The sequence below is a fragment of the Lithobates pipiens genome, unplaced genomic scaffold (genome assembly GCF_037356315.1).
Source record: "Lithobates pipiens isolate NorthernLeopardFrog02 unplaced genomic scaffold, aLitPip1_a1.2 Scaffold_19, whole genome shotgun sequence".
Classification (NCBI taxonomy): Eukaryota; Metazoa; Chordata; class Amphibia; order Anura; family Ranidae; genus Lithobates; species Lithobates pipiens.
Genome location: NW_027507764.1, coordinates 210,314,948 through 210,387,036, shown reverse-complemented (window position 1 = coordinate 210,387,036; position 72,089 = coordinate 210,314,948).

Below are 72,089 nucleotides of genomic sequence, written 5' to 3'. Positions count from 1 at the left end.
CGTGATAGAGTGATCTGACACCAGCACCGTGATAGAGAGCACTGACATCAGCAGCGTGACATACAGCAATGACACCTGCACCGTGATAGAGTGATCTGACACCAGCACCGTGATAGAGAGCACTGACATCAGCAGCGTGACATAAAGCACTGACACCAGCACCGTGATATAGAGCACTGACACCTGCACCGTAAGCAGCCCCAGGAGTAAGTCAGCATAGCACAGGGATGGTGGGAGCCCCTCATAATGAGCATAGCACAGGGATGGTGGGAGCCCCTCATAATGAGCATAGCACAGGCCGATAGTTCGCGAACCGTACGTTCGCGGCGGGCCTCATTGACTTCAATGGGAGGCGAACTTTGCAAACCTACAGGTCAAATTTGCAACCACAAAATAATTACTAGCTGTGCAAACATAGTCCCACCACATGGCAAATGACATAAAACATGTATGAGGTGAATCTGGGATCGACAACAACAAGCATTCTTTTTTTATATGTGAAATTGTGACAATTCAGGACTGTGGAGCGCATGAAGGCAATGGAGGAGAGGGAAGATCAGGGTAGGCAAAGAAGAGGGTGCAGGAGATGATCACCAGCAGCGTGACATACAGCAATGACACCTGCACCGTGATAGAGTGATCTGACACCAGCACCGTGATAGAGAGCACTGACATCAGCAGCGTGACATACAGCAATGACACCTGCACCGTGATAGAGTGATCTGACACCAGCACCGTGATAGAGAGCACTGACATCAGCAGCGTGACATAAAGCACTGACACCAGCACCATGATATAGAGCACTGACACCTGCACCGTAAGCAGCCCCAGGAGTAAGTCAGCATAGCACAGGGATGGTGGGAGCCCCTCATAATGAGCATAGCACAGGGATGGTGGGAGCCCCTCATAATGAGCATAGCACAGGGATGGTGGGAGCCCCTCATAATGAGCATAGCACAGGGATGGTGGGAGCCCCTCATAATATGCACAGCAGAGGTAGAGCCCCAGGAGTAAGTCAGCATAGCACAGGGATGGTGGGAGCCCCTCATAATAAGCAGCCCCAGGAGGAAGTCAGCATAGCACAGGGATGGCGGGAGCCCCTCATAATGAGCATAGCACAGGGATGGTGGGAGCCCCTCATAATATGCACAGCAGAGGTACAGCCCCAGGAGGAAGTCAGCATAGCACAAGGATGGTGGGAGCCCCTCATAATAAGCAGCCCCAGGAGGAAGTCAGCATAGCACAGGGATGGCGGGAGCCCCTCATAATAAGCAGCCCCAGGAGGAAGTCAGCATAGCACAGGGATGGCGGGAGCCCCTCATAATGAGCATAGCACAGGGATGGTGGGAGCCCCTCATAATATGCACAGCAGAGGTACAGCCCCAGGAGTAAGTCAGCATAGCACAGGGATGGTGGGAGCCCCTCATAATAAGCAGCCCCAGGAGGAAGTCAGCACAGCACAGGGATGGTGGGAGCCCCTCATAATAGGCAGCCCCAGGAGGAAGTCGGCATAGTACAGGGATGGTGGGAGCCCCTCATAATGTGCATAGCACAGGGATGGTGGGAGCCCCTCATAATGAGCATAGCACAGGGATGGTGGGAGCCCCTCATAATAAGCAGCCCCAGGAGGAAGTCAGCATAGCACAGGGATGGTGGGAGCCCCTCATAATGAGCATAGCATACCTATATATTGTGGACCTATACCAGTCCTTAAGGATTAGCAGACTGTACCTCACTCAACCCTATATACTCTAGTACGCTATACCTTACCAGTCCTTAGAAGGACCTTTGTGGAACTAGTAGGTTGTGATTAGCAGACTGTACCTCACTCAACCCTATATACTGTAGTACACTATACCTTACCAGTCCTTAGAAGGACCTTTGTGGAACTAGTAGGTTGTGATTAGCAGACTGTACCTCAGTCCCTATACTGATAAAGGACTGCTGCAGAATAGGGCAGCAGTCAGCAGTAGTGCACCTCAACCCTATATATTGTGGACCTATACCAGTCCTTAAGGATTAGCAGACTGTACCTCACTCAACACTATATACTGTAGTACACTATACCTTACCAGTCCTTATAAGGACCTTTGTGGAACTAGTAGGTTGTGATTAGCAGACTTTACCTCAGTCCCTATACTGATAAAGGACTGCTGCAGAATTGGGCAGCAGTCAGCAGTAGTGCACCTCAACCCTATATATTGTGGACCTATACCAGTCCTTAAGGATTAGCAGACTGTACCTCACTCAACCCTATATACTGTAGTACACTATACCTTACCAGTCCTTAGAAGGACCTTTGTGGAACTAGTAGGTTGTGATTAGCAGACTGTACCTCAGTCCCTATACTGATAAAGGACTGCTGCAGAATAGGGCAGCAGTCAGCAGTAGTGCACCTCAACCCTATATATTGTGGACCTATACCAGTCCTTAAGGATTAGCAGACTGTACCTCACTCAACCCTATGCACTGTAGTACACTATACCTTACCAGTCCTTATAAGGACCTTTGTGGAACTAGTAGGTTGGGATTAGCAGACTGTACCTCGGTCCCTATACTGATAAAGGACTGCTGCAGAATTGGGCAGCAGTCAGCAGTAGTGCACCTCAACCCTATATATTGTGGACCTATACCGGCGGACCCAGTTTCCCGGAAAGTCCAGTCATGTGTGGGCAAGTCCGTTCGTTCAGGAAGTCCGCCGGAAGTCCGTCGGACCCTAGTCTGCTGAAAAGTCCGGTCGTGTGTACAGGCCATTACTGGTGGGACCATGGAAAAAGAATGTAGGCACCCTCTAAAACAAAGTCGGATCACAACAGCAAAAAAATAAATAAAAAGAAAATGATTTTTTGAAGGACACTGAGAGCATTATGCCGCGTACACACGATCAAACAATCCGGTGGAAAAGTCCGGCAAGCTCAAGTCCGCCAAACAATCCCCCCGTGTGTAGCCTCCGGCATACTTTTTTGACCCGAAAGTACGGCGGACTTAGAATGCCGTGTTGCACACCAATCTTCCCGCCGGACTCGCATTTCGGCGGACAATCCGGCCGTGTGTATGCCAGTCCGCCGTACTTTTGAAATGAGCGGACTTTTCCCGCCCGGAGAAAAGTCCGCTCATTTCGAGCGGGTCTCCAGGTAGGCGGGGCCCGCGAAGGAGACGTCGCTGTCCCCGCCGCCTGGTATGGACTTAAAGGGGAACCCCAACGCCGAAAAAAATCGGTGTGGGGTTCCCCCCCAAGTCCACAACAGACCCTTGTCCGAGCACGCTACCCGGCCGGCCAGGAAAGGGGGGGCGAGCGAGCGCCCCCCCTCCTGAGCCGTACCAGGCCGCGTGCCCTCAACATGCGGGGTGCCTTGGGGAAGGGGGGGCCGCGTGCCCCCCCCACCCCAAAGCACCTTGTCCCCATGTTGATGAGGACAAGGGCCTCTTCCCGACAACCCTGGCCGTTGGTTGTCGGGGTCTGCGGGCGGGGGGCTTATCGGAATCTGGGAGCCCCCTTTAATAAGGGGGCCCCCAGATACCGGCCCCCCACCCTATGTGAATGAGTATGGGGTACAATGTACCCCTACTCATTCACCTGTAAAATAAAAGCACAAAAAAAACACAACACACGAGATAAAATACTTTATTGCACAGCTCCGGGGGTCTTCCGTCTTCGGGGGTCTTCTCGCCGGACTCCTCCGCTTTCTTCTTGTAGCTCTTTTGCTAGCGGAGGAGTCCGGCTTTCTTCCTCGCCGCCGGCCTCTTCTTCCGACTTCGGGGGTCTTGTCCCCCTCTTCGGTTCTTCTGCCGGGCCACCGCGCCTTCTTATAGCTCTTTTACAGGCGGTGGCCCGGTCTTCTGTCGCCGCCGCCGCCTTCCGTTCTTCTTCTTCTTCTTCTCCAGGAGATGTTGACTCGACGATCTCTGCGGCCACAATGCCTGGGACGCGCTGCGCTGCCACTTATATAGGGACAAGGGGCGGTGTCACATGGGTTGGTCACATGGGTTGATGTCACATGGGGACTGTGACATCGTAAGGGGGCGGGGTCACCATGTGACACCAACCCATGTGACATAAAGCCATGTGGCACCGCCCCTTGTCCCTATATAAGTGGCAGCGCAGCGCGTCCCTGGCATTGCGGCCGGAGAGATCGTCGAGTCAACATCTCCTGAAGAAGAAGAAGAACGGAAGGCGGCGGCGGCGGCGGCGACAGAAGACCGGGCCACCGCCTGTAAAAGAGCTATAAGAAGGCGCGGTGGCCCGGCAGAAGAACCGAAGAGGGGGACAAGACCCCCGAAGTCGGAAGAAGAGGCCGGCGGCGAGGAAGAAAGCCGGACTCCTCCGCTAGCAAAAGAGCTACAAGAAGATAGCAGAGGAGTCCGGCGAGAAGACCCCCGAAGACGGAAGACCCCCGGAGCTGTGCAATAAAGTATTTTATCTCGTGTGTTGTGTTTTTTTTTGTACTTTTATTTTACAGGTGAATGGGTAGGAGGGATACATTGTACCCCATACTCATTCACATAGGGTGGGGGGCCGGTATCCGGGGGCCCCCTTATTAAAGGGGCTCCTGGATTCCGATAAGCCCCCCGCCCGCAGACCCCGACAACCAACGGCCAGGGTTGTCGGGAAGAGGCCCTTGTCCTCATCAACATGGGGACAAGGTGCTTTGGGGTGGGGGGGGGGCTTGCGCCCCCCCCTTCCCCAAGGCACCCCCCATGTTGAGGGCACGCGGCCTGGTACGTGAGATGACGTTGGGCTCCACCCCTCTTGATCTAGGAGTGGTGGAGCGCATAAATGGCTACCATATTGTGCCCAGAGTGCAATTAGATGTGCCGTTCTGCAACACATGAATTCATACATAGTGATGGACGAATTTCCGACGGGACGTTTCGCGAACGCGGACCGCGAACGCGGCCGATAGTTTGCGAACCGTAACGTTCGCGGCAGGCCCCATTGACTTCAATGGGAGGCGAACTTTGCAAACCTACAGGTCAAATTTGCAGCCACAAAATAATTACTAGCTGTGCAAACATAATCCCACCACATGGCAAATGACATAAAACATGTATGAGGTGAATCTGGGATCGACAACTACAAGCATTCTTTTTTTATATGTGAAATTGTGACAATTCAGGACTGTGGAGCGCATGAAGGCAATGGAGGAGAGGGAAGATCAGGGTAGGCAAAGAAGAGGGTGCAGGAGATGATCACCAGCAGCGTGACATACAGCAATGACACCTGCACCGTGATAGAGTGATCTGACACCAGCAGCGTGACATACAGCAATGACACCTGCACCGTGATAGAGTGATCTGACACCAGCACCGTGATAGAGAGCACTGACATCAGCAGCGTGACATACAGCAATGACACCTGCACCGTGATAGAGTGATCTGACACCAGCACCGTGATAGAGAGCACTGACATCAGCAGCGTGACATACAGCAATGACACCTGCACCGTGATAGAGTGATCTGACACCAGCACCGTGATAGAGAGCACTGACATCAGCAGCGTGACATAAAGCACTGACACCAGCACCGTGATATAGAGCACTGACACCTGCACCGTAAGCAGCCCCAGGAGTAAGTCAGCATAGCACAGGGATGGTGGGAGCCCCTCATAATGAGCATAGCACAGGGATGGTGGGAGCCCCTCATAATGAGCATAGCGCAGGCCGATAGTTCGCGAACCGTAACGTTCGCGGTGGGCCTCATTGACTTCAATGGGAGGCGAACTTTGCAAACCTACAGGTCAAATTTGCAACCACAAAATAATTACTAGCTGTGCAAACATAGTCCCACCACATGGCAAATGACATAAAACATGTATGAGGTGAATCTGGGATCGACAACTACAAGCATTCTTTTTTTATATGTGAAATTGTGACAATTCAGGACTGTGGAGCGCATGAAGGCAATGGAGGAGAGGGAAGATCAGGGTAGGCAAAGAAGAGGGTGCAGGAGATGATCACCAGCAGCGTGACATACAGCAATGACACCTGCACCGTGATAGAGAGCACTGACATCAGCAGCGTGACATACAGCAATGACACCTGCACCGTGATAGAGTGATCTGACACCAGCACCGTGATAGAGAGCACTGACATCAGCAGCGTGACATAAAGCACTGACACCAGCACCATGATATAGAGCACTGTCACTTGCACCGTAAGCAGCCCCAGGAGTAAGTCAGCATAGCACAGGGATGGTGGGAGCCTCTCATAATGAGCATAGCACAGGGATGGTGGGAGCCCCTCATAATGAGCATAGCACAGGGATGGTGGGAGCCCCTCATAATGAGCATAGCACAGGGATGGTGGGAGCCCCTCATAATATGCACAGCAGAGGTAGAGCCCCAGGAGTAAGTCAGCATAGCACAGGGATGGTGGGAGCCCCTCATAATAAGCAGCCCCAGGAGGAAGTCAGCATAGCACAGGGATGGCGGGAGCCCTTCATAATGAGCATAGCACAGGGATGGTGGGAGCCCCTCATAATATGCACAGCAGAGGTACAGCCCCAGGAGGAAGTCAGCATAGCACAAGGATGGTGGGAGCCCCTCATAATAAGCAGCCCCAGGAGGAAGTCAGCATAGCACAGGGATGGCGGGAGCCCCTCATAATAAGCAGCCCCAGGAGGAAGTCAGCATAGCACAGGGATGGCGGGAGCCCCTCATATTGAGCATAGCACAGGGATGGTGGGAGCCCCTCATAATATGCACAGCAGAGGTACAGCCTCAGGAGTAAGTCAGCATAGCACAGGGATGGTGGGAGCCCCTCATAATAAGCAGCCCCAGGAGGAAGTCAGCACAGCACAGGGATGGTGGGAGCCCCTCATAATAGGCAGCCCCAGGAGGAAGTCAGCATAGTACAGGGATGGTGGGAGCCCCTCATAATGTGCATAGCACAGGGATGGTGGGAGCCCCTCATAATGAGCATAGCACAGGGATGGTGGGAGCCCCTCATAATAGGCAGCCCCAGGAGGAAGTCAGCATAGCACAGGGATGGTGGGAGCCCCTCATAATGAGCATAGCATACCTATATATTGTGGACCTATACCAGTCCTTAAGGATTAGCAGACTGTACCTCACTCAACCCTATATACTCTAGTACGCTATACCTTACCAGTCCTTAGAAGGACCTTTGTGGAACTAGTAGGTTGTGATTAGCAGACTGTACCTCACTCAACCCTATATACTGTAGTACACTATACCTTACCAGTCCTTAGAAGGACCTTTGTGGAACTAGTAGGTTGTGATTAGCAGACTGTACCTCAGTCCCTATACTGATAAAGGACTGCTGCAGAATAGGGCAGCAGTCAGCAGTAGTGCACCTCAACCCTATATATTGTGGACCTATACCAGTCCTTAAGGATTAGCAGACTGTACCTCACTCAACACTATATACTGTAGTACACTATACCTTACCAGTCCTTATAAGGACCTTTGTGGAACTAGTAGGTTGTGATTAGCAGACTTTACCTCAGTCCCTATACTGATAAAGGACTGCTGCAGAATTGGGCAGCAGTCAGCAGTAGTGCACCTCAACCCTATATATTGTGGACCTATACCAGTCCTTAAGGATTAGCAGACTGTACCTCACTCAACCCTATATACTGTAGTACACTATACCTTACCAGTCCTTAGAAGGACCTTTGTGGAACTAGTAGGTTGTGATTAGCAGACTGTACCTCAGTCCCTATACTGATAAAGGACTGCTGCAGAATAGGGCAGCAGTCAGCAGTAGTGCACCTCAACCCTATATATTGTGGACCTATACCAGTCCTTAAGGATTAGCAGACTGTACCTCACTCAACCCTATGCACTGTAGTACACTATACCTTACCAGTCCTTATTAGGACCTTTGTGGAACTAGTAGGTTGGGATTAGCAGACTGTACCTCGGTCCCTATACTGATAAAGGACTGCTGCAGAATTGGGCAGCAGTCAGCAGTAGTGCACCTCAACCCTATATATTGTGGACCTATACCGGCGGACCCAGTTTCCCGGAAAGTCCAGTCATGTGTGGGCAAGTCCGTTCGTTCAGGAAGTCCGCCGGAAGTCCGTCGGACCCTAGTCTGCTGAAAAGTCCGGTCGTGTGTACAGGCCATTACTGGTGGGACCATGGAAAAAGAATGTAGGCACCCTCTAAAACAAAGTCGGATCACAACAGCAAAAAAATAAATAAAAAGAAAATGATTTTTTGAAGGACACTGAGAGCATTATGCCGCGTACACACGATCAAACAATCCGGTGGAAAAGTCCGGCAAGCTCAAGTCCGCCAAACAATCCCCCCGTGTGTAGCCTCCGGCATACTTTTTTGACCCGAAAGTACGGCGGACTTAGAATGCCGTGTTGCACACCAATCTTCCCGCCGGACTCGCATTTCGGCGGACAATCCGGCCGTGTGTATGCCAGTCCGCCGTACTTTTGAAATGAGCGGACTTTTCCCGCCCGGAGAAAAGTCCGCTCATTTCGAGCGGGTCTCCAGGTAGGCGGGGCCCGCGAAGGAGACGTCGCTGTCCCCGCCGCCTGGTATGGACTTAAAGGGGAACCCCAACGCCGAAAAAAATCGGTGTGGGGTTCCCCCCCAAGTCCACAACAGACCCTTGTCCGAGCACGCTACCCGGCCGGCCAGGAAAGGGGGGGCGAGCGAGCGCCCCCCCTCCTGAGCCGTACCAGGCCGCGTGCCCTCAACATGCGGGGTGCCTTGGGGAAGGGGGGGCCGCGTGCCCCCCCCACCCCAAAGCACCTTGTCCCCATGTTGATGAGGACAAGGGCCTCTTCCCGACAACCCTGGCCGTTGGTTGTCGGGGTCTGCGGGCGGGGGGCTTATCGGAATCTGGGAGCCCCCTTTAATAAGGGGGCCCCCAGATACCGGCCCCCCACCCTATGTGAATGAGTATGGGGTACAATGTACCCCTACTCATTCACCTGTAAAATAAAAGCACAAAAAAAACACAACACACGAGATAAAATACTTTATTGCACAGCTCCGGGGGTCTTCCGTCTTCGGGGGTCTTCTCGCCGGACTCCTCCGCTTTCTTCTTGTAGCTCTTTTGCTAGCGGAGGAGTCCGGCTTTCTTCCTCGCCGCCGGCCTCTTCTTCCGACTTCGGGGGTCTTGTCCCCCTCTTCGGTTCTTCTGCCGGGCCACCGCGCCTTCTTATAGCTCTTTTACAGGCGGTGGCCCGGTCTTCTGTCGCCGCCGCCGCCTTCCGTTCTTCTTCTTCTTCTTCTCCAGGAGATGTTGACTCGACGATCTCTGCGGCCACAATGCCTGGGACGCGCTGCGCTGCCACTTATATAGGGACAAGGGGCGGTGTCACATGGGTTGGTCACATGGGTTGATGTCACATGGGGACTGTGACATCGTAAGGGGGCGGGGTCACCATGTGACACCAACCCATGTGACATAAAGCCATGTGGCACCGCCCCTTGTCCCTATATAAGTGGCAGCGCAGCGCGTCCCTGGCATTGCGGCCGGAGAGATCGTCGAGTCAACATCTCCTGAAGAAGAAGAAGAACGGAAGGCGGCGGCGGCGGCGGCGACAGAAGACCGGGCCACCGCCTGTAAAAGAGCTATAAGAAGGCGCGGTGGCCCGGCAGAAGAACCGAAGAGGGGGACAAGACCCCCGAAGTCGGAAGAAGAGGCCGGCGGCGAGGAAGAAAGCCGGACTCCTCCGCTAGCAAAAGAGCTACAAGAAGATAGCAGAGGAGTCCGGCGAGAAGACCCCCGAAGACGGAAGACCCCCGGAGCTGTGCAATAAAGTATTTTATCTCGTGTGTTGTGTTTTTTTTTGTACTTTTATTTTACAGGTGAATGGGTAGGAGGGATACATTGTACCCCATACTCATTCACATAGGGTGGGGGGCCGGTATCCGGGGGCCCCCTTATTAAAGGGGCTCCTGGATTCCGATAAGCCCCCCGCCCGCAGACCCCGACAACCAACGGCCAGGGTTGTCGGGAAGAGGCCCTTGTCCTCATCAACATGGGGACAAGGTGCTTTGGGGTGGGGGGGGGGCTTGCGCCCCCCCCTTCCCCAAGGCACCCCCCATGTTGAGGGCACGCGGCCTGGTACGTGAGATGACGTTGGGCTCCACCCCTCTTGATCTAGGAGTGGTGGAGCGCATAAATGGCTACCATATTGTGCCCAGAGTGCAATTAGATGTGCCGTTCTGCAACACATGAATTCATACATAGTGATGGACGAATTTCCGACGGGACGTTTCGCGAACGCGGACCGCGAACGCGGCCGATAGTTTGCGAACCGTAACGTTCGCGGCAGGCCCCATTGACTTCAATGGGAGGCGAACTTTGCAAACCTACAGGTCAAATTTGCAGCCACAAAATAATTACTAGCTGTGCAAACATAATCCCACCACATGGCAAATGACATAAAACATGTATGAGGTGAATCTGGGATCGACAACTACAAGCATTCTTTTTTTATATGTGAAATTGTGACAATTCAGGACTGTGGAGCGCATGAAGGCAATGGAGGAGAGGGAAGATCAGGGTAGGCAAAGAAGAGGGTGCAGGAGATGATCACCAGCAGCGTGACATACAGCAATGACACCTGCACCGTGATAGAGTGATCTGACACCAGCAGCGTGACATACAGCAATGACACCTGCACCGTGATAGAGTGATCTGACACCAGCACCGTGATAGAGAGCACTGACATCAGCAGCGTGACATACAGCAATGACACCTGCACCGTGATAGAGTGATCTGACACCAGCACCGTGATAGAGAGCACTGACATCAGCAGCGTGACATACAGCAATGACACCTGCACCGTGATAGAGTGATCTGACACCAGCACCGTGATAGAGAGCACTGACATCAGCAGCGTGACATAAAGCACTGACACCAGCACCGTGATATAGAGCACTGACACCTGCACCGTAAGCAGCCCCAGGAGTAAGTCAGCATAGCACAGGGATGGTGGGAGCCCCTCATAATGAGCATAGCACAGGGATGGTGGGAGCCCCTCATAATGAGCATAGCGCAGGCCGATAGTTCGCGAACCGTAACGTTCGCGGTGGGCCTCATTGACTTCAATGGGAGGCGAACTTTGCAAACCTACAGGTCAAATTTGCAACCACAAAATAATTACTAGCTGTGCAAACATAGTCCCACCACATGGCAAATGACATAAAACATGTATGAGGTGAATCTGGGATCGACAACTACAAGCATTCTTTTTTTATATGTGAAATTGTGACAATTCAGGACTGTGGAGCGCATGAAGGCAATGGAGGAGAGGGAAGATCAGGGTAGGCAAAGAAGAGGGTGCAGGAGATGATCACCAGCAGCGTGACATACAGCAATGACACCTGCACCGTGATAGAGAGCACTGACATCAGCAGCGTGACATACAGCAATGACACCTGCACCGTGATAGAGTGATCTGACACCAGCACCGTGATAGAGAGCACTGACATCAGCAGCGTGACATAAAGCACTGACACCAGCACCATGATATAGAGCACTGTCACTTGCACCGTAAGCAGCCCCAGGAGTAAGTCAGCATAGCACAGGGATGGTGGGAGCCTCTCATAATGAGCATAGCACAGGGATGGTGGGAGCCCCTCATAATGAGCATAGCACAGGGATGGTGGGAGCCCCTCATAATGAGCATAGCACAGGGATGGTGGGAGCCCCTCATAATATGCACAGCAGAGGTAGAGCCCCAGGAGTAAGTCAGCATAGCACAGGGATGGTGGGAGCCCCTCATAATAAGCAGCCCCAGGAGGAAGTCAGCATAGCACAGGGATGGCGGGAGCCCTTCATAATGAGCATAGCACAGGGATGGTGGGAGCCCCTCATAATATGCACAGCAGAGGTACAGCCCCAGGAGGAAGTCAGCATAGCACAAGGATGGTGGGAGCCCCTCATAATAAGCAGCCCCAGGAGGAAGTCAGCATAGCACAGGGATGGCGGGAGCCCCTCATAATAAGCAGCCCCAGGAGGAAGTCAGCATAGCACAGGGATGGCGGGAGCCCCTCATATTGAGCATAGCACAGGGATGGTGGGAGCCCCTCATAATATGCACAGCAGAGGTACAGCCTCAGGAGTAAGTCAGCATAGCACAGGGATGGTGGGAGCCCCTCATAATAAGCAGCCCCAGGAGGAAGTCAGCACAGCACAGGGATGGTGGGAGCCCCTCATAATAGGCAGCCCCAGGAGGAAGTCAGCATAGTACAGGGATGGTGGGAGCCCCTCATAATGTGCATAGCACAGGGATGGTGGGAGCCCCTCATAATGAGCATAGCACAGGGATGGTGGGAGCCCCTCATAATAGGCAGCCCCAGGAGGAAGTCAGCATAGCACAGGGATGGTGGGAGCCCCTCATAATGAGCATAGCATACCTATATATTGTGGACCTATACCAGTCCTTAAGGATTAGCAGACTGTACCTCACTCAACCCTATATACTCTAGTACGCTATACCTTACCAGTCCTTAGAAGGACCTTTGTGGAACTAGTAGGTTGTGATTAGCAGACTGTACCTCACTCAACCCTATATACTGTAGTACACTATACCTTACCAGTCCTTAGAAGGACCTTTTTTTGGAACTAGTAGGTTGTGATTAGCAGACTGTACCTCAGTCCCTATACTGATAAAGGACTGCTGCAGAATAGGGCAGCAGTCAGCAGTAGTGCACCTCAACCCTATATATTGTGGACCTATACCAGTCCTTAAGGATTAGCAGACTGTACCTCACTCAACACTATATACTGTAGTACACTATACCTTACCAGTCCTTATAAGGACCTTTGTGGAACTAGTAGGTTGTGATTAGCAGACTTTACCTCAGTCCCTATACTGATAAAGGACTGCTGCAGAATTGGGCAGCAGTCAGCAGTAGTGCACCTCAACCCTATATATTGTGGACCTATACCAGTCCTTAAGGATTAGCAGACTGTACCTCACTCAACCCTATATAATGTAGTACACTATACCTTACCAGTCCTTAGAAGGACCTTTGTGGAACTAGTAGGTTGTGATTAGCAGACTGTACCTCAGTCCCTATACTGATAAAGGACTGCTGCAGAATAGGGCAGCAGTCAGCAGTAGTGCACCTCAACCCTATTTATTGTGGACCTATACCAGTCCTTAAGGATTAGCAGACTGTACCTCACTCAACCCTATGCACTGTAGTACACTATACCTTACCAGTCCTTATAAGGACCTTTGTGGAACTAGTAGGTTGGGATTAGCAGACTGTACCTCGGTCCCTATACTGATAAAGGTCTGCTGCAGAATTGGGCAGCAGTCAGCAGTAGTGCACCTCAACCCTATATATTGTGGACCTATACCGGCGGACCCAGTTTCCCAGAAAGTCCAGTCATGTGTGGGCAAGTCCGTTCGTTCAGGAAGTCCGCCGGAAGTCCGTCGGACCCTAGTCTGCTGAAAAGTCCGGTCGTGTGTACAGGCCATTACTGGTGGGACCATGGAAAAAGAATGTAGGCACCCTCTAAGACAAAGTCGGATCACAACAGCAAAAAAATAAATTAAAAAAAAAAGATTTTTTGAAGGACACTGAGAGCATTATGCCGCGTACATACGATCAAACAATCCGGTGGAAAAGTCCGGCAAGCTCAAGTCCGCCAAACAATCCCCCCGTGTGTAGCCTCCGGCATACTTTTTTGACCCGAAAGTACGGCGGACTTAGAATGCCGTGTTGCACACCAATCTTCCCGCCGGACTCGCATTTCGGCGGACAATCCGGCCGTGTGTATGCCAGTCCGCCGTACTTTTGAAATGAGCGGACTTTTCCCGCCCGGAGAAAAGTCCGCTCATTTCGAGCGGGTCTCCAGGTAGGCGGGGCCCGCGAAGGAGACGTCGCTGTCCCCGCCGCCTGGTATGGACTTAAAGGGGAACCCCAACGCCGAAAAAAATCCCCCCCAAGTCCACAACAGACCCTTGTCCGAGCACGCTCCCCGGCCGGCCAGGAAAGGGGGGGCGAGCGCCCCCCCTCCTGAGCCGTACCAGGCCGCGTGCCCTCAACATGCGGGGTGCCTTGGGGAAGGGGGAGCCGCGCGGCCCCCCCACCCCAAAGCACCTTGTCCCCATGTTGATGAGGACAAGGGCCTCTTCCCGACAACCCTGGCCGTTGGTTGTCGGGGTCTGCGGGCGGGGGGCTTATCGGAATCTGGGAGCCCCCTTTAATAAGGGGGCCCCCGGATACCGGCCCCCCACCCTATGTGAATGAGTATGGGGTACAATGTACCCCTACCCATTCACCTGTAAAATAAAAGCACAAAAAAAACACAACACACGAGATAAAATACTTTATTGCACAGCTCCGGGGGTCTTCCGTCTTCGGGGGTCTTCTCGCCGGACTCCTCCGCTATCTTCTTGTAGCTCTTTTGCTAGCGGAGGAGTCCGGCTTTCTTCCTCGCCGCCGGCCTCTTCTTCCGACTTCGGGGGTCTTGTCCCCCTCTTCGGTTCTTCTGCCGGGCCACCGCGCCTTCTTATAGCTCTTTTACAGGCGGTGGCCCGGTCTTCTGTCGCCGCCGCCGCCTTCCGTTCTTCTTCTTCTCCAGGAGATGTTGACTCGACGATCTCTGCGGCCGCAATGCCTGGGACGCGCTGCGCTGCCACTTATATAGGGACAAGGGGCGGTGTCACATGGGTTGGTCACATGGGTTGATGTCACATGGGGACTGTGACATCGTAAGGGGGCGGGGTCACCATGTGACACCAACCCATGTGACATAAAGCCATGTGGCACCGCCCCTTGTCCCTATATAAGTGGCAGCGCAGCGCGTCCCTGGCATTGCGGCCGGAGAGATCGTCGAGTCAACATCTCCTGGAGAAGAAGAAGAAGAAGAACGGAAGGCGGCGGCAGCGGCGACGACAGAAGACCGGGCCACCGCCTGTAAAAGAGCTATAAGAAGGCGCGGTGGCCCGGCAGAAGAACCGAAGAGGGGGACAAGACCCCCGAAGTCGGAAGAAGAGGCCGGCGGCGAGGAAGAAAGCCGGACTCCTCCGCTAGCAAAAGAGCTACAAGAAGATAGCAGAGGAGTCCGGCGAGAAGACCCCCGAAGACGGAAGACCCCCGGAGCTGTGCAATAAAGTATTTTATCTCGTGTGTTGTGTTTTTTTGTACTTTTATTTTACAGGTGAATGGGTAGGAGGGATACATTGTACCCCATACTCATTCACATAGGGTGGGGGGCGGGTATCCGGGGGCCCCCTTATTAAAGGGGGCTCCTGGATTCCGATAAGCCCCCCGCCCGCAGACCCCGACAACCAACGGCCAGGGTTGTCGGGAAGAGGCCCTTGTCCTCATCAACATGGGGACAAGGTGCTTTGGGGTGGGGGGGGCCGCGCGGCCCCCCCTTCCCCAAGGCACCCCCCATGTTGAGGGCACGCGGCCTGGTACGTGAGATGACGTTGGGCTCCACCCCTCTTGATCTAGGAGTGGTGGAGCGCATAAATGGCTACCATATTGTGCCCAGAGTGCAATTAGATGTGCCGTTCTGCAACACATGAATTCATACATAGTGATGGACGAACTTCCGACGGGACGTTTTGCGAACGCGGACCGCGAACGCGGCCGATAGTTCGCGAACCGTAACGTTCGCGGCAGGCCCCATTGACTTCAATGGGAGGCGAACTTTGCAAACCTACAGGTCAAATTTGCAGCCACAAAATAATTACTAGCTGTGCAAACATAGTCCCACCACATGGCAAATTACATAAAACATGTATGAGGTGAATCTGGGATCGACAACTACAAGCATTCTTTTTTTATATGTGAAATTGTGACAATTCAGGACTGTGGAGCGCATGAAGGCAATGGAGGAGAGGGAAGATCAGGGTAGGCAAAGAAGAGGGTGCAGGAGATGATCACCAGCAGCGTGACATACAGCAATGACACCTGCACCGTGATAGAGTGATCTGACACCAGCACCGTGATAGAGAGCACTGACATCAGCAGCGTGACATACAGCAATGACACCTGCACCGTGATAGAGTGATCTGACACCAGCACCGTGATAGAGAGCACTGACATCAGCAGCGTGACATACAGCAATGACACCTGCACCGTGATAGAGTGATCTGACACCAGCACCGTGATAGAGAGCACTGACATCAGCAGCGTGACATACAGCAATGACACCTGCACCGTGATAGAGTGATCTGACACCAGCACCGTGATAGAGAGCACTGACATCAGCAGCGTGACATAAAGCACTGACACCAGCACCGTGATATAGAGCACTGACACCTGCACCGTAAGCAGCCCCAGGAGTAAGTCAGCATAGCACAGGGATGGTGGGAGCCCCTCATAATGAGCATAGCACAGGGATGGTGGGAGCCCCTCATAATGAGCATAGCACAGGCCGATAGTTCGCGAACCGTAACGTTCGCGGCGGGCCTCATTGACTTCAATGGGAGGCGAACTTTGCAAACCTACAGGTCAAATTTGCAACCACAAAATAATTACTAGCTGTGCAAACATAGTCCCACCACATGGCAAATGACATAAAACATGTATGAGGTGAATCTGGGATCGACAACTACAAGCATTCTTTTTTTATATGTGAAATTGTGACAATTCAGGACTGTGGAGCACATGAAGGCAATGGAGGAGAGGGAAGATCAGGGTAGGCAAAGAAGAGGGTGCAGGAGATGATCACCAGCAGCGTGACATACAGCAATGACACCTGCACCGTGATAGAGTGATCTGACACCAGCACCGTGATAGAGAGCACTGACATCAGCAGCGTGACATACAGCAATGACACCTGCACCGTGATAGAGTGATCTGACACCAGCACCGTGATAGAGAGCACTGACATCAGCAGCGTGACATAAAGCACTGACACCAGCACCATGATATAGAGCACTGACACCTGCACCGTAAGCAGCCCCAGGAGTAAGTCAGCATAGCACAGGGATGGTGGGAGCCCCTCATAATGAGCATAGCACAGGGCTGGTGGGAGCCCCTCATAATGAGCATAGCACAGGGATGGTGGGAGCCCCTCATAATGAGCATAGCACAGGGATGGTGGGAGCCCCTCATAATATGCACAGCAGAAGTAGAGCCCCAGGAGTAAGTCAGCATAGCACAGGGATGGTGGGAGCCCCTCATAATAAGCAGCCCCAGGAGGAAGTCAGCATAGCACAGGGATGGCGGGAGCCCCTCATAATGAGCATAGCACAGGGATGGTGGGAGCCCCTCATAATATGCACAGCAGAGGTACAGCCCCAGGAGGAAGTCAGCATAGCACAAGGATGGTGGGAGCCCCTCATAATAAGCAGCCCCAGGAGGAAGTCAGCATAGCACAGGGATGACGGGAGCACCTCATAATAAGCAGCCCCAGGAGGAAGTCAGCATAGCACAGGGATGGCGGGAGCCCCTCATATTGAGCATAGCACAGGGATGGTGGGAGCCCCTCATAATATGCACAGCAGAGGTACAGCCCCAGGAGTAAGTCAGCATAGCACAGGGATGGTGGGAGCCCCTCATAATAAGCAGCCCCAGGAGGAAGTCAGCACAGCACAGGGATGGTGGGAGCCCCTCATAATAGGCAGCCCCAGGAGGAAGTCAGCATAGTACAGGGATGGTGGGAGCCCCTCATAATGTGCATAGCACAGGGATGGTGGGAGCCCCTCATAATGAGCATAGCACAGGGATGGTGGGAGCCCCTCATAGTAAGCAGCCCCAGGAGGAAGTCAGCATAGCACAGGGATGGTGGGAGCCCCTCATAATGAGCATAGCATACCTATATATTGTGGACCTATACCAGTCCTTAAGGATTAGCAGACTGTACCTCACTCAACCCTATATACTCTAGTACGCTATACCTTACCAGTCCTTAGAAGGACCTTTGTGGAACTAGTAGGTTGTGATTAGCAGACTGTACCTCACTCAACCCTATATACTGTAGTACACTATACCTTACCAGTCCTTAGAAGGACCTTTGTGGAACTAGTAGGTTGTGATTAGCAGACTGTACCTCAGTCCCTATACTGATAAAGGACTGCTGCAGAATAGGTCAGCAGTCAGCAGTAGTGCACCTCAACCCTATATATTGTGGACCTATACTAGTCCTTAAGGATTAGCAGACTGTACCTCACTCAACACTATATACTAAAGTACACTATACCTTACCAGTCCTTATAAAGACCTTTGTGGAACTAGTAGGTTGTGATTAGCAGACTTTACCTCAGTCCCTATACTGATAAAGGACTGCTGCAGAATTGGGCAGCAGTCAGCAGTAGTGCACCTCAACCCTATATATTGTGGACCTATACCAGTCCTTAAGGATTAGCAAACTGTACCTCACTCAACCCTATATACTGTAGTACACTATACCTTACCAGTCCTTAGAAGGACCTTTGTGGAACTAATAGGTTGTGATTAGCAGACTGTACCTCAGTCCCTATACTGATAAAGGACTGCTGCAGAATAGGGCAGCAGTCAGCAGTAGTGCACCTCAACCCTATATATTGTGGACCTATACCAGTCCTTAAGGATTAGCAGACTGTACCTCACTCAACCCTATGCACTGTAGTACACTATACCTTACCAGTCCTTATAAGGACCTTTGTGGAACTAGTAGGTTGGGATTAGCAGACTGTACCTCGGTCCCTATACTGATAAAGGACTGCTGCAGAATTGGGCAGCAGTCAGCAGTAGTGCACCTCAACCCTATATATTGTGGACCTATACCGGCGGACCCAGTTTCCCGGAAAGTCCAGTCATGTGTGGGCAAGTCCGTTCGTTCAGGAAGTCCGCCGGAAGTCCGTCGGACCCTAGTCTGCTGAAAAGTCCGGTCGTGTGTACAGGCCATTACTGGTGGGACCATGGAAAAAGAATGTAGGCACCCTCTAAGACAAAGTCGGATCACAACAGCAAAAAAAAAAAAAAAATGATTTTTTGAAGGACACTGAGAGCATTATGCCGCGTACACACGATCAAACAATCCGGTGGAAAAGTCCGGCAAACTCAAGTCCGCCAAACAATCCCCCCGTGTGTAGCCTCCAGCATACTTTTTTGACCCGAAAGTACGGCGGACTTAGAATGCCGTGTTGCACACCAATCTTCCCGCCGGACTCGCATTTCGGCGGACAATCCGGCCGTGTGTATGCCAGTCCGCCGTACTTTTGAAATGAGCGGACTTTTCCCGCCCGGAGAAAAGTCCGCTCATTTTGAGCGGGTCTCCAGGTAGGCGGGGCCCGCGAAGGAGACGTCGCTGTCCCCGCCGCCTGGTATGGACTTAAAGGGGAACCCCTACGCCGAAAAAATCGGTGTGGGGGTCCCCCCCAAGTCCACAACAGACCCTTGTCCGAGCACGCTACCCGGCCGGCCAGGAAAGGGGGGGCGAGCGAGCGCCCCCCCTCCTGAGCCGTACCAGGCCGCGTGCCCTCCACATGCAGGGTGCCTTGGGGAAGGGGGGGCCGCGCGGCCCCCCCACCCCAAAGCACCTTGTCCCCATGTTGATGAGGACAAGGGCCTCTTCCCGACAACCCTGGCCGTTGGTTGTCGGGGTCTGCGGGCGGGGTGCTTATCGGAATCTGGGAGCCCCCTTTAATAAGGGGGCCCCCGGCGTTGGGGTTTGGGGTTTCCCTTTAAGTCCATACCAGGCGGTGGGGCCAGCGACGTCTCCTTCGCGGGCCCCGCCTACCTGGAGACGCGCTCGAAATGAGCGGACTTTCCTCCGCATGTGTGGGCGAGTGTCCGTTCATTTCAAAAGTAGGGCGGATAGTACGGCGGACTTAGTACGCCGTATTAGTCCGCTCAAAAAGTGCCGTGTGTGGGCAAGTAGCCCGTTCGGAAAGTCCGACTGACAGTCTGGCGGGAAGTCCGCCAGACTAAGTACGTCGGACATACTGCTACGTGTGTACGCGGCTTTAGAAGGTGATTTTTGAGTTATAAGTTTTTTTTTTTTACCTTAAACCTTTCGCTACCAGATCTGTAGGTTGCACGGACCTGGCAGTGGGGGTTTTTACACACATTCTCAGTGATACTGTTTTTGTAGGTTTGTTCATTTTCTGTTTCTACTTTGGTGATATGCACATGTTGTGTATTAGTGTAATACAGTACATTATTCTTTTTTTTCAGTCTGATGACCGGAATGTTGGTTGCAAGCTGTTATGTATGCTCTGACTTTCTTCTTTTTTCTTTTGAATAGCCTAGTTGCCTTGCGTTATATGTAAAAATGCTCAATAAATATTTTAAAACAAAATACATGATCTACATACAAAATCTCTTCCATTATGCCCTGACTGGGCACTAACATAATTATGTAACGTCCTATTTTCTAATATAATTGTAGGCCCCTTAATATATAGCATAAGGACTCCTTTACATTATGTTCACCTGCAGTTTTCCACCCTGGATAAGCGTAGGTTACCTCTGGGCACACAGAAAGCATTTATTTTTTATGTGCCTTGTTCACACCACAATGCCGGTGTGCTGTTCGGTGCATTGTAGTATGGAAAAATGCAGCATGTCAGTATTTTTTCTGCATTGCACATGATGTCACCTCATTTTAACACAACACACCACACTGCTGTGCAGTGACGTGAATGAAGTGTGACTATACATAGTTTGCTTGGGCCAAGATGGCCCAAACAAACTATTTCCTTTACATAACTATGCAGCTGATGTGCATGCTGTAATATACTGTTGTAACATTAGCAACATATAGTATGCGGGGCTGTGTTCCCGCAGCAGTATGGGCAACTTCCTGTGTGCTGCCAGAACTAAAGAGAGCCAGCCTAGATGTGTCTCTGTCATCAGGAGAAGTCTTTACAATTCATCTTGGTCAATCAGGCTGTCTTTTATGGGGACCCTCAGGAATGACGAAAAATGATTTAGTCAGTCGGAAAGAAGAGATAGTTAAGGGATAGGCACTTGAACTGCATCCAAACAATGGAGAGAAATCTCCTTAGGATGAACTGGTTATGGTGAAAAGAAGGAACGACCTTAGGGAGAAAAGAGACACTAGTCCTCAAGGCAACCTTAACTCCTTTGAGCCGGCCGTCTCCCAGCCATTTAAGAGTTCTAAAAGCCAGAAGGCAGAGGTGGGCATTCAGGTCACATGACGGGTGTGATTTGCTGTCAGAGCAGTCACATGTTTGGAAACCACCCAGTCACAAGTTTGCATCAGGAGCTTACCAATCCCTGACAGCTACCATGCTCGGAGCGTGCAGGGAGCGTGCTCTCAGCATGGTAAATTGTTTTGACGGGGCTACAAATACAGTATGCATATGGCTGGCATCAAGAGGTTAATATAAAGTAGATAATACAGAATATGGGTAGGCTTCTCATCCCAGCATAATAGAGCAGATCGCCACATTTAATAAAGTATTATACAGCCTTTCTCCACCTTTCTACCCCAAAGGAACCCTTGAAATAATGTTTTTGTATTAGGGAACCCCTGCTAAAAATCTTTTCACCAGGACACAGTGGGAAGAATGCCCCTCTTATAGTGATGGCCACAATTGTTATAGATAACAAAAAAAAGATTATTGGTATCGTGCTGCTGGCTCTGCCAAGTGGTTTATAAAGGCACCATTAGATGGGAGGTTAATCAGCCACAAATGTAGGAACCCCCTAGCAAACTTTGGAGGAATCCTTCCATGGAACCCTTGTTGAGAATGGCTAGTATTATATAATAAAAGAGATAATATTAATTAGACCCTCAACATCAAGAATGTATTCCAATGAGAACTAGCTACTACTTCCACCCCCTTCTGTTACCTCCCTCTACCCCTCTTTTTCTCTTTTCCCATCTAGTGAATTTGGTAGACATGTGCATTCGTTTTCGTCCGAATGCATTTTCGTCTGAATTTCAGCTATTTTCGTTTTCATTTTGACAAACGATAACGAAAACACAGAATCCGAAAAACGAAAGATCCAACGTAAATAAATGCTTTATTTTCGTTTTCATTGTTACAACAGTTCGATATAGAATAGGAGATTCGACGTGACTCTGACAATAACAATCTGTGTCTATAGAACCTGTGGTCGAATGTGCCTAACCTTACCTCTATTAGTCCAAGATTATATAGAGAAAGTATTCGACAGAGAAAAAAGATTTGACAGAGAGAAAAGATTCTGCAAGTTACTGTCCTAAAAAGTGTTGGGGACCTCGGTCCTGCCCCAGGGGACATGTATCAATGCAAAAAAAAGTTTTAAAAACTGCAGTTTTTTCGGGAGCAGTGATTTTAATGATGATTAAAGTGAAACAATAAAAGTGTAATATTCCTTTAAATTTCGTACGGGGGGTGTCTATAGTATGCCTGTGAAGGGGCGCATGTTTCTGGTGCTTAGAACTGTCCCTGCACAAAGTGTCATTTATGCAGGAAAAAAAGTCCTTTAAAATCACTCGCAGCTATTATGAATTGTCGGCCCCCGTAATACAGAGAACACTCATTGAAAGTCATTGATAAAAAAAAAATAAACAAAAAAGCGTGGGGGTCCCCCAAATTCAATTACCAGGCCCTTCAGGTCTGGTATGGATATTAAGGGGAACGCCACGTCAAATTAAAAAAAAAATTGACGTGGGGGTCCCCCTAAAAATCCATACCAGACCCTTTATCTGAGCATGCAACCTGGCAGGCCGCATGAAAAGAGGGGGGGACGAGAGAGCGGCCCCCCTCCCTGCTGAACCGTACCAGGTCACATGCCCTCAACATTGGGAGGATGCTTTGGGGGTCTGAGACCCCTCAAAGCACCATGTCCCCATTTTGATGGGGACAAGGGCCTCATCCACACAACCCTGGCCGGTGGTTGTGGGGGTCTGCGGGCGGGGGGCTTATCAGAATCTGGAAGCCCCCTTTAACAAGGGGACCCCCAGATCCCGGCCCCCCCCTGTTTGAAATGGTAAGGGGGTACAAAAGTACCCCTACCATTTCACAAAGAAAGTGTAAAAAATAGTTAAATAAGACAAACACACTTTTGAAAAATTCCTTTATTAAAAAAAAATAAATAATAAAATAATTAATAAAAAAAAGCGGTGGTAATCCACTCTTGCTATCCAGCGACGGATGATCATCTCTCCGGGGTCCAGCGTAGGCTCATCTGAATCAGCGCAGCGAATCCATCCATCTTCTGTCTCCACGGAGGAGACACTGCGGAGATTCCGGCGGCCTGGCGTTTGTTATATGCGGAGGGCGGGGCCACCCGTCACCTGACCCCGCCCCCCTCTGACCCAAGGGGAAACCCGGGCTTCCCCGTGATGTATGGGTGACCCCGCCCCCCTCTGATGTAACGGAAACCTGCCTGTGTTACAGCACTTCTGTGCTTGCAGCACTTCAGTTCTTGCAGAAGTGAGCCTGATTTTGCACTTCCCAGCTTTAGTAAATAAACTCCATTGTGTACTTAAAAGTGGGTAATGCCTGTATAGCACATTTTTTCAGGGGGCTGTGTTTTGATCAAGTTCAGTGTCAGTATACATCAAAGTGCCATGCATCCAGTTCCTTACAGATGCTAGGTTATAGGTTTATATGTTAGGAAAATCAAGGCCTCTTCTGAAGGGTTGTTGCTAATGTGTAGGCCTGTGGTTGTTTTCCTGCTGCCCCAGCTGATCTGCCAAAATATTTTATAGATTATGTAATTAAGGAGAGACCAATCTATTTTGTCAAAAGCCTTATCAGCATCAAAGCTCAGGACTAACAAGGAGAGGGAAGAAAATGGTTGTCGTTCAGCTTACACTGTAGCTTAAATTACTGTTCTGATGTCAATGATAGTGTTTTTTTGTGAAGGAAACCCAATTAATGAGGGTGAATAATGAAGGTATGGCCTCATACACACGGATGTTTTTACAGAGGTTGGACATTCTGACCACAAAATCCGTCTGATTTTTTTCTGACGGATTTTGTCCGAAACTGGTGTTGCATACACATGGTCGGACAAAGTTGTCAGAAAATGCGATCTTTCAGAACGTGATGATGTTCGTTCGTTAAGACGGCACTACATTCAGGCTAGTAGCCAATAGCTTTGGTCTCGTAATTTGATCTGAGCATGCGTGGCACTTTGTCTGATCGGAAGTCTCTACAAACTCTACAAACAAATCCCACAGCCTCTATGCATTTCACAGTACCCTCTGCATCATCAGGAAGCTCATGACGCAGAGGGTACTGCGAAACGCGTAGAGGCTGTGGGATTCGTTTGCAGTGCAGGTGTCGGTAACAGGTGGACCCAGGAGAGGGAGAGGAAGGGTACCTGTGGAACAACATTGAGTGGCCCAAAACGCACCTTTTTCATGGCTGGATAAGCTTGGTTGTCGGCTAAAAGACACAGGAACATGTGAGTGCAATTGGTTATTTTAGTGTTTTACAATAAAAGTGGGAACGTTTTACACTATGTTGGTTCCATATATTTTTTTTATGAGCTTGTGTAACTGGTGGATTGCTGACTGGAGAACAAGCGGGTATAAGGAGTGGTTATCCATTGAATATACCGAAGGCGAAATTCCATTTAAATTTTGGTGAGTTGCCATTTCGTAAGTTGGTGGTGGCACAAAGAGTGTTCTGTGGTGAGAAGTCACACATGTGAACATTTGGAGGACTGTTGAGGAACTCTTCAATGAAAATTGGGACTGGGGAAACGTATCCCACTTTTACACATATATTTTTGAGATTGAGAGTGCGTATGGACTTGAGATAGGGAGGTTCTTTTGTGTTTTGTGTGTAGGTTGTATTCACATTGCACGTATATAGTGTTTATATATGCATATTTTTTAATGTACAAGTTGGGTAAGTTGGTATTAAACTATTGAATAGTATAATAACTAGCGGTGGTATTGGCTTGTACTATATGTACAGGCAAAAAAAAACTTTGGGCACAGTCAATAACATAACATTTTTTATATTTTTTTGGTTGCTTTCACTAATGGCTCAATTGGGGAGCCGTTCCCTATGGGATAAAAAAGGGGGGGTTAAGGTTGCGCTATGGAAAAAACATATTGCAACTTTTTTTTTTTTTTTTTAGATAATGGAAGAAATAATAATAGAAGAAGTAATAATATAATAAAATAAAGAGGGGGCTGCCACTACCAGATATTACCAGCCTAATAGGTTGGAAGAAATGTAAACACTGTGGTGGTAGCTATGGCGCTCTCCTGACACAGAAAAATGTATATATATCTCTATTTCCTATAATTCAAAATTCACCATGAAGATAGTCAATTGATACCACATGCGGATTGCAAATTAGAAGTGCTAAAGCTAGTGAACATCTGTAAAAATTTATATTTACATTGAAAGTGCTAGTGCTAGTAAACTAGTAAACATCTGTGATAATTAATGCAAGTGCAAATTACAAACTGGCAGTGCTTGTGCCCAAAAAAAAAAACGAGTTTATTCAGTATTACACAACTATGTGCAGTGTAAAGTGCTTATGCTCTTAGTGCAAAATGGGTGGTTATAAATCTTCTATTATCTCCACATATTAAAGTTCAAAAAGCAAAAATCTTTAAAAGTTCCACATAGATCAAAGCGACTGGTGCTCAGTGTCTGGTGTATCCTGAATTGCAACCGGTGCGTTTTCCGTGCTTAAGACAAATTGCCGCACTCACCAGCTCCCCCGCCCCTGCAGGGGTTAATGCACCTCCACAGTGTGAGCTCCTGTGTCGCTATATGAAGCTGGTCTGGTTATTATTCAGTTACTCCTCGTTCCATCGCATTATATAAAAAATAAAATATCCATATTGTAGTATTGTTGTGACTTGTTAACTTTATTAAAATCCAAAGAATGGCTACTCACATTAATCAGAAAGAAACAAACGCTATGAGATATATTCACCGCCGCTGCCTTGTGAGAGAGTGTGTACACGTCTTAAGCCACGCGGCGGCGGTGAATGTATCTCATAGCGTTTGTTTCATTCTGATTAATGTGAGTAGCCATTCTTTGGATTTTAATGGTTCGACTTGTGTGCTGAGAAACTTGAGGGTGGAACCCTGCGAAAATGAAAAAAAAAAATGTGTGTGAGGTTCCCACCCTTAAGTTTGGTATGGGCCTTGGGGGGAACCTCCACACCAAATAAAATGGCGTGGGGGTCCCCCTAAGATCCATACCAGAACGCCCCCTCCTCCTGGACCATACCAAGCCACATGCCCTAAACATGGGGGGTTGGTGCCTTGGGCGGGGGGGGGGGGGGGGGCGCTGCGCCCCCCCACCCCAAAGCGCCTCTTCCCGACAAGCCTTGCCCGGTGGTGGTCGGAGTCTGCGGGTGGGGGGCTTATCGGAATCTGAGAGCCCCCTTTAATAGTGTGAATGAGTATGGGGTACATTGTACCCCTACCCATTCACCTGGGGGAAAAAGTGTAAAAAAAACACACTACAAAGGATTTTTAATTCATTTATAAGGCAGCTCCAGGGGCCTCTTCTGACTTCTCCATGCTCTCCGGCCTCTTCTCCCGGGCTCCTCCCCTATCTTCTGCCCGCTCTTTTGCTAGCGGTTTCCCGATCTTCTCCGCCATCTTCTTCCCTCTGGTCTTCCTCCGATATTGACTCAACGCTCTCTCCCACTGTAATGCAGTGTGCAACGACTTATATAGGCATCGGGCACGGCCACGAATTATGTCATCCGGTGATCCCACCCCTCATGATATCACCGTCCCATCATGCCCCAGGTCGTTGACGTCATAAGCGGTGGGATCACCGGATGACATCACCCGATGACCACGCCCCATGCCTATATAAGTACGCCATTTTTTTGGTGTGGGTGTTCCCCTTAAGATCCATACCAGACCGAAGGGTCTGGTATCGTCTTGGAGGGGAACCTCACACAAATTATTTTTTACATTTTCGCAGGGTTCCACCCTCAATATCCTCAGCACACAAGTCGCACCACAAGTCTGATCATCTTCCCATAGGGAACCATTGATTTTTGAATAGAGACAGAGAAAGCGGCTGAAAGCTAGCGCTGCTTAACATGCATTGAATTCAAAGCAAAACGGGGGGAAAAAAATCACGTTTTTAACGCTGCTTTTTTCCTAGCATTTGTACTAGCTTCACAGTCCGTTTTTTAAAACGTCGGTGTGTATGAGGCCTATGTGTGAAGTGACTATGACTAACTTCTGACCTGCTTCTAACTGCTTCAAGTTGATTTAAGCTTACATTCCCTTTATTTATAATGGTAAAAGCAATTCTGATGTGACCAACTATCCCTGTATACAGACCCCAAATGTTCCAGAGCATGTTTTGTTGATGGTTATACATTTACTTCAAGTAAGATATTGTTGCATATTTTATAATCGGGGTCTCCACAAACTTTTAATAACAAAGGACTGGTTTACTGTCCCTCAGGCTTTTATATTCAGGTCTCCCCCCCCCCCCCCCGCCGTTTTTTTAAGATCACAATATTCGTTGTTCTCTTTCAGTGTATGGTTTATTCCTATTTGCCATTATTTTTGTGATATCTATATATAAATGCAATGTCTGGAATTTTTGGTCATTTTAATAATATTAATCATTTAAAAGGTAGTTGGTCCTGTTTTAGCAAAGCACCATGCACTTTGTACCACCTATTAATCTCCCTCAACTACCATCCTCTTACAGTGGGGATCGAAAGTTTGGGCACCCCAGGTAAAAATGTGTATTAATGTGCATAACGAAGCCAAGGAAATATGGAAAAATCTCCAAATAGCATCAAATTACAGATTAGACATTCTTATATGTCAAAAAAAAGTTAGATTTTATTTCCATCATTTACACTTTCAAAATTACAGAAAACAAAAAAATGGCGTCTGCAAAAGTTTGGGCACCCTGCAGAATTTATAGCATGCACTGCCCCCTTTGCAAAGGGGACCAGAGACCTGCCAGTGTCATGGATTGTTCTCAATCATCGTCTGGGAAGACCAGTTGATGTCAATCTGAAAGGTTTTAAATGGCCAGACTCATCTGACCTTGCCCCAACAATCAGCACCATGGGTTCTTCTAAGCAGTTGTCTAGAAAACTGAAACTGAAAATAGTTGACGCTCACAAAGCTGGAGAAGGCTATAAGAAGATAGCAAAGCGGTTTCAGATGTCAATATCCTCTGTTCGGAATGTAATTAAGAAATGGCAGTCATCAGGAACAGTGGAAGTTAAAGCAAGATCTGGAAGACCAAGAAAAATATCAGACAGAACAGCTCGCAGGATTGTGAGAAAAGCAATTCAAAACCCACGTTTGACTGCACGATCCCTCCAGAAAGATCTGGCAGACACTGGAGTTGTGGTACACTATTCCACTATAAAGGGATACTTGTACAAATATGGTCTTCATGAAAGATTCATCAGAAGAAAACCTCTTCTACGTCCTCACCACAAAAGTCAGCATTTGAGGAGTGGTCTTTATTCGTTCTTTTCATCTGTAGCCGATTGTCATTTGATGCTTGTATACCTCATCTTAAATGATTGTTGGTCTGGAGATTTAAGCAGTTCCTGGGAAGTGAAGTGCCCACTAAACAGAAATAGGAATCCTCTTTCCCCATTGGACGACTCCCATTGAGATGATTGCGTTCGTGTAGACGAAGGGAAATCAGCATAGAAAGCTGCCTCCCCCTTGGTGATTTACTACATGCGTTTTTATCTGCAGATTTATGGTAAGAGTCAGTGATTTTGGGTGTTGGTGACGGTTCCCCTCCTCCTCTGCGTATGAAATGGATCATGACTATTCCTTCTTCTGCCTTTGGATGTGATTACCATATCTGAGGATATCGCATTTTGAAGCCATTCATTATATTTTTGTTTATGAACTTTTAATAATTTTATATATTATGTTTGTTTTGGATAGAGCGCTATATCATTATTCATATATCTTTATGTATTGTTTCCAGCAATATTTGTGTTAGCAGCTATTTTTGTTTTATATAGATTTATCTTGCTTTTTAGCGCAACAAATTTTTTCACTCTGTTCTCAATCATCGTCTGGGAAGACCAGTTGATGTCAATCTGAAAGGTTTTAAATGGCCAGACTCATCTAACCTTGTCCCAACAATCAGCACCATGGGTTCTTCTAAGCAGTTGTCTAGAAAACTGAAACTGAAAATAGTTGACGCTCACAAAGCTGGAGAAGGCTATAAGAAGATAGCAAAGCGGTTTCAGATGTCAATATCCTCTGTTCGGAATGTAATTAAGAAATGGCAGTCATCAGGAACAGTGGAAGTTAAAGCAAGATCTGGAAGACCAAGAAAAATATCAGACAGAACAGCTCGCAGGATTGTGAGAAAAGCAATTCAAAACCCACGTTTGACTGCACGATCCCTCCAGAAAGATCTGGCAGACACTGGAGTTGTGGTACACTATTCCACTATAAAGGGATACTTGTACAAATATGGTCTTCATGAAAGATTCATCAGAAGAAAACCTCTTCTACGTCCTCACCACAAAAATCAGCATTTGAACTTTGCAAATGAACATATAGACAAGCCTGAGGCATTTTGGAAACAAGTTCTGTGGGCCGATGAGGTTAAAATATAACTTTTTGGCTGGAATGAGCAAAGGTACGTTTGGAGAAGAAAGGGCACAGAATTTAATGAAAAGAACCTCTGTTCAACTCTTAAGCATGGGGGTGGATCAATCATGATTTGGGGTTGTATTGCAGCCAGTGGCACAGGGAACATTTCATGAGTAGAAGGAAAAATGGATTCAATAAAATTTCAGCAAATTTTAAATGGTAACTTGATGCCATCTGTGAAAAAGCTGACGTTGAGACCCCTTTCACACTGGGGTGTTTTTCAGGCGTTTTTCAGGCGCTTTAGCGTTAAAAATAGCGCCTGTAAAGCACTTAAAAGAAGCCTCATCTGCAGTCCCAATGTGAAAGCCCAAGTGCTTTAAGAATCCTTTCACAATGTCAGCACCCGAAAAACGCTCGTAAAGCGCTGCTTAAACTAGCAGCGCTTTACCAGCGTTTTTCGAGCGTTATTGGGGCGCTTTTAACCCCTGCTAGTGGCCAAATAAAGGGTTAAAAGCGCCCACAAAACGCTGCTGCCAATAGCGTTTTTCAGGCGTTTTTCTGGCGTTTTACAGGCGCTTCCCATTGATTTCAATGGGAAGGGGCACTTTAGGAGCATTGTATTCACCGCTCCAAAAGCGCTGCAAAGAAGCTGTTTGCAGGACTTTTTTTGGCAGCGCCTTGGTGTGAAAGCACTCGGGCTTTTTCATTGGGATTGCAGTTGCAGCTTCTTTCAGGCGCTTTTTTTAACGCTGAAGCGCCTGAAAAACGCCCCAGTATGAAAGGGATCTCGGTGTGAAAGCACTCGGGCTTTTACATTGGGATTGCAGTTGCGGCTTCTTTCAGGCGTATTTTTTAACGCTAAAGCGCATGAAAAACGCCTGAAAAACGCCCCAGTGTGAGAGTATGGCTTCTACAAATGGATAATTATCCTAAAAACACCTCAAAATCCACGGGGGATTACATCAAGAGGCGTAAACTGAAGGTTTTGCCATGGCCTTCACAATCTCCTGACCTCAACATTATTGAAAATCTATGGATAGACCTTAAAAGAGCAGTGTGTGAAAGACAGCCCAGAAATCTCAAAGAACTGGAACCCTTTTGTAAGGAAGAATGGGCAAAGATACCTCCAAACAAGAATTGAAAGACTCTTGGCTGGCTACAAAAAGCGTTTACAAGCTGTGATACTTGCCAAAGGGGGTAGTACAAGATATTAACTCTGCAGGGTGCCCAAACTTTTGCAGACGCCATTTTTTTGTTTTCTGTCATTTTGAAACTGTAAATGATGGAAATAAAATCTAACTTTTTTTGACATATTATAAGAATGTCTAATCTTTAATTTGATGCCATTTGGAGATTTTTCCATCTTTCCTTGGCTTCGTTATGCACATTAATACACATTTTTACCTGGGGTGCCCAAATTTTCAATCCCCACTGTATATATGGGTATGTGCACCTATTGTATATACATTTACGTTATTCACATATATATATATATATATATATATATATATATATATATATATATATATACGTTTCTTACAAAAGTGAGTACACCCCTCACATTTTTGTATCTTTGCATGTGACAACACTGAAGAAATGGCACTTTGGTACAATGTAAAGTATTGAGTGCACAGCTTGTATAACAGTGTACATTTCCTGTCCCCTCAAAATAACTCAACACACAGCCATTAATGTCTAAACTGCTGGCAACAAAAGTGAGTACATCCCTAAGTGAAAATGTCCAAATTGGGCTCAATTAGTCATTTTTCTCCCCGGTGTGTCATGTGACTTGTTAGTATTACAAGGTCTCAGGTGTGAATGGGGAGCTAGCGTGTTAAATTTTGTGTTATAGCTCTCCCTCTCTCATACTGGTCATCAGAAGTTCAACATGGCACCTCATGGCAAAGAACCCTAGGCTAGAAAAAGATTGCCAAGACTCTGAAACTGAGCTGCAGCACGGTGACCAAGACCATACAGCGATTTAACAGGACAGGTTCCACTCAGAACATGCCTCGCCATGGTCGACCAAATTGAGTGCACATGCTCAGCGTCATAACCAGAGGTTGTCTTTGGGAAATAGATGTATGAGTGCTGCCAGCATTGTTGCAGAGGTTGAAGGGATGGGGGGGTCAGCCTGTCAGTGCCCAGACCATACGCCAGACACTGCATCAAATTGGTGTGCATGGCTGTCATCCCAAAAGGAAGCCTCTTCTAAAGATGATGCACAAAAAAGCCCTCAAACAGTTTGCTGAAGACACGCAGACTAAGGACATAGATTACTGGAACCATGTCCTGTGGCCTGAGGAGACCAAGATAAACTTATTTGGTTTAGATGTGTGGCGGCAACCAGATGAAGAGTACAAAGACAAGTGTGTCTTGCTTACAGTCAAGTATGGTGGTGGGAGTGTCATGGTCTAAGGCTGCATATGTGCTGCTGGCACTGGGGAGCTACAATTCATCGAGGGAACCATGAATGCCAACATGTACTGTGACATACTGAAGCAGAGCATGATCCCCTCCGTTCAGAGACTGGGCCACAGGGCAGTATTCCAACATAATAACGACCCCAAACACACCTCCAAGACCACCACTGCCTTGCTAGAGAAACTGAGGGTAAAGGTGACAGACTGGCCAAACATGTTTCCAGATCTAAACCCTATTGAGCACCTGTGGGGCATTCTCAACTGGAAGGCGGAGGAGCGTAAGGTCTCTAACATCCATCAGATCCGTGTTGTTGTCATGGAGGAGTGGAAGAGGACTCCAGTGGCAACCTGTGAAGCTCTGGTGAACACCATGCCCAGGAGGGTTAAGGGCAGTGCTGAAAAATAATGCTGACCACACAAAATATTGACACTTTGGGCCCAATTTGGACATTTTCACTTAGGGTGTACTCACTTTTGTTGCCAGTGGTTTAGACATTAAGGGCTGTGTGTTGAGTTATTTTAAGGGGACAGAAAATTTACACTGCTATACAAGTTGTGCACTCACTAGTTTACATTGTAGCAAAGTGCCATTTCTCCAGTGTTGTCACATGAAAAGATAGAATAAAATATTTACAAAAATGTGAGGGGTGTACTAACTTTTCTGAGATACTGTACATATATATATATATATATATATATATATATATATATATATATATATATATATATATATATATATAGTGTGACGGTATGCAAGGTGGGGTCATCGATAATTGGTATATTTCACCTCGCATTTGTTCTATTGTAAGAGACTGTGCTGGAATCTGGCACAGGTTTTTCCAGCCTCTGTGGCAGGCTTGGTTCCGGTCCAGGTGTTGTGGTCCACTTGAGTCCATGCTCAGGTGGACTTTAACCGCTTAAGCCCTGGACCATTTGGCTGGCCAAAGACCAGACCACTTTTTTGCGATTCGGCACTGCGTTGCTTTAACTGACATTTGGGCGGTCATGCAACGTGGCTCCCAAACAGAATTTACGTCCTTTTCTTCCCACAAATAGAGCTTTCTTTTGGTGGTATTTGATCACCTCTGCAGTTTTTATTTTTTGCGCTATAAACAAAAAAAGAGCGTCAATTTTCAAAAAACCGCATTATTTTTAACTTTTTGCTGTAATAAATATCCCCCAAAAATATATTAAAATTTTTTTCCCTCAGTTTAGGCCGATACGTATTCTTCTACATATTTTTTGTAAAAAAAAAAATGCAATAAGCTTATATTGGTTGCTTTGTGCAAAAGATATGGCGTCAACAAATTAGTTTTATGGGATTTTTATTAATAATTTTTTTTTACTAGTAATGACGACGATCAGCGATTTTTATCATGACTGCGACATTATGGCAAACACGTCGGAAAATTATGACACATTTTTGGGACCATTGGCATTAATACATCGATCAGTGCGATTAAAATTGCATTGATTACTGTAAAAATTTGACGGGTAGTGAAGGGGTTAACACTAGGGGGCAGTGAAGGGGTTAATATGTATCCTAGGGAGTGTTCTAACTGAAGGGGGGAGGGAACTGTGCAGGGAAATGAACAGATCGCTGTTCATACTCTGTAAGAACAGCCGATCTGTCAGTTCACTGCTCAGAGAACCGGAAACTGTGTGTTTACATACACAGCTCCCGCTTCTCTGCGTGCCCCAAATGATCACGGGAGCCCGGCGGTGTTCGAGACTGCCAGGCACTCGCATCTGCATGGGGAGCGAACGGGGGCGCGCAAGCGCCCCCTAGTAGCCGTTTATGCTACCGATGTAGCATAACGGCGATTCGCACAGCCCAGCCATGCTGCTGCAGTACAACTGTGGCAGCTGGTCGGCTAGTGGTTAAATGACCAGGAAGAGAGCACAGCAGAGCTCTGGCCTGAGACTCAGAAGGGGATCTGAGAGAGAGGAGCTCTGTTTGGACTGAAAAAGAAGGTTTGCTTTACCTTATGTTGTGTGGGTGACGGGGACCAGCCCCACACCGTATAGAGAGCAGTCTACTGTTTAGTTTAGCGCCGGACGGCAAGGTTTTACTTTGCTATTTTTTTTTTTATGAGTTTGCAAACCACTTGTAAATAAAGCTGGCAAACCGCCAGATTTTAACCACTTTGCGCCCACGCTATAGCCGAAAGATGGCTACAACACGGCGCTCAATTGCCCGGGAGGGCATCCCTGGACGTCCTCCTGTTTACATTCCCCCTGCGCGCCGCCGCGGGCACACGGCGGGGGAAATCTGTGTTGGCCAATCACAGATCGTGCTAAATGGCCAATCACAGCCGGTTCTCCCTCCTCACACAGAGACAGCGTGTGAGGAGGGAGAGCTTCCGTGCTGCAGCAGGAGTAAAAAAAAACAGTTACACTAATACAACACAGTGCCATCTGTTCCAGTGCCACTTGTCAGTGCCATCTGTCCCCAGTGCCACCTGTCAGTGTCATTTGTCATCAGTGCCATCTGTCAGTGCCACCTGTCAGTGTCACATGCCATCTGTTATCAGTGTCACGTGTCATTAGTGCCACTTATCAGTGCCACGTATTAGTGCCATCTCTCATCAGTGTCACGTGTCATCAGTGCCATGTATTAAGGCCATCTGTCATCAGTGCCACGTATTAGTGCCATCTGTCATCAGTGCCACGTATTAGTGCCATTTGTCATCAGTGCCACATGCCATCAGTGCCACATATCAGTGCCATCTGTCATCAGTGCCACATCAGTGTCATGTGTCATTGTCCTGGTGCTCCAGGGCCTTCAAAAGTGTAATAGGTAGTCAAGAAGTTAGATGTGTAATTTATGCTCCTAGAACACCTGATAAGCCCCGTACACACGAGAGGACTTATGTCCGACAGACTTCCGAAGGAGTTCCGTCGGAGTTCTGCTGGAATTCCGACGGAGTTCTGACAGACTTTTCGGCCGAGCGGACTTGGCCACACACGATCACACTAAACTCCGACGGATTCGAACGTGATGACGTACGACTCGGCTCGAATAAGGAAGTTCATAGCCAGTAGCCAATAGCTGCCCTAGCGTCGGTTTTAGTCCGTCGGAGTAGCATACACACGAGCGGATTTTTCGAAGGGGACCGGGTCCGGCGGAGTTCCTTCGGAAAAATTTGAAGCATGTTCCATATTCTAAAGTCCTTCGGACTTTGGCGAGTCAAAAGTCCGTTGCAGCCCACACACGATCGGATAGTCTGACGGACTCAGTCCTTCGGACTTTGGATGTTGAAAAGTCCGCTCGTGTGTACGCGGCAATAGTGCTCCCTGCATGTTGGTCCTCTCTATGTGACTAGGCTGTGAAAAAGTCCCACACATGTGGTATCGTAACACTCAGGAGGAGTAGCAGAATGTATTTTGGGGTGTCATTTGTGGTATACACATGCCATGTGAGAGAACAATACAATGACAATTTTGTGGGAAAAAAAAACAAAAACAAAACTTAATTTTGCAAAGAATTGTGGGGAAAAATGACAACATCAAAAACCTCCCCATGCATCTTACTAAATACCTTGGAACTTTCAAAAAAGGAGTCATTTGGGGGGTATTTGTACTTTCCTGGCTTGTTAGGGTCACAAGAAATGAGATAGGCCGTCAGTACATCAGGTGTGATCAATTTTTTTATGATTTGCACCACAGCTTGTAGACGCTCTATCTTTCACAAAGACCAAATAATATCCACTAATTTGGGTTATTTTTACCAAAGATATGTAGCAGTATAAATTGTGGCCAAAATTTTGTCACAGAAACAAAGACATTTTTTTATTTATTTATAGCGCAAAAAATAAAAACCCAGAAGTGATCAAATTCCACCAAAATAAAGCTCTATTTGTATGAAAAAGCACAAAAAATCATTTGGGTAGAGTATTACATGACTGAGTAATTGTCATTCAAAGTGTGAGAACACTGAAGGGTGAAAATTGGTCTGGGCAGGAGGGGGGTTTAAGTGCCCAGTTGTCAAGTGGTTAAAGAAACTGCCTGCATGCTGGCCTTCATTTCAAGAAAAGGTGATCCCCACAAGCTAATTTCCTACACGTGGTGGACTCAGCGGGCACTTTCTGAAGATGGAGGAAATGTTAAAGGCCCTGCTACTGGCCAATTGTGTCAACCTCACCACCTTCTTTGACGCAATGGCCCAGTTATACAAGGATCCCCAGCTTTCAGCAACAGCAGAAGCCGCACTACATACCCTTCAGCAGGGATGCAGGGCAGCAGAGGACTATGTGGCCGAGTTTAGACGGTGGAGTGCAGATACAAATTGGAATGATGCCGCTCTCTACTATCAGTTCTGCATGGGTCTTTCCAATCCTCTGAAAGATGAGTTAGCTAGAGTTGGCATACCTCAGACTCTGAATGCACTGATGGATTTGGCCATCCAGATTGATCGACGTTTAAGGGAATGCAGGGTGGAGAGGGCTACTGGATTTTCTGACAGTCCCAAGTCATCTACCACCGGCATCGTCCGCCTCCATGCTCGATGCACCCGAACCCATGCAGCTGGGGGACCTTCGTCCATCCCTTACCCAGGAGGAGCGTCAACGCCATCGGATTAATAATCTGTGCCTATACTGTGGGGAGCCTGTCAGGAACTGTCCTCTTAAGCTCTGTAAGTGTCTCTCCCTATCTATGTCACCCCTTCGGTCAAGACCCCATCTCATCTTGCCCTCTCTGTCTCATTGCAGCTCCCAGGTAAGACTCCGCCATTATTGATTCCGGAGCCTGCAGCTGTTTCATGGATTCATCCTTTGCTGCCAAACACCAGATTCCCCTGCTTTCCAAGACCCATGGACTCTCTATTCATCTGGCTGATGGGCCTGCCATTAAGTCTGGACCTGTAATTCAAAAAAACGCTCCCATACCTGTCACCATCTCTAACTCTCACCAAGAACTTTTGCGCATGGACATAATTTCTTCCCCCTTGTTCTCTGTAATCCTCGGCATGCCTTGGTTACAGGCGCATAACCCTGACATTAACTGGGCCACAGGAGAGATCACCTTCTCTCCCTACTGCCAGCAATTCTGTGGTTCACGAGACTTTCTTAAGCCTTCTACTTTGCTATGCCTAGACACAGACGTCGGAATATGTCAGTCTATTCCAGAGACTTACCACAACTTCCGAGATGTGTTCAGTAAACAGGGGGCAAAGACCTTACCACCCCATCGGGCCTACTTTTGCCCCATTGAGCTGCTCCCTGGGGCTGAAATCCCTTTTGGTAGGATTTTTCCCTTGACTGAAGTGGAACAGGGAGCATTGAAAGAATACATTGATGAAAAATTAAAGAAAGGGTTCATCCACCCTTCCACATCTCCAGCAGGCGGCGGGGATCTTCTTCATAGAGAAAAAGGATCACACTCTTCGACTCTGCGTGGACTACCGCGAACAAAATAAAATTACTGTGAAAAATCGCTATCCTCTCCCCCTGGTACCAGAACTGTTTCAGAGACTTGGAACTGCTACTGTGTTCACTAAACTTGATCTCCATGGAGTTTATAATCTGGTCCATATCAGGGATGGAGATGAGTGGAAGATTGCTTTCCGTACCTATTTTGGGCATTTCGAGTACTTGTTGATGCCCTTCTGGTTGTGCAATGCTCCTGCCACCTTCCAGTACTTTATCAATGATGTTTTATGGGACTTTTTTTGACTTGTTTGTTATCGTCTATCTAGACGACATACTAATCTTCTCTTCTTCCCTTGAATCTCATCGCAGGCACATCAGAAGTGTGTTGGTCCGACTCCGACAACATGGCTTATACGCGAAGGCGGAGAAATGTGAGTTTCAGCAGGAAAGTATACAATTTCTGGGGCTAATTATCTCCAATAAAGGCATCAAGATGGATCTGCAGAAAATTGCTGCAATCTTGGATTAACCAGTCCCAACAGATAAAAAAGGAATCCAACATTTCGTTGGATTTGCCAATTTCTGTTGTAAATTTATTAAAGGGTTCTCGGCCACCATTACTTCGATTACCCAGTTAACTAAACAGGGAACACGCTTTCATTGGTCTTCTGAAGCCCAAGAGGCCTTTGAAACCCTCAAAGGTCTTTTTACTTCTGCCTGTGTACTAAAGCACTCGGACTGCTCTCTACCATTCGTACTTGAAGTGGACGCTTCTGAAATCGCTGCAGGGGCATTACGGTCTCAAAGACAGGGAACCAGGGCCCTACCCAGTGGCCTTCTTCTCCTGCAAGCTATCAGCAGCGGAGAAAAATTACGATGTAGGAGATCGAGAGTTGCTAGCAATAAAATCTGCACTGGAGGAATGGCGTTATCTTTTGGAAGGAGCCGCACACCCGATTCTGATATTCACTGACCATAAGAACCTGGAGTATCTGAGATCTGCAAAAAAAGTTAAAACCACGACAAGCCAGGTGGGCCCTCTTCTTCTCCAGGTTCTCTTTTCACGTCACCTATCGACCTTGCTTCAAGAACGCAAAACCCGATGCTCTATCCCGAATGTTCCATAAACCCAAAGAAATTTCATCTCCAGACACTACCCTTTCTCCTGAAAATTTTCTTTTGCTCCAAGAAAACCTGCTCTCACAAATCCAGCAAGCCTCCGCAGGACAGAGACTTCCAGTTGGGCAAGAACTACAGGCCAGAGATGGGTTGTTTTGGCACAAGGACAAAATTTACATCCAGTTTGTGGAATCCTGCACAACCTGCATTAGGAGCAAAGGCAACAAGACCAAGGCATGGGGGCTATTAAGACCTCTGCCTGTTCCAGACAGACCATGGAAAATGATATGCATAGATTTTATCGCTGAGCTACCTCCGGCGGAGGGTCATACCACTGTCTTTGTGATCGCAGATCAACTGTCAAAGATGGCACATTTCGTTCCTATGAAAGGCACTCCCTCTGCTCCCAAAACGGTCAAGTGTTCATTAAAGAGATCATCAGACTTCACGGGGTACCGGCAAACGTTGTCTCAGATCGGGGAGTGGAGTTTACCTCCTGAGTCTGGAGGTCCCTTTACAAGGCCCTGAATATTGAACTGTCACTCTCTTCTGCCTATCATCCCCAGACAAATGGGCAAACAGAGAGGACCAACCAAACCCTCGAGCAATATCTTTGATGCTTCTTCTCCTTTGCCCAGGACGACTGGATTTCTCTACTTCCATTGGCTGAATTCGCCTATACTAACTCCACCCACTCCGCTTCCCAACAGACTCAGTTTTTCGCTAATTTTGGCTTCCACCCTTCCTTCCTACCCAATTCCCTTCCCGAATGTTCGGTACCAGCAGTTCAGGAAAGAATACATTTCCTTGCCTCCAATAATCAACTCCTACAGGAAACTATGACTCAGACTCAAGAACATAACAAAATAATCTTCGACAACAAAAGAAGAGGTGAATTAATACTAGCTACAAACAATCCCAAGGATAAACCGAGGAAAAAAAACAAGCTTTACTTACCACCAGCCCACAGACAACCAATTAACCTTTCTAACAGTATGCGTTAAAAACAGGGGTTTAGTCTGCACACATTTGCAAATGCATGCGTAAGCCACAGAGCCCCGCCAAGGCACCCCAGTATCTGTGGTACCTAACACTAACTTATGAGTGTCCCCACAGTGGAGGCACATGCATTCTGATGGATAGGTGGACTGAAGGGGAGCCACCCCTTCTTAAAGGTACAGGAGCACACTGAACACCCAGCACAGGTGTCAGTGAGATGCCCGACCAAAAAACACAATAGTGATACAAAAAGATGCCACCCGCTCACACCTATAGCTGGCTATCGCAGTAAGAAACTTGGAAGGCTAACAACAGATACAAACAAACCCAAGGATAAACTGGGGAAAAAACCAAGCTTTACTTACCACCAGCCCGCAGACAACCAATTAACTTGTCTAACAGTATGTGTTAAAATCGGGGCTTTAGTCTGCACACATTTGCAAATGCATGCGTAAGCGAATTAATACTAGCACCTGGTGACCTTGTATGGTTGTCTACTGTGAACCTTAAGTTAACATGCCCTTCAAAGAAGTTGGGTCCCAAGTTTCTGGGGCTTTCCTGTCAGGAGGAAGATCAATAAGGTGGCATACGAACTGGAACTCCCTGATTCACTAAGGATACACCCGGTATTCCACATATCGTTACTAAAACCCTCTACTCTCAACCCATTCCTGGGTTGAAGTATGGGTCCTCCAGATCCTGTCTTGGTAGATGGCGAGTAGGAGTTTAAGGTCGAGGCCATCATGCACTACAGGAGGAGCAATAACCAGAACCAATTCCTGATAAAATAGAAGGGGTTTGGACCCGAAGAAAACTCTTGGGAGCCCGAGGGGAACATCCACACTAAGAGTCTGTTACAGTCCTTTAAATGTTCCCATCCTGAGAAGTGTACCCGAGTGGGCATCCGGAGGCTGCCCCTTGGGGGGGGGGGGGGGCAATGTCATGGTACCTCTGCTGCCCATCTTATAGCTGACCCCCCCGGCCTGCCTGACCTCTCTTTGGTGATCCTGCCAGCTGCTGATTCCTGGTTCTAGTCCAGCACTCCAGTTCCAGCCTATCTGCCTGCTGCTGTTCCGGCTTCCAGTCCAGCACTTTAGTTCCAGTCTGCTCTCCAGTTCCAGTCTCCTGCTTCTGCAAGTGGTTCCTGGACTTCTGACACTGACTGTTGATCCTACCAGGCACCCATACCACTCCTTACTCCTGTGCCCTCTGTCCTCATTCCTGGGGATCGCGAGTGGGACCCGTAGGGGGAGGTCTATGTCTGCTATTCCGGCTAAAAACCACCAGGTATGTGACACCCGGATTGTATGCAGATGTCAGGGAGTACTGTGAATCGTGCCCCGAGTGTCAAATGTCGGCACTGTCACCACATTTTCACAGTCCCTTTGTTCCTCTACCAATAATTGAGGCCCCCTTTGAGAGGATTGGCATGGACCTGGTGGGGCCAATAGTGAAGTCTGCCCGGGGTCACCAGCATATCTTGGTAATCCTGGACTATGCGACAAGCTATCCTGAGGCCATTCCCTTGAGTAACACCTTGGCTAAGGCTATTGCCAAGGAGTTAGTCCAGGTGTTTAGTCGAGTGAGGATCCCAAAAGAGATCTTAACAGATCAGGGTGTCCCATTTATGTCCAGGGTTACCAAGGAACTGTGTAAGTTATACAAAATCTCCCATCTCTCTACCTCTGTCTACCACCCCCAAACGGATGGTCTGGTCGAAAGATTTAATAAAACTTTGAAAAGTATGCTGAAAAAGGTGGTCGACAAAGATGGGAGAAACTGGGATTTTTTGCTACCATATTGTCATGAAAATCGTATGAAGAGACTGACCTCCAGGTCTTCTGGTTTACGATCGTCGCAGGTACGCACGATCGTACGAACACGCATGCGTTCGTACGCAGGTGCGCGGGCACGTGCACGGTCACGTGCGTGCGTCCATGTTGGCGCCAAACGGCCTATTTAAACTAGCCTCTTGCTAATGGTCTCTGCTGTCTGCTCTACAGCGTTATACCCGTGAGACCTGATCCATAGTATTTGTTCCTGTTTGACCCGGCCTGCCTGTGACCCATCTACTATCTGCCTGCACCCGACCCCGGCTTGTTGTGACAATTCTCCTGCCTGTTCCCTTGTACTTCGCTTCCAGTCTGATATCTGACCCGGCTTGCTTTGACCATCTGTCTGCTAAAGGTGAACCTGCTTATATTGAACTGTGTCATCTGCTGCAAGTAACCTGCTTGTATTGAACTGTTCACCTGCTGCAAGTACCTGCTTATATTGAACTGTGTCATCTGCTGCAAGTAACCTGCTTGTATTGAACTGTTCACCTGCTGCAAGTACCTGCTTATATTGAGCTGTTCATCTGCTGCAAGTACCTGTTTATATTGCGCTGTTCATCTGCTTCAAGTCACTTGTCTTATTGAACTGTTCACCTGCTGCAAGTGTCTGCTCATATTGAACTGTTCATCTGCTGCAAGTACCTGTGTATATTGCACTGTTCATCTGCTACAAGTTGCCTACTTCCCTGCACTGCTTTTCATCAAGTTACCTGTTTCATTGAACCGTGTTATCTGCTATTAATTACCTGCTGATCCATTCGCTGTGATTACCTGCTCCACTGAACTTCACCTACCCATCCTACTCATCTGTTGATCCTGCCAGGCACCTGTACCCCTCCTTACTCCTGTGTTCCCTGTTACATTGCCAGGAAACCGGTAGTGGGAGTTGTAAGGGAGGCCTCTTTCCGCAATCCGGGCTCGCTACTAGAAGGTACGTGACACATATCTCATGTTTGCCATACATTAGGTCCCGCAGGCATCCACAGGCTATTCCCCCTTTGAGCTCTTGTATAGTAGACATCCCAGGGGCTATTAGATGTCGCCAAAGAAACGTGAGAAGGAGAGGCCATCCCATATAGAAGCATCATAGAGCATGTCTCCTTGATGCAGGATCAAATCGCAGCTGTCATGCCCCTGATAAGAGAACATATGGAGCAAGCCCAGGAGGCCCAGAGGAGAGCCTATGATCGGAGTGCCAAGGTCCGTGCTTTCAGCCCCAGGCACAGAAAGTTGGTACTGGTTCCCACGGTGGAAAGTAAGTTGCTAGCCAAGTGGCAGGGTCCCTTTGAGGTTGTCGAAAGGATGGGGGAGGTAAACTATAAAGGCTACCAGCCAGGGAAAAGGAAACCACACCAAATTTATCATGTGAATCTCTTAAAGGCCTGGAAGGACAGAGACTGGGTACCAGTGACACCTGACGTCCCCATAACGGATTCCCTTTCCGCGGCACAGCAAAGTGACGTTAGGGCGTTTGTGTACAAAAATAGAGACTTTTTCTCCCCCTAAACTGGACTGACCAATGTGATCCAGCATGACATAGTGACGGAACCAGGAGTTTGTGTAAATGTAAAGCCATATAGAATCCCAGAGACCAGGCAAGAGGCAGTTGTGAAGGAAATCAAAAATATGTTAGAGTTGGATGTTCAAGGAATTACGAATATCGCCTCTGATAGAAATAAAAATATATCAAGTACCATCATCCAGGAGTTTTTAGAGATCAAGGGGTTTGGTGTGGGGGTATTGGAGTAGCCGTTCACGCTAACTTCCTATAACTAACCCAGACCAGTAAATAATGTTTGGACTATACCGGTACTGTTATTTTAGAGAAAAAAGAAAAAAGAGATAATAATAAAAAATTAGCAACTGTTTAATAAATACAAAGAAAAAAGAACAGAATACAAAGCATCATGAATAAAATCATAATACACCCCAGAGCATTTAGCATATACAGATACTCATAGAAGAGTTCAGTTCTGGTGGCGTATAAAGGTCTCCTCTACTAGTTTCGCAGATCATCCGCTTCTTCAGGAGGATATCTATATAAATTGTAATGAACAATATACAAGTCATTAACAATCAGCCAGTTCATGTGTAAAAAAAATTGAAACATTATTTAACCAATAGTTATATAGCATAATGTCAAGGGAAATATAAGGAGATTAACTCACCCAAGAGTTCAAGGAAAGATAAAATTAAAAGAAATTGCAGCTAGGTGGACCCCTATATTCCCCCCATGGCGGACATGGGGGATTGGTGCGAATAGCTCTGATAAAATGAATAGAATACATAACTCAGTTAATGGCTGGGTAGGGAGGGAAAGGGGAAGAAAAAAAAAAAAAGGGGGGGGGTAAGGAAAGGGGAAACATACATACACGTACACATATGTATACACATATATATATCTCTCTCACCCCCCTCTCTTCCCCCCTTCCCCTCCCCCATAGCCCCCCCCCCCCACTCCCAGCCCCCTCCCTCTCTCCCCTCCAAAGGACCCTTCTGCCATATAGCCAAAACTTACCAATTATAGTATATGAGGATATATCCAGTGACGTCACAAATGCCCCACAGATGTTCAATAGCGTACACAGTAGCTTAAAACTGCAGGCAATTCAATGTATTGGCAAGGGATAGGGTATCGTTGCATCTATACAAGAGATAGTAAAAATATGTCTACTTCATAGAGTGATGCCAAATAATTAGAGGGTCTAGGTTAGGTCTCCACAGAGAAGGTATGTTACCTGATAGATGTAAAGAATTGGTATGGAGCCCATATATCCAGTGACAGCACAAATGCCCCACAGGGATTCAATAGCGTACACAGTAACTTAAAACTTCAGGCAATTCAAAGTGTTGGCAAAGAGTAGGGTATTGTTGAATCTATACAGGAGATAGTAAAAATATGTCTACTTCATAAAGTGATGGCAAATAATTAGAGGGTCTAGGTTAAGTCTCCACGGAAAGGGTATATTACCTGATAGATGTGAAGAAATGGTATGGAGCCACAAGAGCCCTGCGCTGTTTGCCTGCCCAAACACAGCGGTCTGAAGTGACCGCTGTTATATGGGCTCCCCGACGAGCTTCCCATCAGACACGCCCGCCGGTGGGAAGTCGCGGCGTGTGACGTCACGCCGTCAGGGCCTCCACACTGCGCATGTGCGGTGTAAGGTAACACCGCAATGGAAGTGCGCAGGGAAGGAAACAACTAGACAACGGAATTCCGGTGTCACTGTCCTAACCCTGCAAGCCATGGGGGAGAGATCAGTCCCGCCCAGAGGCCAAGAGGAGCACATGTCCGCTGGAGGGGGAAATAATAGACAGGGGTTCCACGAACAAAAAAAAGGGGGGGGGAGGGGGGGATTGGAAAAAAATGAATAAATAAATAAATATGGGGAAGAGGGGGAGTATTTTCCTTGACAAATTTTAGAGTTGGATGTAATAGAAGAGTCCCACAGTGAGTGGTTGAGTCGCATAGTGCTAGTCCCAAAACCTGATGGCACTATCAGGTTTTGTAACGACTTTAGGAAACTTAACAGTGTGTCTAAGTTTGATGCGTACCCGATGCCTCAGGTCAACAAACTCATGGACAGGTTGGGACAGGCTCACTACATAACAACCCTAGACCTAACGAGAGGCTATTAGCAAATACTGCTAACTGAATCGGCCAAGAAGAAGACTGCCTTTTCCACTCTTGAGGGCTCATTTCAGTACAAGTGGATACCTTTTGGTCTGCATGGAGCCCCTGCATCATTCCAGCGAATGATGGACAAAACTTTGAGACTACATCGCCCATATGCAGCTGCTTATTTGGATGATGTGGTCATCCACACCCCAGATTGGGAATCGCACCTGCCCCGAGTACAAGCAGTGGTAGATTCCCTTAGGGAAGCAGGTCTCACAGCCAACCTAAAAAAAGGGCCATAGGCCTGGAGGAGGCCAAATACCTTGGCTACATTATTGGCCAGGGACTGGTCAAGCTTCAGACCAATAAGGTTGAGGCCATTCAAAAATGGCCCCAACCAGTAAACAAAAAAAACAAGCTCGGGCCTTCCTGGGCATTATGGGGTATTACAGATGGTTTATACCCAACTTTGCCACCATTTCCGCCCCTCTGACTGACCTGACAAAGGGTAGAGGGTCGGTCATGGTTAAATGGAATCCTAAAGCAGAGGAGGCATTTCAGAAAGTAAAGCAGGCCCTTTGTGTACTACCAGTGCTAGTGACCCCAGACTTCACAAAGGGGTTTGTGGTACAGACAGATGCCTCTGAGGTGGGCCTGGGGGCTGTACTATCCCAGAACAGAGATAGTGAGGAACACCTGGTTGTATACCTGAGCCGGAAACTGAACAAGCATGAAAAAAACGATGCTATTGTCAAAAAAGAGTGTCTCGCTATTAAATGGGCTTTAGACTCCCTGAAGTATTAACATGATGGGAAAAGGGGAAGGGGAAATTTTGGGACTTTAAATGAGGTCATAGCCTCCATCCCTATCAGATATAAGATATAGAATTAAAAACAAGAGCTAAACGGGACTTTAAATGAAGTACGGGGTCTTTTATTGAAAAAAAAGGAGAAATATTGTTATGCGATTATATGATGCGACAAAATTACATGTATATTAAAGAGGTGCATAGACAGACACATTATTAACATTGACATTTTGTTTTATATAATCTTACTGACCAATACAGAGTAGGTTATAAAAGCGCACCTCCATTATATACATTAGACAACCAAATATGGAAATAAATTAAACAAATAATACAATGTAGGCAACAACTTTGAATCTATGACTTCTTGGTTGTTGCAGTGGATTAGTAAAGAAAAAAAAAAAAAAAAAACACAACAACATAGTTGATGCGATTTTACAAGGATTGATGCTAGTTGAAATTGGGGTACCAAAATACACAGCGATTATTGGCTCTACGCGTTTCGCGGCTTACTACCGCTCGTCAGGAGCAAGCTCGTGATTGGTCTGAAAATACAGAGTAGTGGTAAATTAATATTTGCAATGATGGAACATGGGGAGATTGAAATACCCCTACCTAGTGGTCACTTACACATAGCCATGCAGTCAAAAGTGCAGCGCCGAAAGCCTAGGCACCCAAAGCGATGATACGGGAGTTGAGGAGGCCCATCCAAGGGCGAGGAGGCCCACAGAATGCACACACAGGCAACCACCGGGACAACAAGGGCGTTTGGTAAGTGAAAACGAATATGGAAATATAAAACTGAGCCTAATGGGTGAAAAAATGCATAGTAAGAAGTACAGATAATCTGAGAATTGTGAAAGAAAAATGCGTTGAAAAAAGAAAATGTTGGGGTGAATGTGTGATAAGTGTAGGAGAGGGTTAGCGTGGGAAAAGGGGGGAGGGGGAAGAGGGCGGAAGAAAAAAGGGAAGGAGGGGGAAAGTGGCTGTGTGTGACATGACCCAGTATGAATACCAGGTGACAGAGTGAGTAGTAACAGAAAAAAGTAAAGAAAGAGCCCGTACTTCATTTAAAGTCCCGTTTAGCTCTTGTTTTTAATTCTATATCTTATCCCTGAAGTATTGTTGGGGAGGTCATTTAAGCTGGTCACTAACCATGCTCCCCTAAAGTGGATGTGTGACAACAGGGAGAAAAATGGCCGAGTGACAAGGTGGCTCCTGGCTTTACAGCCCTTTAAGTTTACAGTAGAGCATAGGCCGGGCAAGCTCCAAAACAATGCAGATGCCCTCTCCTGCATGCACTGTATGCTTGGGACAATTTCTCAGCTGCAGGGGCTTGAGCAGAGGGGGAGGATAAGTGACGGTATGCGAAGTGAAGTCATCGATAATCGATATATTTCACCCCACATTTGTTGTATTGTAAGAGACTGAACTGGAATCTGGCCCAGGTTTTCCAGCCTCGGTGGCAGGCTTGTTTCTTGTCCGAGTGTTGTGGTCCACTTGAGTCCATGCTCAGGTGGACTTTAAATGACCAGGAAGAGAGCACAGTAGGGCTCTGGCCTGAGACTTAGAAGGGAATCTGAGAGAAAGGAGCTCTGTTTGGACTGAAAAAGAAGGTTTGCTTTACCTTATGTTTTTGTGGGTGACGGGATCCAGCCCCACACGGTATAGAGAGTAGTCTACTGTTTAGTTTAGCGCCGGCAAGGTCTTATGTTACTATTTTTGTTTATTTTTATGACTTTGCAAACCACTTGTAAATAAAGCTTGCAACCCACCAGATTTTGCCTTCACGCTGGCCTTCATTTAGAGAAAAGGTGATCGTCACGAGCTAATCTCCCACAAATATATACCGTATTTGCCGGTGTATAAGATGACCCGGCATATAAGACGACCCCCTAACTGTACAGGTTTTTAAAATGTTTTGCCCGTACTCACCGTTTAAGACGACCCCCCATTCCGAGGCTTCCGACGCTTCATATCCCTCTTCTTCGTTCTTGCTGGAGCCATTTCCTTCTTCCTTCTTGCTGGTGCTGGAGCCAATTACGGCGAGCAATGTATTCTATTAATGAATACAAAGCGTGCTGGGATTGGCGGAGGCTGTAACATCATCAGCCCGCGCCTCTCTCACTCTCAAAGCCAATCGGAGCAGGCTACTGTGTGTAGCCTGCTCGGATTGGCAGAGATTGTTACTCCAATCCGAGCAGGCTCTGTATTCATTTGAATACATCGCTCACTGGGATTGGCTCAGTGGTATATACTGTATGTAGCCGAAGCTACATACAGTATTACCGGACATCCAGAAGGCATCCCAGCAGCTGACCCGGCGTATAAGACGACCCCTCCTTTTTGCCCAGTTTTTTAAAGTGTAAAAGGTCGTCTTATACGCCGGAAAATACGATATATATATATATATATATATATATATATATACACACACATATACACACATATATATCATTTTTATCTTTCAATACGTTTTTAATTTTGTTCTTGTTTCACAGGAGCAAACGTCCAAGGGGATGCCTCCTGGGAGTAAAGACAGCTGCAAGTGGAAGTTCAGCTGACCATCAGTCCAATTGGTTTGAAGAAGGAGCCGACTGGGCATGCTCTGAAACATGTCCCGCCCACTCGGACGTCACTTCTGGTTGACTGGATTCCATGCTGGTCCTGACAGCACGGCTCTCCATCTTGGATTAGAGATACAGTGTTTCCCACCACTGGTCAGCTGGAACTTCCACCTGCAGCTGTCTCTACTACATGGGGGCATCTTGCTGGACGTTATGGATCCATTGATATGCCTGTTTTTAATTTCTGTCTTGTGAGTGTTTTTAACCCTTGTCATTAAAATGTTTTATTACTGCACTTAGAAGTGCCTTCTTTGCTCTGTTCAAAATATAATCCATAATATGTGTTACATATAGTATTGTATATTATGTAATACAAAAATAGCCTGCTTTAAAAACTTAGTTAAATTCATTTCTTTTTCCTTTTTAAATTTATATTCGATTCTGAATCATCAAATAGAATCTGTTACTGATCATAACCAGTTTGTTCTTTTGTATTACAAATTCCCACATCCCAATGGCAAGTTATATAAGAACTCTAGGCACATGTAAAATCCCTTGAATTCATCACTATATATTAACCACTTCCCAGTTGACTCCTGTACATATACAATGGCAGGATGGCTCTCCTGCACGAATCGCTGTATATATACGGTGGCTTCTTTAAGAGCCATAGCAGGCGTGCGCTGGCCAGCCACCCACGATTGCGGGCAGGAGAGCCAGAACAAGGGTTTGTGTGTGTAAACTACTTTTAAAAAAAAAAGGACAAACATCTTTATCTTTCTTGTGTAATGTAGTAGACCTGATCAATCCACCAGGTAATTGAGTTGAGCAAAGGTAAATATTTTTGAAGTCCAGCTCATGTGAAAACCATGGTTCCTTCCAATAATATAGTGCAGAAATGAGTGTAGCCACAAAGGAATAGGAAGAATGTTTTCTAAAGATCACTAGGTGAAAACAATGAAAGCCTGTAAAAAGAAAACAAATGCAACTATCACATATGAGGAGTGATAAGCTGCAATATAATACTACATCCGGAGGTGATGGATGTGAAAGTTTAAATATAAACAAAGTGGAGTGCAGTGGCCAATGTAAGGCTGTTCTTCTACGGCAGAAGCCTGTAGGGGGCACTGCAGGTAAAATCTAAGGGGGCACTGCAGGTTAAAAAGAGAAAGAGCCCTACACCAGTGGTAGTGTCAGGGAGCTATTCAGAACAAACATAAGCAAGTGCTGAGAAGACAGCAAACCAAAAATGTACATATGCTGAGGAAAAGACCTGGCATAGTTGCCAATACTATACATGGCCATGCTCGTTTGCACAGAAATGCACGCATTGGCTACTGTTCCTGACCACGCATCAGCCCTGTCTCTGGTTTGCCTCTCCGTGTATGACCTTGGCTTCTTCAGCCCAGCCCTGACAGTCTGACGATGCTTCCACCTCAGGTGCCAGCCTGCTTGCAACAACCCTTCAATACAACCCTTCTAGAAAATGCCACAACTTGTAGCGCAGCCTGGTGTCAGATATTTATAGAAGGTTGCACACGATGGAACAGATGTGCAATATTGCATTTAAACTTCAAGCAGTATTACCATCATAGGCAAACATTTATTATTATACAGCTTACCAATTCTTAGATGTGATGGCTATATTAGTTTCCTTTTTTAGGCTTTTGTTCTTTTATTTTCATCTGGTGATCCAGCCAGTAAGTCTGTTATTTTTCTCAGTTACAAGTATGGGACAGACCATTTAACAGTGGCAGTGGTGCTTAAAATGATCAGCTTTTATTTATGTATATAAAACCTTTATCCCAAAAACAAAAAATATATATTTTCTGGAACTGATTATAAAGTATAAGGCCCCTTTCACACATGCAGACGATATGTCCGTATTTCATCCATCCGTTTGCGGATGAAATACGGACATACATTCATCCCTATGGGATAGCGGGTGTCTGCGGATGAGCATCCGCAGACACCCGATTTCGTCCGCCTCCGCAACAGTCCGATTCTGCAGACGGAGGAAAATCCTATTTTTCTATCCGTCTGCAGAGCGGATCGGATGAACACGGACAGACGGTCCGTGCTCGTCCGATCCCCATAGAGGAGAGCGGAGATCTGACAGGGCGGTCCCTGCACAGTGTGCGGAGACCGCCCTGTCCGCAGCCGGCTCAGCGGGGACAACGGAGCGATCCCCGCTGAGCGAGCGGATCTTCACGGGGCGGATCATTACTGATCCGCCCTGTGTGAAAGAGGCCTTAGCTGGAGTTCAGCTTCAATTTGTCACTGTATTTAAATCTGCTAGCACTTCTAACACTCCCCTCCCCCCAAACTGACAATGCTGCTGTCCAAGTCTGCCCCCTGTGCTTCTTCATCCAGAATAATGTCTGTATAAAACAGCAGGTGTGTTACTGGCTAGATTACCAGGGAAAAACAGAGGGAGGAAAAAGCCCAAATGAATACAGTCGCTACATCTAATGATTGGTAAGCAAAGATGTGTTCCATTTTTGGTTTGGGATACTACTTTCAGTGTAGCGACATTCATGTGTACCCTTAGCTGTTGACAGCCTGTCTGGTAGCTAGCAGTTATGTCATAAGAATAGTAAATTTTTTCCATTGTGGGTTATATTTAAGGGCTCATACAGGTATTTGCAGCACACAGGGCAGTCTGAACAGCAACTGGGTGCATTTAGCTGTATACAAATATTGGCATTAAATCCTACATCCACTTGAGAGATCTATTTGTCTCTTTGGTGGACATTTTGAAAAACTGACTATAATTGAGTGATCAAAAGCTCAAAGATGCACTACAAAAGCTTATAGGTATGAAAATGATATAGCACAAAATACAATGATGTGTACCAATCTATGGCAACATCCAAAATATGATGAATATTTGGAGCAGGTAGCAGACAGTATAGCTGAGCTGCCTGAAAAATCTGTTTAAAAAAAAAAAAATATATCCTCTACAATTCAAGAGTTTTTGCCAAACTTTGCTGCAGATACTTCTTAACTTCTGTTCTGTTGACATCAAAATGTTCAAATGTTTCAAAATGAATAAGGAGTTACCAATGTACCAGGACAGAAATTTCAAATAGGAACCAGACCATCAAAGTGGTTGTAACCAATAAAAAGGAGATCCTGTTCCGTGCAGGTGCTGTCTAACCTGCCCCTTTCTAAGATGTAAAGAAACATGGTTGATCCTGCCACTTCCTGTATCCCCCTCTGTGTGCTGACCACGATAATTATGGCTCCTGTGCCTTGATTACTGTGGTTAGTTTATGTGCCTCCGTCATCCACAGCTCTCCCCCTCCCTGCTTGTCAGCTCCGTGTCTCTGTGTCTGTGCCCCCCACCCCTCCTGCCGCTCTTAGTAGAAAAGTAAACTTTAAAAAATGTCACTGCCAGTCCCGCACTTGTATGCAGCTATAATGCACTGGTGTATTTTTTAAAACAAATGCCCTATACACATGATCGGAAATTCTGCCAGCAAAAGTCAGATGAGAGCTTTTGGTCAGAAAATGCGATTGTGTGTATGCTCCATCGGACTTTTGCTGGTGGAATTTCCCCCAGCAAAAGATTGAGAGCATTTTTTCAATTTTTCAGTCGTAAAAAGTTCCTATCTGAAAATCCGTTCGTGTCTATGCAATTCCATTGTGCAAAAACTCGCGCATGCTCAGATTCAAGTACCAGACGGAAGCGCTCGGTCTGGTAAAACTACCGTTCATAATGGAGATGGCACATTCTTCATGCTGAAAATTTTTAAATAGTTTAATGCAGCGCATTCTCTTCTTCTTTATAATGCTTGAAGAATTAAGTTGTTTTGCTGCTCATATTCATACAGAGTTCTCACAAACTTCTTTCTTTATTATTTCTCGTGATCTCATGAATAATAAAAAAAAAATTTTCATTATTATCTTGTATTTTTTTAACTCAAGGAGGTTGGTGTTGGTGTCTCTTGTTAATTTGACCTTGTATTTTTGAAATGTACCTGCCTACTAGGGGTGCAATGGATCAAAAAACTCACGGATTGGATCGTTCCTCGGATCAGAGTCATGGATCGGATCATTTTTCAGATCAGCAAATAATAATTGAATTTGCAAAAACCTGTAAAAAAATTCCACCACCATATACATCTCACCCACTGTAATATACATCTCCCCCACTGTAATATTGGCTGAGCATGGCTGGGTATCACCGAGTATGGCTGGGTATTACCGAGTATTGCAGGGTATGGCTGGGTATGGCAGGGTATGGGCAGAGTATTGGCAGGGTATGGGCAGAGAGGAGCCGGCGTCATCATGACGCTGGTTTGTTTACAAGTGATCGCTCTGTCATCCGATTACATTGAAAATGCCGATGGGTGCACCAAGATGGCCGCCGCTTCGGAACTAGGCCGAGACCGCGGAGCCCTCAGCGGAGCGCTCCGTGGATCGCAGCATGTGCCGCTCCGAACGGGGTGACCCGTTCAGATCATGGATCGGTGACAATCCGTTGCACCCCTACTGCCTACTCACAAACAAACTGTCCCTTTTGAAGTAAAACACATAGCCAAGTATTTGTGAAAACAAAATAGCCATTTATTGTGGGTCTGTCACGATCAGGGGTCAGGCTCGAAGACCAATTGCTATAGCAGTTGCAGGATTACCACTAACCAGCAGGATAGGAACACAGGCCGTCACCCTGGCAGAAGACACAGGCTCACCTGAGGTGCGGAGTCTAAGTACTAACCGGTTTTCACCAGAGCTCCAGATGGTAGAGATGGATTTAGCTGCGTGTTAGTACCAGGTCGCGGTCCTCAGGATCGCCCCACCAGGAGGTGAGCAAGCCGGGGTTCAGTAGCGGATGAGCAGGTAAGGATCAAACAGAAGCGTGGTCAGTAAGCAAGCCAAAAGGTCGGTAACGAGTTGTTGCAGATTGGGATCAGGCAGAAGCGTAGTCGTGGAACAAGCCAAGGGTCGATAACGAGCAGTAGTAAATATAAGCGGCAGCAGAGAAGACGGGAGCGAGATACAGGCTGGAGATGGCACAATATTCTGGCAAGGAGGAAGTGCAGAGACATGGCTTATATCAGGAAGTTCATGGGAGGAGCAAAGAGTTCAAGGTTCAGCTGAAATCAAGGTACAAGGCAGGGTTGTCAAAAGGATCTGACAAGGAACTGTCCAGCATCTCAGATAGCTCAGAGAGAAGATTCATTGCCAGACACAGCCAAGGTCCCAGGTTCAAGTCCAGGTCCTGACAGGGTCATAACAAAATAAAGAGGAAGGCAACGCTGGAGAAACTGGTGAAATTCGCAAAGCCTTTGTACCCCAGGGTACACATTAATTATTTTATAGTCAAAATTGGTGGCCTGAGGAGTCCTTATTATAGTAAACACAATCCGATCCAGGACTACAAGAGATCAGGAACTGCAGCATATGACATATCTGTCCCCGGTTGAGGTCATACAACAGCCTGCATCTTTTGTCAGACCATACTGAACTCAGGCCATCACTCTTTGGTCTTCCTTACACGTTTCCTTCCAGGCTGTGGCTCTGGTGTTGGAAATGTGGCAGGAGGTGGAGGTGGAGGACCATGGTTGAACTCACAAATGTGGCTTTGGCTTGTGAGTTTGCCCCTCAACCTCATATTTAAGGGATTGCAAGATGACTTCCTCACATAAGAGGCGTTGGCCCTCCTCCATTTCCAGCATTTTGCAGGCTGTCATGTAGGCATAGTCCTCTTGAACACTGGGGGGGGGGGGGGGGGGTTCTGAGGGCAGCAGTAGCCTGCAGAAATAGGCCAATTGCTGCCTCCTTCAGGTTAATCCTCTTCCTGGCACTTTTTTGTGGAAGGCGGAGGGGAGGGACCTGTGATTCGGGCAGGCTACTGGGCCCGGCCACCTCCTGGCTGCAACTTTCCACTGCCTGGCTGAGGCTTTCCTGTGTATGAAAAAGGGACATAGTTTTTTGGTTCATCAATCACACAACATTTTCATCTCATGACTGTTGCAAATTGAATGTTAACAAATAGAAAAGACTATCATTCTGACCCCAACATTTTTCATTCTTGTCCCAATCATTTGTGGCCGCTAGTCTATTGATATGTAAAACACTTTGTGAAATCAGAAATTAGTGATAAAAACTAACATATATTTAACATTATTAATTTGACAAACAAAAATATTTTGAAGAATGCTATACCTGACTCAAGCTGGGCTCCTCCACATGTTGCTTCCTGGAAGGCCTAGGTTGGATGTCAGAAGCCTCAGCTGAGGTGGAAGGAAGCCTTGAAGGAAGACTGGAAAGTGCTGGCCAGCCAGGAAATGCAGTCTGTCATAGTACCACAGCCTGGGTACATAAATGTCATCTGCTGCTCCTGATCTCAGGGAATCCTGGACCTTCTTGCACTCCCTATTATAAGTGCTCCTCATGCCACCAATTAGGGTCTTCAAATAGGGCATGCCGGTCTCGGCCGCAGAGTGGACCCTTTGAAAAAGTCACGTGTCTGTGATGCAATGCGTCAGAGAGGTGTCTTGTTCATCACTTCCGGTCCAGAGACCGGAAGATCCGCTGTATACAAGCGCGAGATTGTTTATTTAAATGTAAGTGTGGATTTTATATTTTATTAAATATATTTGGTATACCGCACATGAGAGTGCCCCTTTCTTTCCTCTTGATCTGGTATACTATGCTTGGAATTTTTGTATAAACGGGCCAGCATCATTCCTTACAAGCGCTTCTGACCCCGGGTCTTGAATTGAGGTGAGAGGCTGGGGGAAACGGGGGGTGCACTAGAGCACTGAAGGTGGAGTGTGATAATTGCGGAGCCTGCTTGTACATTTTAAACACTGCATGATTAATTTGGAACTGTCACTGATAAGAATCGATCCATTGATTAGCACTGGATATTTTGGAACACTGGAGTTTTGATGGACTTTGTTGCTTATTTGCACTGTGATATTGTCACTTATTTTGTGTAATTTGCACATTCCATGATCGTGGATCTATATCGCATGTAATATGGGTTTTTGCACTTTAGTCAGCATATTATTATTGTTGCACTATTCATTGTGATGTACATTTATATATAATTTATTGATTTTTTCACTGATTCATTAATTAAGAGGTTCACTATTTTTATTATTTCTATTAGTTTTGTTTGTTTTAAATAGGTAGCGCTAGCTAATATAAAATTCAGCGCCTCCAGTGCATCACTGCACAATGTGGGTGTGGCTTAAATTGTGTGCAATATTGGGCGTGGCTTAAAGGGATGTGGTTTAATAGAGTCTGAGATTACTCACATAATGCAGAATGTGGTAATGTTAATTAGGGAATGTACAGTGCAGAATGTAAGGCAGTGGGTAGTATGTGCAGGAGAGGGGTGTGGAGTGTATGGAGGTGGGTAGTATGTGTAGGAGAGGGGTGTGGAATGTATGGCAGTGGGTAGTATGTGCAGGAGAGGAGAGCTGAGTGTATGGAGGTGGGTAGTATGTGCAGAAGATGAGTATGGAGTGTATGGAGGTGGGTATTATGTGCAGGAGAGGAGTGCTGACTGTATGAAGGTTGGTAGTATGTGCAGAAGAGGAGTATGCAGTGTATGGAGGTGGGTATTATGTGCAGAAGTGGAGTGTACGGCGATGGGTAGTATGTGCAGGATAGTGACAGCAGGACAGTGGACAGTGTCAGTGGTTCTTAATTTTTTTAATTTTATTTTTTATTAATTTTTTTTTTTTTTATGTTTTATGGGGGCCATTGGATGGTGTCAGTAGAACAATGGACAGTGCCAGAATAATTTATTTATTTATTTATTTATTATCTATTTTCTACAATTTTTTTTAATCTTTTTTTTTTTTTCATGGTGCTTTTGGGGAAGGGGGTGTTATAGGGCAGTGAACAGTGTCAGTAGAGCAGTGGATGGTGTCAATAGTTTTTTTTTCTTCATTTTTATGTATTGTTTTCTACAATTTAATTTGTTTTTCATTTTTTTTCACAATGCTTTTTTTTGGGGGTGGGGGGTCAGGGGGTTGGGACTGTGGACGGTGTCAGGTAGGGCAGGCAGGAGGTGGTGTTAGTAGTTTTTTATTATATGTTCTTTTTTACCTATTTTTATTTTTTAGCATTTTTTTTTTACAATTTTTTTTTGTAATATTTATTGGATTTTTTTTTTATATCAGTTGGGGGGCTTTGGTGAGATATCAGGGGTCTAAACAGACACCCCCTTGAGACAGAGAAAAAGGCTGAGGACAGAGATTCCCCAGTCCCTTTCTCAGCATTGAAGATGAATGAACAGGAGACAGCGGCTCCTGTCCATTTATAAACTGAAGCAGAGTAACATACAGGTTACTCTGCTCAGTAATTACAGAACATAGAGAGCGCTCGGTAGCGATCACTCTCTCTGTCCAATTCAGAAAAGGAATGATTCGTTAAATGACATATTTACTGGCCCCTTTCTCTGCTCTCCATCCTAACACATCTTGCAGTTGCTGGGAGAGGAGGGAGCTCCCTGCAGGGGAACTAGGGGGGATGGAGGAGGAGGGCAGAGGGCCGGAGAACACAGGGCTGGAGGAGAAGGGCATGCCGACATTGGGGGGATAATGGGTGTGGCAGAGGGATAGTTGTGAGAACCGATCTCCCTGTATGGCATTTCAGCTGACAGCCGTGGGAGGGAGAGGAGGAGAAGCGCCTGTCTGAAAACTGAAAAGCATGCAGGGAGATCGGTGCTCGCAACTGCCCCCCCCCCGCATGCCACACCGATCATCATCCCAATCAAGGAACAATTATCCATGTGTACAGTGTGGGTCACAGTGGGCTCCCCCCTCTCGGGGGCCCGTGTGCAGTGAACACCTTGCACACATGGATGATACACCACGACACTGTTCTCTCTATTTATCATGTAATAGAAGGATAAAGGTGTAAATTGTAAACTTGAGCAGCCTGCAACTGCACCTTTTACAGGCTGGTTGTCCAATCATGCAATTGAAGTAATGCTCTTATACTGCACAGTAGGTGTTTTACTGTAGGAGTTCCTTTTATACTGTATAAAAAATGATTGTCTCTGATCCTCAAAAGGGTATTTACTGATACCAGTGTTTTGGTGAAAACCCTTATATACTGTATAGTGGCATTGTTTTGTCAAGATGAAAAACTCTTCCAGGCCCTGCATTCTGTTCAATCTAAACCAGGCACCTAGAGGTGCATGTATATTTTATATTTACACATGACCATTGCACCTGCTATAAGGCAAAAGTATGTGGACAACCCTCCAAATTATTGAGTTCAGGTGTCCTGGAGGAACCCTTGAAATAATTTTCAGGTCTCATGGAATCCTCGCTCATACCATTTAATCAGGGGTCAGTAGGAAAAAGGCACTGCTGACATTGTCAAGTGGTGTTTGTCATGGAACTATGCAAGGCACCATCAAATAGGAAGTCAATAAGCCACAGCTCAGGGAACATGTAGCAACCTCCGGAGGAACTCTAACGTTCCACATAACCCTGGTTGAGGATGGCTGGCCTAGAGAGACAGAATTTACCATTCTGAACTTGCCTAGCGCACAGATAGACAAGCCTTTATACCGTGACTGCTCTGGTAATGGCTGTATAGACCTTTAGTGGCAATTTTTGACTAGTGCATCATCAGATACAATAAGCTTTAGCTGCCAATCGATGGATTGAAATTCAACTGGTTCATCAGGGACTGGGACAAATTTTGTTCAATCTATGGCTGTTCCTGCACGACAGCAGCTGATCCAGTGATCAACTGCTATTGAATGGGACTGTTGGACAACTTTTCTCGTTCAGCTGGCTACAGTCACTGATCAGTGTATTCTGACAGTGGAGGAGTTCACTGTCAGAATACAATGGCACACTGGAGAGGACTCTTCCATCCACCTCGATTTTGTGGATGGGGGAATCTGTTCATTTTATTTCAATAAGTTCTATGGCCGATTGGAAAAAAAAAAAGCAGGAACCAGCCTACTTTTGGTCAGTGTGTACAGCAGTCTGTCCTACAGAAGAGAAGCCAGTCTAACAGCCAGCTTTTGTCAAAGGGATATGCAGGAAAACCAGCGCTGATCAGTGTAATCTGATGGGTGGGGGGTTGGGTTGTTCAAGTTCCCTTATCAAAATACAATAGCACAGTGGGGGAGACCCATGCACCAACATCACTTGTGTCGGTACGGCGATCTGTCAGTTTTTTTTTTAACTTGGCGCGTTCAACAACAAAAAAAAAAAAACTTGCAGTGTATAATGGGTTTTATTCTCTTTTGAAGCAGTATTTCTGTATTAAGTGAAAACCTTTGTCCTTAATCACCTCTTCTGCCCTTTTGTGCTGAAGTAGGGGAAAAGAAAAGGAGTTGTAAGCCTGTCTGTGTCTGACACGGCTGGGGGCATATTATCCATTGCTAGGGCTTCTTTCATAGCTCAGATTAAAAATTCAATAGCACCTACGTCAAACAATGATGCTGGCTGAATTTTATTTGCTGCTAATGTCCCCGATCTTGTTGTTCCCCGATTCCTGATCTTTGTCCTGGTAAGAACAAACAGTTTGAGAAGACTGACTCAGACTGGGTCATGTTGTGTTAATTATGGCTAAGTAAACTACTTGGACAGTCACATCATCCATAGGATGAACAGAGGAATTTTTTTGTGTCCATTTTGACAACCAGTAAGCTGATCTGTACTGACAGAGAACATCCAAAAAAAAAAATGCTGAAAGATTCCCCCATCACTGTCTCTCCTGGGCATTTGCCCTCCTGGGCACTTGGAAGTAGCAGGAATTATATTAAGCTTCTAAACAAATTGCTACATGCTTACATTTAACGTTACATTAAAACAAAGGCTGAATTGATACTGTGTTCATATCCTTCCTCAGGGGTTACATGGTAGCATTTTCATAGCTTTCTACTGAAAAAAATATACATGTATAAATGTTACAAAGTAAATACAAAATATCTACATATATTAAATAATAAAGTATATTGAAGTACTTACAAATTCAGTGTTTCTTTTAAAATAGATAGCACAGATGCACATAGATGGTCCCTCAAACCTCACAAATTGCTGAATCGCAAGGTAAGCTGAGCAACATTTGAATGGTCAGAGGAAATAGCATATATACCAAAATATCCAAGGCCAGTCTTTAAACTAGGTATGCACTATGCCCGGCAGCAGATTTCACCAATCAGAGAGTGGCAAGTCGGTGCGTGCAAGGAGGGCCAAGAAGGAAAAGGCTGGAAACGAATGCCTGCCAAGAAAAATGTATACAACTAAATAAAACAAAAATAAAAAATATATAGAGTAATATGCTATAGAGAAAAATGATAAGAATGAAAAAAATGTGTATAAATGAAAATAAAAATACAAACTAAATAGGTCTCACAGGCAATATCAAATATAAAGATAGCCGATTAGCAAAATCGTATGCATCTGTGCCCAAAACAGCAGAAAGAAAGCATAGACAGTGCGGCAAAAGGCCAGGCAGCAAAGCAGGACACCATAGACTATAAGGGCATCTAGCTACAGCATAGTAAGTCAAAATGTGCCAAAAAGAAAAAATGTACAGTGATGGGAGAAGTATCCTACCTCCAACCTTACAACTCTTAATGCAGCTCACTCAGTCCTAAGCCTGGATCCTGGCTGTGCAGCACCAGTGTCTGCAAACCGTACCTGCTTAAATACTAACCAGGCATACAATTGGTGGAGGAGAAAGCCTATCCGCATTTGAGCCTGAATTGAAGCACCTGTACTAATTAGCTGACAATGGTGTTACAGGGTGGACCGGCATAAAGCGGTCCATCCGTACACCTAAATTCAAAGCAGTCTAATCATGCCCGCCCGGCGTCGCCGTATCTGGTGACGCACTGAATGTGTTATTCAGTTTATATGTATTTAACTCTTTAATAAACTTTGTTTATATTTTTATACATTTTGGTTATATATATTATAATTTGGGTTTTCTACTATTTTTACTGCCCATACCATCCCCTGGGGCGATCCTTAGTAGTTTTTATAGACATTTTGGGATGTGGCGGGAATTAGTATTTTAATTCTTGATTTGGTGTTCTGTTTTTTTCTTTAATTGTTCCCCATAAGGAATAGGGACGAAAGGATTTTAGGGCACAGGATCTTTAATCATAACCATGGTATATCAAAAAAACAGCCCAGTGAGGGGTGGGTAACACAGCAAGCAAGATACATGTAACAGATGGTCAAAAGAAGGGCTAAACAGCATTCAAAATGCAGCTTGAAGCACCTTATGCTTGAAATTGGCATTGGATGAAGCTTTACCTAGTGAAACCTAACAAAATGTGTGAGAAGACAAGGTGGCAGAGTTGCAAATCTGAGAAAAAGATGTCTGATGCTGAAAAGTCCACCAAGAACTCACAGATCTGGAAGGCCTTAATAGGGAAGGGAAGAATCATATCCTTTAAACTATAGGCTCGATTGATAACATGTCTCATACCTTGGAGTGAGAGGCAGGGAGCCCTGTACGGGAACCCGGGTTACCATGTTTTAGAGCAGGACATAAAGAAAAAATAACAATGTTCTGATTAAGGTAGAAGGAGGGAAAGGAGGCCTTAGCCCTCAGGACAACCTTAACCTTGTAACACTAGGAAAGGCTCTTTATAGTATAATGTAACTAATTCAGAGACCCATATGACAGATCTGATAGCAAGAGGAAGGCTAAGATTGGATAAGAGTTCAAAGGGTGATGGTAGACTAGCTTTCAGAAACATAGATGAGTGAAATCGGTCCCTGACCCTTGGGACCTGGGCTTCAATAGCCAGGCTGTTAAGTACCACCAACTAACAGGATAGTGGACAGGCCCTTGGGACAGAAAATCTTGACCATCCGGAAGCACCCATGGAAAGTCTGTTCAGAGTCAGGGTATGCCTGAGTACCATGTCCTCCTGCAACAGATTGGTTCAAAGAAAATCACCAGGACACCCTCCAACTTGATCCTTGAAGCAGACAAGAGAGAAGCTTTGTAGAGAAAAAATTTAGTTTAGGCCCCTTTAACACTTGTGCAACTTTTCCTGCAACTTGGGACTGCAAAGTCGCATGACAAGTCGTTCCTCATGATCTCCAATGTAACCATTCATATATGTGAGACTTCAAGTCGTGCCGATTTCAAAGTAGCCTCTGTACTACTTTGGTCCGACTTTGGTCCATAGACCTCAAGTTTACACAGGCATTCCCTGAAATTGCATCAAAATCGCATGACTTTTAAGTCACGGCAGGGGGAAAGGGACCTTAGGCCAAATTGATCCCACTGAGTCATCAGAGCATCCACTGCAAAAGCCCAAGGGCTCCTGAGCCTTGCTACAACACTCTCCAGGTTGTTGTATATGGATGTCAGAAGGTCCATGTGTGGTATGAAGTGGGGGAGCTCCTGGATTAAAGAGTCTGAACATGTGAGCAGAAACATGAATGTCCAAAAACAGGCTCAGGTACTCAAAGTGATAAGTTGGATCCAGTGCTGAATCCAGAAGATGAATGATCCATCAAAATCTCTGCAGTCCAGTGCACATCTACTGACAGAACAGGGGCTGACTGATCTTTTAAAAGGAGTTTTTCCAGATAGCCAACTATGTGGATTTCCCTGAGGATGAAACAGAACTGAGGCTGGGGTAAGCACCTTGGTGATGATCCGAGATGACTTGGACAGGGTAAATGCAGGTAGTGTTGATAAAGTGGGAAACTGGAAATGCGTAAATAGGCATTCTTGAAATCCAGAACAATCTACAGTATAAAAGTGAGTACACCCCTCACATTTTTGTTAATATTTTATTATCTCTTTTCATGTGACAACACTGAAGAAATTACACTTTGCTACAACGTAAAGTAGTGAGTGTACAGATCGTAGAAGTAAAGTGTAAATTTGCTGTCCCCTCAAAATAACTCAAAACACAGCCATTAATGTCTAATCCGCTGGCAACAAAAGTTAGTAAACCCCTAATGCTGCGTACACACGACCGGACTTTCCGACAGACTAGGTCCGATGGTCTTCCCGATGGTTTTTGGTGGAGTTCCGACGGACTTTCTGAATGAACATAAGACGGGACTAAAAAAGGAAGTTCAATAGCCAGTAGCCAATAGCTTCTCTTGCGTCGTATTTGGTCCATCGGAACGGTTTTCCTGATGGGAGTTGAGTCCGTCTGACAGATTTGAAACATGTTCTATTTCTAGGTCCGTCTGATTTTTTTAAACAAAAAAAAACCCATCACATTAGCCCACACAGGATCGGATTGTCCGACGGACTGATTCTGTCGGACCTAGTCTGCTGGAAAGTCCGGTCATGTGTATGCGGCATTAGGTGTTGGTGTAAGTGAAAATGTCCAAATTGGGCTCAAAAGTTTCAATATTTTGTGTGGCCACCATTATTTTCCAGCACTGCCTTAACCCTCTTGGGCATAGAGTTCACCAGAGCTTCACAGGTTGCCACTGGAGTCCTCTTCCATGCCTCCATGATGACATCACGGAACTGGTGGATGTTAGAGACCTTACTCTCCTCCACCTTCCATTTGAGGATGCCCCACAGATGCTCAATAGGGTTTAGGTCTGGAGACATGCTTGGCCAATCCATCATCTTTACCCTCAGCTTCTTTAGCAAGGCAGTGGTCATCTTCGAGGTCTGTTTGGGGTCATTATCATATTGGAATACTGCCCTGCAACCCAGTCTCTGAAGGGAGAGGATCATGCTCTGCTTCAGTATGTCACACCACATGCTGGCATTCATGGTTTCCTCAATGAACTGCCCAGTGTCGGGAGCACTCATGCAGCCCCAGCCCATGACGCTCCCACCACCATGCTTGACTGTAGGCACACTTGTCTTTGTACTCCTCACCTGGGTGCCGCCACACTTGACCCCATCTGAACCAATTAAGTTTATCTTGGCCTCATCAGACCACAGGAAATGGTTCCAGTAATCCAAGTCTAGTCTGTCTTCACCAAACTGCGGTCTTTCTTGTGCATTATCTTTAGAAGAGGCTTCCTCCTGGGACGACAGCCATGCAGACCAATTTGATGCAGTGTGCGGCTTATGGTCTAAGCACTGACAGGCTGACCCCCCCCTCCCCCTTCAACCTTTGCAGCAAAGCTGACAGCACTCATACATCTATTTCCCAAAGACAACCTCTGGATATGAAGCTGAATGTCAACAGAAAAAAAAAACAACACCGCAAAAATGTTCAGAGGCTTCAGGAAAAAAACTCAGATGCCTATGAAATGACAGTGTACAAACTGCAGTGTGCATGAGGCCTTATACATAATAACTATATAATACCTAAATAGGAATATAAGGATAACGTCTTGACATACCTAAAATTCTCTTCCAAACATTTTTACATTTTGTAGTGAATGATAGTAAGCTTAACAAGCATCTTTTTGTGTCTATAGCACTCTCAATTCCCAAAATACCCTTGATTAGATGTTTGGTTGGAGTCAGATAGCTCAGAGAAAACTCCATAAAAAGATAAAGATACTTATCCAGATCAGTAATGAAAACCAAGATTAATCTTAATATCAAGTTACTCTTGATGCTCTTCCATTATTGCTTGTTTGTCCTCCAATGCCACGAGTCTTCATCAGAGGCTATATTTGTTCCAAATCATTGACCCTCTCTTACAAGAGCATCTGAATCCAATTCTTTTATGAATTTTGTGAGCGCATGATACAGGGGATACACTTTCTGAGCAGTGTTCAGAATCCATATGTTGCATGACATACATTCCTCTACATCAGTCACCTTGTATTCCTTGGACCCCTGTCAACAGTTACTTGTGAATGTACTGTATATAATGACTTTGTGTTCACCGCCTTTCCAAGCAGATTCTTGGGGTATTCTGCATACTCTTTGGGAATACTTTTTTGAAATGCCACCTGCCTTATTTACCATAACTTTAAAACAATAAAACAGCGTGGGCACCAACTCCAAAATCAGACAAACTTAACAAAAACCTTAGCTGCCACTTTAAGCAGGATATACAGTGCCTTGAAAAGGTATTCTCACCCCTTGAATTTTTCCACATTTTGCCATGTTACAGCCAACAAATTAAATGTATTTTATTGGGATTTTATGTGATAGATCAACACAAAAGTGGCACATAATTAATTGTCAAGTGGAAGGAAAATGATAAATGGTTTTCAATTTTTTTTACAAATAAATATTTGAAAAGTGTAGTGTGCATTTGTATTCAGACCCCTTTACTCTGATACCCCTAACTAAAATCTAGTGGAACCAATTGCCTTCAGAAGTCACATAATTGGTAAATAGAGTCCATCTGTTTGTAATTTAATCTCGCTATAAATACAGCTATTCTGTGAAGCCCTCAGAGGGTTGTTAGAGAACCTTAGTGATCAAACAGCATCTTGAAGGCCAAAGAAACACACCAGGCAGGTCAGGGATAAAGTTGTGGAGAAGTTTAAAGCAGGGTCAGGTTATAAAAAATATCCCAAGCTTTGAACATCTCACAGAGCATGATTCAATCCATCATTGGAAAATGGAAAGAGTATGTCAAACCTACCAAGACATGGCCGTCCACATAAACGGACAGGCCAGGCAAGGAGTGCATTCATCAGAGAAGCAGCCAGGAGGTCCATGGTAACTCTGGAGGAGCTGCAGAGATCCACAGGACAACTATTAGTTGTGCACTCCACAAATCTGACCTTTATGGAAGAGTGGCAAGAAGAAAGTCATTGTTGAAAGAAATCCATAAAAAGTCCCATTTGCAGTTTGTGAGAAGCCATATGGGGGACACAGTAAACATGTGGAAGAAGGTTCTCTGGTCAGATGAGACCAAAATTGAACTTTTTGGCCTAAAAGCAAAACGCTATGTGTGGTGGAAAACTAACACTGCACATCACCCTGAACACACCATCCCCACAGTGAAACATGGTGGTGGCAGCATCATGTTGTGCAGATGCTTTTCTTTAGCAGGCACAGGGAAGCTGGTTAGAGTTGATGGGAAGATGGATGAAGCCAAATAAAGGGCAAACTTCTAAGAAAACCTGTTAGCCTGCAAAAGACTTGAGACTGGGGCGGAGGTTCACCTTCCAGCAGGACAACTACCCTAAACATACAGCCAGAGCTACAATAGAATGGTTTAGATCAAAGCATATTCATGTGTTAGAAAGGACCAGTCAATGTCCAGACCTAAATCCAATTGAGAATCTGTGGCAAGACTTGAAAATTACTGTTCACAGATGCTCTCCATCCAATCTAACAGAGCTTGAGCTATTTTGCAAAGAATGGGAAAAAAATGTCACTCTCTAGATGTGCAAAGCTGGTAGAGACATATCCAAAAAGACTTGCAGCTGTAATTGCAGCGAAAGCTGGTTCTACAAAGTATTGACTCAGGGGGGCGGAATACAAATGCACGCCACACTTTTCACAGACTTATTCTGTAAAAAAAATTGAAAACCATTTATCATTTTCCTTCCACTTCACAACTACCACTTTGTGTTGGTCTATCACATGAAATCCCAATAAAATACATTTACGTTTTTGGCTATAACATGACAAAATGTGGACATTTTCAAGGGGTATGAATACTTTTTCAAGGCACTGTATGGGTACAGTGTTGCATGACTGATTGTCATTGAAAGTGCGACAGCACTGAAAACTGAAAATTGGCCTGGGCAGGAAGGGGGTCAAAGTGGCCAGTATTAACGTGGTTAATATGATTTCCAAAGGGTCACATCAACTGGGGCCTTGCATTCTTGACTCTATTGAGTTGCTAGTTTGTCTCACGTTACAACAGACATCCCAAAAATGAAAAAAAGCAAAACGCGTGTGAGGAAAAAGAAAAAAAACATACCAGATGCGCACCAATCACTGCCTGCATAGGTTTGAACCTAGCTTCATGGTGTCAATCCCTACCACTCCAGGCAGTTCCATGAATAGCAGCTAGAGCTAACAAAGCTAAAAAAATAGGATTTTTAAAACAGCTTACCTGTAAAATCCTTTTCTTTGATGTACATCAGGGGACACAGACCTGTAGTACTAACTACATGGGTTATATCGGCGTATCAGGTGCTGGACACTGGCACGCCCCTTAAGGCATGAACTTCCCCCATATAACCCCTCCCACTACTGGGAGTCCTCAGTTTTGTAGCCAAGCAATCAAAGTGTATAAGGAGAAGAAGGGAGGGACCTCTGTGTCCCCTGATGTACATCAAAGAAAAGGATTTTACAGGTAAGCTGTTTTAAAAATTCTATTTTCTTACATCAGGGGACACAGAGCCATAGTACTTACTACGTGGGATGTCCCATAGCAATGGCAACTGAAGGGGGGTAGACACAACAAAAAAGGAAGTCAGAGGACTTATACTGCAGCCTGCAGTACGCTGCGCCCAAAGGCAGAATCCTCCTGACCCTTTACATCGATTTGATAAAATCTGGTAAATGTATGAACTGAAGACCATGTCGCGGCTTTACAGATCTGAGCGGCAGAGGCCTGATGATGTGTGATAGAGTGGGCCTTAATCTGAAAAGGAGGACTCTTCCTCTTTAACCAGTTGCCGACCGCCGCACGCCGATGTACGTCGGTACAATGGCACGGGCAGGCATAAGGACATACATGTACGTCCCTTGCCTCCCGCGGGTCGGGGGCCCGATCGGGCCCCCGCCCGGTGCCTGCGGCGGTCGGTATTCGTTCGGGAGCGACCCCGGACGAGGGGACGGCCATTCATTCATGGCCACCCCCTCGCGATCGCTCCCGACGAATAGAAATCCCCGGTGACATCACTTCCTCTCCTGTAATGTAAACACAGGAGAGGAAGTGATGTATTCTCTCCTCCGTGTCGGTATTTTTCGTTCCGACACGGAGGAGAGCGGATCAGTAAGTTGCACCAACACTCACACACACAGTAGAACATGCCAGGCACACTCACACCCCCCCTTTACCCCCCGATCACCCCCCCAATTACCCCTGCCCCCCCCAGTCACAGTGACACCAATGTCATTTTTTTTTTTTTTGCATTGGTGTCATTTGTGACTGTAATAACTGTTAGGGCAGTTAGAGTTAGCCCCCTTTAGTTCTAATGTACCCCCCTAACCCCCCCAATAAAGGTTTAACCCCGTGATCACCCCCCGTCGCCAGTGTCACTAAGGCTGGGTTCACATTGCAGCGGTTTATGAGAACGAATGTGATTCGCACCGCACTGCAGTGCAAATCACATCCGATCTCTGTGCGATTCGAGTTCTGCCATTCGCCGCACCCGCCGCACCCGCCGCACCCGCCGCAAATTCGCACGGGACCCTTTTTTTGGCCCGCAGCAGAATCGGATCGCATGGGTGTTCACACCATGCGATCCGAGTTTGCAGATCGCACTGCGATATGCGAACTGATCTGGGGGTGTCAGTAACATTTCACTGACACTCCCAGCAGTTCGCATAGGGCAGTGTGAACTGCCGCCGGGAGGCATGCGATGCGGGAACCCGCCGCGGATTCGCGGCGTTTCCGCATCGCTCCAGTGTGAACCCAGCCTAATAAGCGATCATTTTTCTGATCGCCGTATTAGTGTCACAGGTGACGCTAGTTAGGCAGGTAGGTATTTAGGTTCGCCGCAGCTTTTTATAGCGCCAGGGACCCCCATATACTACCGCATAAAGCCCCCTGATTGCCCCCTAGTTAACCCTTTCACCAGTGATCACCATATAACTGTTACAGGTGACGCTGGTTGGTTAGTTATTTTTTTATAGTTTCAGGGCACCCGCCATTTATTACCTAATAAAGGTTTAACCCCCTGATCACCCGGCGGGTGTCATTTGTGACTAATAACTGTTAGGGCAGTTAGGGTTAGCCCCCTTTAGTTCTAAGGTACCCCCCTAACCCCCCCAATAAAGGTTTAACCCCGTGATCACCCCCCGTCGCCAGTGTCACTAAGGCTGGGTTCACATTGCAGCGGTTTATGAGAACGGATGTGATTCGCACCGCACTGCAGTGCAAATCACATCCGATCTCTGTGCGATTCGAGTTCAGCCATTCGCCGCACCCGCCGCACCCGCCGCAAATTCGCACGGGACCCTTTTTTTGGCCCGCAGCAGAATCGGATCGCATGGGTGTTCACACCATGCGATCCGAGTTTGCAGATCGCACTGCGATATGCGAACTGATCTGGGGGTGTCAGTAACATTTCACTGACACTCCCAGCAGTTCGCATAGGGCAGTGTGAACTGCCGCCGGGAGGCATGCGATGCGGGAACCCGCCGCGCATTCGTGGCGTTCCCGCATCGCTCCAGTGTGAACCCAGCCTAATAAGCGATCGTTTTTCTGATCGCTGTATTAGTGTCACAGGTGACGCTAGTTAGGCAGGTAGGTATTTAGGTTCGCTGCAGCTTTTTATAGCGCCAGGGACCCCCATATACTACCGCATAAAGCCCCCTAATTGCCCCCTAGTTAACCCTTTCACCAGTGATCACCATATAACTGTTACAGGTGACGCTGGTTGGTTAGTTATTTTTTTATAGTTTCAGGGCACCCGCCATTTATTACCTAGTCTCACTAGTGTACCCCTAAATTTAGGGGTGTCTACTTTCCAAAATGGGGTCATTTGGGGGGGGTTTGTGCCATCTTGGCATTTTATGGCCTTCAAAACTGTAACGCCCTTAGAAAGCCTGAAGGCGGTGCTTGGTTTTCGGGGCCCCGTACGCGGCTAGGCTCCCAAAAAGTCCCACATATGTGGTATCCCCATACTCAGGAGTAGCAGCAGAATTTATTTTGGGGTGTCATTTCACATATGCCCATGGCATGCGTGAGCAATATATAATTTAGTGACAACTTTGTGAAAAAAAAAAAAAAAAAAAAAAAAGTTTGTAATTTTCCCGCAACTTGTGGCAAAATATAAAATATTCCATGGACTCAACATGCCTCTCAGCAAATAGCTTGGGGTGTCTACTTTCTAAAATGGGGTCATTTGTGGGGGTTTTGTGCCATCTTGGCATTTTATGGCCTTCAAAACTGTAATAGGTAGTGAGGAGTGAAATCAAAAAATTACGCCCTTAGAAAGCCTGAAGGCGGTGCTTGGTTTTCGGGGCCCCGTACGCGGCTAGGCTCCCAAAAAGTCCCACATATGTGGTATCCCCGTACTCAGGAGAAGCAGCAGAATTTATTTTGGGGTGTCATTTCACATATGCCCATGGCATGCATGAGCAATATATCATTTAGTGACAACTTTGTTAAAAAAAAAATAAAAAAATAAAAGTTTGTAATTTTCCCGCAACTTGTGGCAAAATATAAAATATTCCATGGACTCAACATGCCTCTCAGCAAATAGCTTGGGGTGTCTACTTTCTAAAATGGGGTCATTTGTGGGGGTTTTGTGCCATCTTGGCATTTTATGGCCTTCAAAACTGTAATAGGTAGTGAGAAGTGAACTCAAAAATTTACGCCCTTAGAAAGCCTGAAGGCGGTGCTTGGTTTTCGGGGCCCCGTACGCGGCTAGGCTCCCAAAAAGTCCCACATATGTGGTATCCCCATACTCAGGAGAAGCAGCAGAATTTATTTTGGGGTGTCATTTCACATACGCCCATAGCATGTGTGAGCAATATATCATTTAGTGACAACTTTGTGTAAAAAAAAAAAAAAAATTTTTTTTTTTGTCATTATTCAATCGCTTGAGGCAAAAAAATAAAATATTCAATGGGCTCAACATGCCTCTTATCAATTTCCTTAGGGGGTCTACTTTCCAAAATGGGGTCATTTGGGGGGGTTTTGTACTGCCCTGCCATTTTAGCACCTCAAGAAATGAGATAGGCAGTCGTAAACTAAAAGCTGCGTAAATTCCAGAAAACGTACCTTAGTTTGTAGATGTGACAACTTTTGCGCAAACCAATAAATATACAATTATTGACTTTTTTTTTACCAAAGACATGTGGCTGAATACATTTTGGCCTAAATGTATGACTAAAATTGAGTTTATTGGATTTTTCTAATAACAAAAAGTAGAAAATATCATTTTTTTTCAAAATTTGCGGTCATTTTACGTTTATATCGCAAAAAATAAAAATCGCAGAGGCAATCAAATACCATCAAAAGAAAGCTCTATTTGTGGGAAGAAAAGGACGCAAATTTTGTTTGGGTACAACATTGCATGACCGCGCAATTACCAGTTAAAGCAGCGCAGTGCCAAAGTGTAAAAAGACCTCTGGTCATTTACCAGCAAAATGGTCCGGTCTGAAAGTGGTTAAACCATAAGCCTGCACAATGACTTGAATCCACTTGGCAATAGTGGATCTAGATGCTTCCTGTCCTCTCTTTGGACCATCCAGCAGAATAAACAAAATATCTGTCTTACGAACCTGAGCGGTCGCCTTTAAACACACTCTGACCGCCCTTACTACATCAAGGGAATGTAGCAACCTCTCTTTCCTAGATTGAGGCTCTGGGAAGAATGAAGGAAGAACAATATCTTGGTTTAAGTGAAATCCTATCACTACCTTTGGCAGGAATTCAGGATGAGGGTGTAAAACCACCTTATCCTTATGCATAATCAGATATGGCTCCTTACAAGATAGAGCTGCTAGTTCAGAAACTCTTCTGGCAGAAGAAATGGCAACCAGAAATGCTATCTTTCTGGTCAACAGAACCAAGGGAATCTCCTGTAAAGGTTCAAAAGGCTGCTTTTGTAAAGCTGGCAGGACCAAGTTCAAATCGCAAGGATTTAGGGGTGTCTTGATCGGAGGACTGATCCGTGTTACCCCCTGCACATAGCTGCGCACTAAAGAGTGAGAAGCTAAAGGCCGCTGAAAGAACACTGACAAGGCCGAGATCTGGCCCTTGATGGTATTCAAGGCCAGATTCATCTCTAATCCCATCTGTAGGAATTCAAGAATTCTACCTATAACATATTTCCTGGGGAGCCAACCCCCGGATCCGCACCAGGCAACATATGCCTTCCAGATTCTATAGTAGATGATCCTGGAAACTGGCTTCCTGGCATTAATCAAGGTAGATATGACTGAAGGAGATAACCCACAACCCCTTAGGATGTGGGTCTCAACAGCCAGACCGTCAAATTTAGCGTCTGTAAGGTAGGATGGAATACCGGACCCTGCAAAAGAAGGTCCGGCCATCCTTATGATCTTGGTGAACCGAGGCCTTCTGGGCCACGAGAATCACCTCCCTTTGTTCCTGCCTGATCCTGTGAAGAAGACGCGGAAGTAGCAGAACTGGAGGAATTGCATAGGTCATTCCCGTGGGAAGACTAATGCGTCTGTTACGCAAGCTAGTGGATCCCTTGTCCTTGACACAAAGTTGTTGACTTTGTTGTTGAATCTGGACACGAACAGGTCCACGTCCGGTGCACCCCATCTCTGACATATTGCAAGAAAGATGTCAGGGTGAAGAGACCACTCTCCTGGAATCAGTTGTTGGCGGCTCAAGTAGTCCGCCTGCCAATTCTCTATCCCAGGAATGAACACAATGTTCCTTGCCTAAGACAAAACGTGATTCACCTCTCTCTGGGCCGCACAACTCCTCGTGCCCCCCTGGTGATTTATGTAAGCGCTAGCCCTGGCATTGTTGGACTGAATCCTGACAGGACAGCCCTTCAGTCTGGCTTTCCAGGCTCTTAAAGCCAGATGGATTGCCCAAATTTCCAAAATATTGATAGGCAAGGTCCTTTCCAACCTGGACCACCTTCCCTGGACAGAATCCTCTTCCAGGACCACTCCCCAGCCTGAAAGACTGGCATCTGTGGTTACTACCTTCCAGGTGGAAGGCAGAAATGTCTTTCCCTTTTGAAGGTTGCTGGATATCAGCCAATTCAGGCTCTGATGTACTTTGGGAGCAAGCTGAATCAGAAAATCGGATGCCTGAACCTTTTTGTTCCAGGCTGACAGGATTGCGCTTTGTAGCAATCTTGAATGAAACTGTGTGTAAGGGACGGCCTCGAAGGAGGCCACCATCTTCCCCAATAATCTCATGCACAACCGAATGGAAGGCTTCTTCTTTGCCTTGACGAGATGGATT